The sequence below is a fragment of the Dermacentor andersoni genome, chromosome 1, assembly GCF_023375885.2.
Source record: "Dermacentor andersoni chromosome 1, qqDerAnde1_hic_scaffold, whole genome shotgun sequence".
NCBI classification, from domain to species: Eukaryota; Metazoa; Arthropoda; class Arachnida; order Ixodida; family Ixodidae; genus Dermacentor; species Dermacentor andersoni.
In genome coordinates, this window is record NC_092814.1 from 170,068,647 (window position 1) to 170,140,735 (window position 72,089).

Genomic DNA, 72,089 nt, shown 5'->3' on the forward strand with positions numbered 1-72,089 from the left:
TGCGTCCTTACGCCGCTCCTGGCCCTGAACGAGCGCTTCACCTCACTGCTTAACACGTGGCATTTGCTTGCGCATGCGCGCTGTCGCCCACCTGCGGAGAAGCGCGAGCACGGTACGTCTTGCCAGGCATGTTCGTTTCAGTCACGCGTGCGGCATGAAGGCGTTGCTAGGCGTTGCACGACGCCGGCGTGCCAGCGTTGCTGGAGCACATCAAGTTTTGCACAGTAATGCGCTACTTTTTTTAACTTTAGTAAACAAAACTAGAAGAAAGCGTCCACGCTTCTCTGTATTAGCTCTTCAATTTAAAGATTGTGCGATGATACAACATTTTTTAATAGAATAATGGTGTTTGCGGAATGATTTTAAGAGATAATCTCGAACCCAGGCATGCGGCAACCACTCCTTACGTGAGGACGGGTGAAGGGAGCTTTCAGAGTACGCTTGCTTCCTCCATCGGTCCTTCGCTGTAAGGAGGCCTCACGTAAGGTTAGGAAGCGCTCGAAGGAAAGGAACGTTTTATTGTTTGGGCCTAAGACATGAATGACATGGGGGGCATGTTATAATTTTCATTAACGACGACAATAATGACATGACATGCACTTTTATCATCGTATTTCAGTCACGTCATTCATATCATGCCATGCATTGCTAGATTAGGCCCAATAGGTATATGCTCATGACGTGCCATTCGTGTCTTGCATGTGATGTCACTCTTAATTGTCATGACATGCCATGTAATCCATGTCACGTATGCCATGCCCTGTTACGTAGCCATCACATGAATGACATCTGTATGCAATTCATGTTATGTATGTCCTGTTATGCGTGCATTACATACATGTCACGTCTACATTTAATGTCATCCATGCAATGTCGTTCTTGTCATGTCACGCGTGTCATGTGATGCATTACATTTTACGTAATTTACACCATGACTTTCGTCATGTCATGCATGCGATTCATGATGTCATGTCACTCATGCCATGTCATGCGCGCATGCCATTCATGTCACGCCACGCGTGTTACGGAAGCAGCGCATTTTTGTGATGTTGATGGCATTGAAAGTAACGAAAAGGCGGCGTCGCGTTCGTGAAGTTGGCTTCTGTGTAGCGCGGCAGAACACTTGACGTCATTTTAGACTATGTGAGAGGGCTCAGCTAGTAGCGGTGCGAGCTGCGAAAAGAAAATGTAGGCGCAACTTCAGGGACACCAGCACTCTAATGGTATCTTCGACTGGTCGCCTCCGTCCCCCGAAGCAGAGTTGGGCAGATCCGGCGTTCCCCGAGCTCAGAGGTAGAGGACAAGCGCTCAAGCCGAACGTGCTACTCGCTCTCAGAGGAGGAAATGGCAGATGTGAAACCACGTGACTCCTGCCAACGTCCAATGTTTCGCCTATTAAAAGCTCCCGGCGCTGCCGAGAAAACCGGCGGACGCACCTGCGGCACGAGCGTTCGTCGAGATGCCAGCATGCAGCGGCCTAGGTTGCCTAGGTTACGGTGGGCCGTCGCCAACAGCAGCGACGCGGCGCTGCGATGACGTTTCAATCTCGACGACTGCTCCGACGACACGGCTCGGAGCGCCTCAGAGCGCTCGAAGATGGAGGAGAGCAATCGAGAAGAACCAGCCGAACGCAGGGCGCGCATCCTCTTTCAACCAGCCGAAGACAACGCCGCTCGCGAGAGCGCTCCAGAGCGCTCAGAGGCGACCAGCCGAAGATGGCATAAGAAAAGTTTACACCCTTTAAGCCGTATCTTGCCACACAACAATACACGTCGTCTGTCTTGTCCGCATTTCCTTTCTTTAACGCTTGGAACCCGGTACTTCCCAGTAACGAACGACATGCGCGTTATCAGCATGATACAGCATTGCCGACAGGAAAGTAGCGGGTGCGGTGTTTCAAGAAAGGAAACGCAAGCAAGGCAGATGACGATAATCGTTGTGTGGCAGATATACACCCCAAAAGGTGTTAACTTTGTTCAGAGTGAGGGACACCATTCGGCCGCAGGGCTCTATGAGAGTGACCTACTCTTTTAGAGCGCAGCTCTCAGGCACCCGTTACCCTTTCCTACGGCGAGCGTCGGCGTCGGCGGCGTAACTGAGCGAACGAGCACAGCGAAAGATGAAAGAGCGAACGCGGAGCGGAAGATGAAAGACGCGAGCCGCGAACGGCGGACCTTCAGTGACGTTCGCGCGGGAAACTGATGTCATGCGGACCCATCCGACCGCTCTTTAAAAAAAAAATTGAATTATGGGGTTTTACGTGCCAAAACCACTTTCTGATTATGAGGCACGCCGTAGTGGGGGACTCCGGAAATTTCGACCACCCGGGGTTCTTTCACGTGCACTTAAATCTAAGTACACGGGTGTTTTTACATTTCGCCCCATCAAAATGCGGCCGCCGTGGCCGGGAACGATCCCGCGACCTCGTGCTCAGCAGCCCAACACCATAGCCACTGAGCAACCACGGCGGGTGACTGCTCGTTTCGTACTATCGTCTGCTCGCGTCAGCTCTCGCTCGCGCTTGTTTGGTTTGCTTGGTTTGGTATCGTTCGCGCTTATTTTGATTGTCATGGTTCGTAATTTTTGCAATCTTATTGTATGCGTGGCGTGAATTGATTGGTACTTTCTGGAAGCCACGCGGGCACCAGCGATTACACTGGAACCTTCGACGAGTCATGCATAAAAGCCGACGCGCTTGATCCGCAGATCGGATTTCCGACGATCGCCGACTCTGCTCGCCGCTATGGTTGTGCTTGAGTGTTACTTGTTTTGCTGGTCACATGTTCGCCCAATGAAGCGTTAAATTTGTAACTCACAGTTTCGACACTGTCGTTCTTCACTGTCACTACCATGGCACATGGCAATATAATCATAATACAAAATAGTGTCAGCCACTTCTTTCTGAACAATGAGCGACGCAACCGGTGGAAGTGCTTCGTCTGCCGCAGCTGATAACTAGCTGCCCGAGCAGAGGCTCTGCGCCGCCATCAAGAGGATCCTGCCGTTCAGAATCAAATTCTTTGCGACAATATATCTCGAATTCAGAACACCTAAACAGCTGCGCTCAAAATTCGCATTACTGAGTATCTCCTCATCGGCGATTTTTTTTTTCTCCATGATGGCGCTTTCGGCGTTTTGAAGCATCAGCATCCGATATATATTCGTTGTCCGAATGATAGCTTGAAGCACTTGGTGTCATTTCTCATCGCGTGACACGAATGTTCGTCCCGGAGGCGAGCCGTAGCGCCGCCAACGCTTAGTCCTGCCTCCCCACCCCCTCTTTTCCCGCGGAGCACTCCATCCAACGTACTTGTAAGCAAGCCTGATACATTTATTTCGCGCTCCCCAAATACCCTTTCTTGCTTCGGTGTCTGTCACCTATAAGCGTAATGAAGCATGGATGCCTCAAAATGAAGCGCTAGCAGAACCAAGCATTACTTGTTTGCTATAACACTTGTAGTTCGCCAGTGTGTCATATCAGCATGTTAATTGCGTGGTTTGTGGGTCTATAGTGTCCTGGCAACTACATGCCAAGAAAATTGTCACGCAAGTCTGCGTTCCGTTCGCGGAAAACGCAGTAGTGAAGTTTCATTCGGCCACAGTAGCGCAGGATGAAATCACAGGCCAGTCCATCTTGTTTCCCGTAGAGGCGGCGGCGCATATTTCACGGAGAAGTCTCTTGTCTACCTTTCCACTGGCAGCGCGGGGCATCTGGCCGAGGAAAACAACGCCGCCGTGTAGATGCATGTGTGCCGGAAACCTCGCTGCAATACGGAAAGAGCAGACTTCAGTCAGTTATACACGAGTCATATGCAGTAACTGTAACTCAAGTGGACGCACTTCGCCATCTACAGGTAAATGTGTGGACACTTTTAAATTACATTCTGGGACTTTACGTGCCAAAACCACGATCTGATTATGAGGCACGCCGTAGTGGGGGGCTTCGGATTAATTTTGACCACTTGAGGCACTTTAACGTGCACCTATACTTCACGGTACACAAGCGTTTCTGCATTCGGCTACTATCGGAACGTGGCCGTCCCGGCAGGGATCGAACCCGTGACCTCGAGCTCTGCAGCGCATTCCCATAACCATAAAGTTTCGTACAATAATTACCAGAGGGAACTCTGGCGCTGCAATCGTTCAGCCACCATGGGAATGATGGGACATGGATTTGTCTGATCTTCGTACTTGTGAATTCAGACGTGCTTGTGGCCTTGTTTATTACGCTTTATCAGTCTCCATTGTGCTAAATTTCAAATCGATTTATACTTTTCTAAGTACAGAATGCTCCGTGAACGCGCACGATCACTACTTAATGCAGCGGCTCAACCTATCGAGGTGGCCAAATTGAAACGCGCCAAGCGTCTCAACACGCTGGCTTGCCCACAATATGCAATACGCCCGGGGCGTAATAGTTTCAATATCGGGCTTCTGTGCTATATGTCCCGTGTTCGAATCCTGCCGTCGGACAATTTTAATAATGTTTATTTAGTTATTGATTACGCGCTACTTTGATAAAAATTACGAATTTACAAAGTCGCCGAGCCGTTTGAAGCCAGAAGGACGAAGTTTAGGCAAACCCATACTGGCTAAACCGCTCCCATTGCAGCTCCCGTAGGCACTAGCGCCAGAGCTCCTTCTAGTAATTATCGTACGAAACTATATGCCCATAACCACTGAGTTATCGCGGCGGGTCAAAAAATAAAAATAAGAAAAGAAAGAAAATGCGGACCCATTAAAGTATTCGACATCCGTTCCCTCTTCATCACTTACGACGCTGCGCAGGATGACGGCAAAGTAAGGTTCTGATAAGATAACTGCCAGACTCTCCAGACATTTGGCGACTGCATTAAAATAAATCAAATTATGGGGTTTTACGGGCTAAAACCACGATTTGATTATGACGCACGTCGCGGTGGGGGCTCCGGAAATTTGGACCACCTGGGGGTTCTTTAGCGTGCACCTAAATCTAAGTGCACGGGTGTTTTCACATTTCGCCTCTGTCGAGATGCGGCCGCCGTGGCCGGGATTCGATCCCGCGACTTCGTGCTTAGCAACCCAACACCGTAGCCGCTAAGCAACCACGGCGGGCAGCGACTGCATTCCGACGGATGTAAAATGATGAAAGCGAGCAAATCAGATGGCGCGTGGTTCGAGATTTCAGTGCAACGTTAAACAACTACAGATGCCGTGGTAGCGGCACCCGAGTTCCATTTCTCTGGACTGCCTCCGTAGATTACGGCGAAATGTGACTTTCCCCCGTCTGTTCTACCGCTTTTTTTATTTTTTAGACTATACTGAACTTTTAAAAATATCACCTGTCACGTATTGCTCAATTCTAATTCGTGAACTTAGTTACACAGACAGGCGAACATTAATTGCATGGGAAACCAAATGCGTAATTCACTAATTCATAAAGTTGAACTAATTAAGCTTAACTAATTACTCTAAGGTACATATTGCAGTTTACGAATTGGAGCGGGTGAGTTTGCAAGGCACATGGAACGAATTCTCGGGATGACACCAGTTTCGATATACTAATTTCCGCAGTTTTCGACGCGGTACATTAGCGGTCCAGTTATATTTAAGCTTCAATGCATAAAACGGCCTTTTGTTTAAGAAGTAGGTGGAACAAGCGTGCATTTTTACCGCAAGTTTGACGGCGCATATCTCGAAACCGGTGCCAGCCTTTATTTTAGCTCCAACTAGATATGCCTTGTCCACTCACCGGCTGCAATTCGTAAATTGCAATGGGTGCTGTAAAGTAATTAGTTAGAAGTTCAATTAGTGAAAGTTTGTTAATTAATCAATTACTGATTTTTATTTGTTGTACAAGCAATGTCCGCCTCTTCGGGTCATCCAGTTCGAGGATTAGAATTGTATCACCTGCCATAGGCAATTTTCTCGCATATCAGTATTAAGGTGCAGTGGGTACAGGGGCATGGTGGCAAACGTTTCAAGCGCATGTCAAACCAAGTGGCTCGATCGCCTGCTTCACCTGAGACACCAGACTCCCTCCCGTCGGATCCCCGCGCTCTCCACCAAGCACTAAAATCTAACCTCTGGCGGGACACACGCGACTTGATTGGCCCATGTGTCGGCCTCCTTCCCCGCCGCCTTATAGCCGGACGCAGTAAGTATCTCTTCGGTGGCTTTGGGCTGGAGTGTTCCTCACACCACCTGTTACCCGGGCTTATGGGAATCGATAAAAGTCCACCAAGGAAAGTGCCCCGAGTCCTCGGCTCCTGTGGCAACGTCCAATGCTCGACACCTGCTTTGGCTGTGCCCTGGAACGCGGGCGGTCAGACTTATCATCTTAAGAAAGGCTGGACTGAAGCCAGATGCACCTGAAAACTACACCCGTTGCGCGACGGACAGTAAGTTGTGTGGGTCATTGTGGCATTGTCGGTAACGACCTCGTTGACAAAGCTATCCGGTCTGCCCACTAAGGCACCCAGAATATTTCAATTCCACTGGAGAGGACGGACGCTGCAAGAGAATTTTGTTTGCTCGCTCCCACATCGACACGAGCTTTCTGGAGCTCTCCGCGCGTCTCTAAGTGCAGCCTAGGTATCCCGGACCCTTTGTTACGGCTGCAAGTGTCTCTCCCGCCGCGATGCAGCACTGCTCTACCACCTGTAGCTTGGTGTGACCTTTACGAATGCTTATTCTTTCCTTGGAATGACTGATACACCAACGTGCGACATATATGTGAGCCCGAAGAAACTGTCAGACACATGTAGTGCACTTTCCCTCAATACGATCTCCTTACATCTCTTTACAGATCACACTAAGGCCACTGGACTCGAGAAAATGTTCTGAAAAGAAAATTCTTGGACCATGGCGCAGAAAGCTGTTCCCGCGCTACTGCAGTTTTTGAGGAAGACCAGCCTCATTGACCGATTGTACTCCTGCTGTGCGTCCTAGCATATGCGCGCAGTGCTCCCTCTCGCCCTGTTTTTGTTCTCTCTTTTACTCACCCTCAGTCACGGCCGGTCTCTAGGGGAGCGCGCGCTTTCCTTGCGCGCACCCCTCGAGACCGGCCGTGCCTCAGTGTAGATCGTCACTTACAGCGCAAACATAGACGGAGGACAAAAAGGACGACGTAGACAGCGCTTGTCTACGTCGTCCTTTTTGTCCTCCGTCTATGTTTGCGCTGTAAGTGACGATTTATACCATGGAATTCCAACTAGCCCGTAGTCAAACCTTGCCTCAGTGTAGGGCAGCAAGCCGGGCGCTCGTGTGGTTGACCTTCCTGCGTTTCCTCTCCTTGCTCTCTCTCTCTCTCTCTCTCATACGGGTTTCTCAGAAAGCAAGTTTCGCAGTTAAGATATAGCGTTGTCTCTTCAGGGGTAAATTTTTCTTACGTTCAAGCACCGAGCAACAAGGCGCGCAGTAAAAAATACGGATCAGCGATGCTGCTTTCGTCCAATTGCTTCTTCTCTTATGTCTTGTCCTCCATGCTCCTCAGTACCTAGCGCTAGTAAATTACTTAGTACGCAGTACTACTAGCACCACGCGGTTGTACTGCAGTATTCGGAAAAGTAACGCATTACGAACTTTTCTTGTTACCCATCCTTCTGAGAACTTTGGATGCGGTCTAAATAACTATTTCATGCCTCTCGCGGACAACGGTTCTGTCGCTGCTGTAATTCAACCGGTAATTCAACCACCACGGGCGAAAGAGATGTTCGGCCAACGCTTACCGGCCACCATATCCCGCAGTTGCCGAGCGTAGTCGGCGGTGACGTCGGCGTCGTCCCTCACCACCACCGCGGCCACGGGCGACTCGCCATAGGCTGCGTGCGGCCGACCCACCACGGCTGCTTCGAGCACCCCGGAAGAGGCGCGGAGCGCTTCTTCCAGCTCCGCCGTGGCGACGTGCGTGCCGCCGCACTTGACCAGATCCTTGAGCCGCTCCACCAGGTAAAATTGGCCCCGCTCGTCGTAGTAGCCGAGATCTCCTACACGCATGTGATCGCGCGCGCAGAAGGGATCACGCAGAACCACGAAATAATAATAATGAAGAGCGAAACAGCTCTGAGAGCGTTTTATGTGCAAACGCATACGCTTGTTAAAGAAAGACAATCAAAATAATTTTTGTTAATTCGTTGAATATGTCTTTTTTTTTATTTCTTGCGCTTATTATGTCCGCCTCTTCGGATAATTCGGCTCAAGGACAAGAATTATGCTCTCTGCCACGGGATACATCTAAAACTTCCATACAACTTAAAAATGATCACCCCGTGTTTAATGGTTTCACACCTACTTACCTTCAAAAGTGCACAAAATGCACGCGTTTTTGGCAAAATACAACACTCATAATGCACAACTAAACAAGTGAAAATTAACTGGTAACCTAAAGAAACCAATGTGAAGCTTCACTAATTTACGAGCAGGTAGGTTCACGCTCAGGTGGCTCAAGAAACAGTAGACTCTGTCAAGAATATTAGTCGAAAAACGGTGGTCAACGTCATGTGAAGAGCCTCGGGGAAATGCATGCATGCAGCACTACGACAATACCTGCTTTGCTGATTTTGCTCATGCCACATCAACCGATTAATCACAATTAAATAATTAATCGATAAGTTAGAGAGTTAGGATTGCTCCGTACAAGGCACTACTGGTGATAAAATCACCTCCAGCGCTTGTCGAGTGGGTGCCGCAGTGCTACAGTTGACCGGCCGATGGGGGGGCCGAGCCCCTCCTTAAAGAATGAAGGGGGGGGGGGAGGGCTACAGTCTCCACCGAAGGGAGACTTTAACCCCTGGATTTAGGTCCCCGTTAAAGAACTCCAGGTGATCAAAATTAACTGGGAGTAACCCACTACGGCGTGCCTCATAATGAAATCGTGGCTTTGACACGTACGCGTAAAACCCCAGAATTTAATTTTTAGTACAGACGTGAGCAGCTGCGCTGGTGGCCGCCATCTTGTGGCGCGAAGCTTAGTTTAACTAATTCTTTCCGTGCACTCTCGAAGAGAACTGGTGTCTGTTTAAAGAAAACGTCATTTCGCTATCAGATAAATACATACCCCTACGTATGATATCGGGCAGGTAGCGATCCCCCTGGTTTAACAATTCCTTAAAACTACTTCTAAATAAGAAGAAGCGATTGTTTCGCAAGGCAAAGCGTAGCAGTAGGCAAGATCACTGGGTTGCTTATCAAGTAGCAAGCTCTATATATAAATGCGCACTGAAAAGTACTAAGCGCGTCTTTTTTTTTTTTTTTTTCATGAGACATTGCCTTCTTTACTGGTTACGGATCCTAAAAAGTTCTGGAACATTACTGGAGGCTCTAAATCCAACATGATAACTTTGTCTGATGAAAATGGCATCGTTATTCCTAGAGAGAAATGTTGTGATGCATTCAATTAGGTATTATATCTTCTTGCGACCGCAGCATGTTTACCTGCCTGGTAGATACAACATGAACTTTCATCCAATGGACACTATACTTATTGACTCAGTCGGTGTGCAAAACCTAATTAAAAATTTAAAACTATCATCTTGTTCAGGCGTTGACGGCATTGATTCGAAATTTTTGAAGAGCACCGATGTGCATTCATCTGTAATCCTGTCTAAGCTATTTACACAATCTTTGCATTCCTCAGTGTCATCAAGAGATTGGAAGGTGGGCAAGGTGGTACCGTTATTTAAGTTTGGTGATGCGCATTCGCTCACTAATTATAGACCAATTTTCTTAACTAGCATTCCGTGCAAACTCTTTGATAATATAATCTATTCCAATCTGGTTAACTTTCTTGAAAATAGGGGGCCATAGCTGCCTTGGCGTGCTTTCTACACCATGAACCAACAGCGCCAATCGACCAGCTCTTCCGAGGCCCATGTTCTAAACGGGCGTGCAAAGGGCCTTCGGCCAATTCACCGCTCTGTTTCGATGGAGCATTTATCTACCGCAACGTCATTTTCCAACGAGCAGAAGACGCAATCGGCGACGGAGAACGGCGCCGCGCGTTCCTCGACAACAACGAAGACGCCCGAGGTGGATACCGCGGGAGTGGCCGCCGATCCCATCGTCGCCAATTTTCCCTCCCAACAGCGAGAGGTGGACACTCCGACCGGGGAAAGGATGGAGGAAGATGCTACCCCGAACATTTACGATGACAAAACTGACGACGACACAGGTGGCTGTTGGAAGACAGTCATACATAAGCGACGCATCCGTCAAACGCACGCTAAGACGCAACCCTCCGAGAACATCTTGGGCATTCCGGACGCCTCCCAGCCTACCATACGCAAGCGCAGTCGGAATCAGAACCTGCCTCAACTTCCTTTGCACGATGAAAAGATAATTCTGCGGCCTCACGGAGGACTTTGCCTCGATAAGTGGACGCGCCCAGAACTCGCCAGTGCTCTATGGAGTGTAGCCGGCTTGACCACTGACGATCGTCAGGACATCATATTCCGACTGCGACCTCAGCAGAACTTGGCAATCATCAGCACACCCCAGTCACACGTAGCCGACGCATTGTACAAGGTGAGGGAGCTCAACCTTGGTCAGCGGGTCTATCCCATCACAAGATATTTTGCGGCCCCAGACAACTCATGCAAGGGAATTGTTCCTGGTCTTTTTCCCGGTACACCGTCTTCCAAGCTAGTGGATGAGCTTTTGGCTCCTGGAGCTCAAATACTTCAAGCACGAATGATGGGTCAAACCAACGTTGCGTTGGTAACATTTGAAAGACTTAAAGTGCCTTGCTACGTGCGTTTCTATGGTGCAGAACTCCGCTGCTACCCCCATCGACCCCGCCAACTGGTTTGCAAGATATGTCACAAGCTCGGCCACTGGGCTGATTACTGTCCTACGCCGCACGTGGCCATTTGCGCGACGTGCGGTACTGACAACCCTACCCTGTCACATCCGTGCCGGGGTGGGGTTGCACTGCAGATTCTGTGACGGGACCCACCCTACAACAGATCCAAACTGCCCGCGGCGTGCTAGGCAGACACTGAACAAAGCTTGGGTGCGGAAAGCTTTCGAGAAAGAGCAGCGTGAATTCCAACCCTCCAGCGACTCGACCACTACCACAGATACGGCGGAGAAACGAACGTCGCGCGCCCCAACGAAGGAGACCAGACAAGTCCGGTCGGAGACCCGTTCGAGATCCCGTCGCAAGTTCCGGACCCGCTCAAAGTCTCGGTCCCGATCCCGCGAGGCATCGGTGCGCCTCCCAGAGAGGCGCCCTCCTTCCCCATCTTCCCAACAACCCTACAAGGAGGCCCTGCAGACCAACGCCCCAGCCAAGGTGACCCTGGTCCCTTCAGGGGTGCAGCGGACCCCGGAGAAGAAAGCAGCAATGGAGGCGCCTCGGGAGGTAGGTCGGGCGGAGGGTCCCCCACAGCTCGCTCCGCCCCGTAAATCTCTCCCTACCCCTTCCCCTATTACCAATTCGTTATCAAATCCCGATCCTCTAATAGAAATAGCCCGCCTACGTCGTGACATGGAGGCGCGCTGTGAGCGCCTGCAAAAACAAATGGACGCGCTGGTGGCAGACATGAGCACTAGTATGCAGGCGGCTCTGGACAGGATAGAACGCCAAATGGAGGACCTTCAAATAGGGATTACGGAGCAAGTTAAATCATGTATAGAGTGCACTTTCGCACGCATGCAAGTTCCTGAGCTTAGCGGTAACAACGAAAGCGCGCTTTCCGACCAAGACTCTCGGCCGCAACCTTCAAATGTGGGCACCCGGCGCCCGCATCCCTATGCACGACCGCCTGTTTCCTCTCGCGATGATGATGGCGCCGGGTAACGCGGAGCAACTAGTGGTGTGGCAGTGGAATTGTAGGGGATTCCGCCGAAAACGAGGTTCCGTACAGCAGTATATCGCCACATCCACGAACCCTCCCGATGTCATCCTCTTACAGGAAGTCAATTGCACCCCTTCTTTATCCGGCTACAGCACGCTCTCGGGTGTCTCTCCTCTTGTGGGAGCCTTAGTTTCGAAACATGTTACATGTCGCATGCATACCACTAACATTGACATTCCTCACCAAATATTGCAAATAAGTACGCAAGGTAAACGCAGCGAGAGTCTGTTTATACTCAATGCATACAGTTCCCCCCGTTCGCGAACGCACTGTTTTCAGCACCTACTGACAGAATTTGGTAGGTTTGGGCGGGTTTGTGTGGTGGCCGGCGACTTTAACGCTCCGCATACTGCATGGGGTTACGTTAAATCGCAGGCTAAGGGGACCCGCTTATGGAATGCCATCTGTAACATGAGATACACACTGCTTACCGACCCAGAGCACCCCATTCGGACAGGCAACAGCGTATCTCGTGACACCTGCCCTGACCTTACCTTCGTGCGCAATACTGGCCCAGTCGTTGCGCACGGGCCTTTAGAGGAGCACCTTGGTAGTGACCACTACATTGTGGCGACCACCTTGTCATTACGGGGCGCGCGCAGGCCCGAGCGAAATGTGCGTATAACGGATTGGGCGAAATTCAGGGAACGTCGCCAGGACCCACCTGAGCGCCAAGGGTACGAACGCTGGCTTGACTCTCTCGCACAAGATCTAGAGGCCACCACGAGCACACTGCGCACCACAACCGAGACACCAGATGCGGGCTTTCCAAAGACCCGCATTTACTTCATCTTTGGAAAGCCCGCAGAGGGTTGACACGACGATGGAAACGACAACGCCTCAACCACAAACTTAGGAAACGTATAGATCAAATTACACGGGAATCTCAGGAGTATGCAGAGATCCTTACGAGGAATAACTGGCGAGGATTTTGCGATCGCCTCTCAGGCACATTGAGCACAGCAAAAACGTGGTCGATTCTTCGCTCACTCACAGATCCCACCACAACAAAGGGAAAAACATTTCAACAGCTGCACATCTTAATGCACGAGTACAGGGACGATGTCTCGACACTCCTCAGAGAGTTAGAGAAGCATTTCATACCCACAGGCCCGCCGCCGCAGTACCCTGACTATCCTTATGTAGGCGAGACGAACGAATTGCTCGATGCAGACATCACATCTGACGAGGTGCGGGTGGTCCTACAAGACCTACGCCGCAACACGGCACCGGGAGCCGACCACATCCGGTTCGCCACCCTTCGTAACCTCAGTGACGCGGCTATTAACCACCTCACCCATATCTTCAATGATTGCTGGCGCAAGGGCATGCTTCCCCAAGCATGGCGACACGCCGACATCACACTGATCCCCAAACCGGGCAAGCCTGTTAAGGTTGAAAACTTACGACCCATCTCCCTAACATCCTGCATTGGTAAGCTCATGGAGCATGTACTCTTGCGGCGTCTGCAGCCCTTCCTTGAAGAAAAATGATTCTTTTCTAACTGTCAATTGAGATATCGGGCTCATCTGTCTGCCAAAAACGTGCTTTTACAATTGCGGGAGGAGGTCATAGGACCTCCGTCGTCCGCCCAAACGAGAGCACTCATCGCCTTAGACCTCAAAGGGGCATTCGATACTGTTGAACATGACCTCATCCTTCGCAATGTTGCACATTCACACTGTGGAATTCGTATGTACAACTATATCCGCGCATTTCTTCGAGATCGCGCAGCCACCGTTGGAATGGGACCGCATCGATCCGGTACGATTCGCCTTGTAGGACGTGGGACACCCCAGGGCTCAGTTCTTTCCCCTACTCTATTCAATATCGCGCTCGCAGGGCTCCCCCGGCAACTCGACCAGATCCCTGATGTCGCCCACGCTATTTACGCGGACGACATTACTATCTGGTCGACACGGGGTTCCGACGGAGCAATCCAGGACCGACTGCAGGAAGCAGTCGATACAGTTTCCGAGTACGCGAGAAAATGCGGCTTAAGATGTGCTCCGGAAAAGTCGGAGCTCATAATCATTCGCCCCCAGAGCCGTTTCTCTACTCCCCCTATCACTGTGCACGTGGATGGCACACCGATACCACAGGTTAATCGTGCTCGTATCCTCGGCCTACACGTCCAAGCGGATGGCAGGTCAAACTACACTGTTTCCCTTCTATCCAGACAGATTGAGCAAATTCTGGCCATGATCCGGAGGGTCTCCAACAGGCGCTCGGGCCTTCGAGAAGAGGACCTGCTGCGCTTGGTGGAGGCATGCGTGATCAGCCGCCTTACATACCATCTCCCATTTCAGCGGTTGACCCAAGCGCAACAACTTCGTATAGACGGAATGATTCGCAAAGCGACGAAGCTGGCCCATGGCCTCCCGAGTCATACTTCCACACGCCGTCTCCTTAACTTAGGGACACATAACACACTAGGCGAGCTGCTAGAGGCACATTGGGTGAGCCATCGCCAGCGCCTCCTACTCACTCCTACTGGCCGCCATCTTCTCACACGGCTAGGATACTCTGTCCCACCCCTTGAGTCTGAAACCCGTCCAACGATCTTGTCGTCAGCGATACGCCAAGCACTAAGTATTCATCCATTGCCACGTAATATGCACCCCGAGCATGACAAAGGGCGGCGCAAAGCCCGTGTACGATACATTGGCCGCATGCTTGCAAACATCCCGGAAACACATACTTTATACACGGACACATCACGCACTCAAGAGGGCTATACCTCGGTAGTTTTGGATGGCACCGAATCCCTGAGAGACTCTGCTGCAATGCGCGGAACAAATGCCGCTTACGGAGAAATTCTCGGTGTTGCACTTACAATTCGATACGCCATCCGTGTTCCTGAGGAAGTGTATATATTGACGGACTCGCAACAGGCATGCCGGGCGTTCCTATCAGGACATGGCATCCCGAGAGCGGCGCACGAAATTCTCAAACAGATCCCGCAAAATACACCAACCACACCTCCCCGCATCCACTTACTCTGGACCGCTGGTCATACCTCGCTGCCGGCTAACGAACGCGCACATGCGGTTGCCCGAGAAATTTCCCTCCGGGCGACTCGGCGTGGTGAGGCGACTAGTTCAGAGTTGGGGGATCCCTTGCTCCGTTACAAAGACATACTCCGTCATTATACACGTATTCGTCGCACCCACGCCGCACCACCGCCGTCCTTCTCGCGGGAGGAAGCAGTGGCATTACGCCAGTTACAAACCGCAACTTTTCGAAATCTTGTCTCTTTCAATAAATTGTACCCACACTGTTATGCAGATCGTTGCCCTGGCTGTGGCAGCTCGCCCACAATCTTCCACGTCACGATTGAGTGCACTGCAAACCTCTTTGCTCCCTTGCCAACTCTCCTTTACCCCCTACGCAACAAAGAGCTGTGGGACGATGCCCTCCGCGACGGACCTCCCGAGGTCCTCCGAGCTGTGATACAACGGGCTCGAAACATCGCCGGAATCATCTTTGGGACCCTGAACTGAGGGTTCCTCCCACACTGCTCTCGCCATTCAAATATTATTAATAAAAATGTTTTACTCTCTCTCTCTCTCTCTCTCTTGAAAATAACTCTTTCTTTACACCACATCAGCACGGCTTTCGGAAAATTTTTTCATGTGAGTCACAGCTTATCTTTTTCACTGACGACCTTTTGTCGCCATAGACTTTGGTTTTCTAAATCGACTGCATATTCCTTCATTCCTCCAAAGCATTTGATCTTGTTAACCATCAACTACTTTGTCTGAAGCTTAGCAAATTAAACATTGATCCCAACATTTTAGCGTAGATCAAAAACTTTCTTCTTAACAGAACACAGTTTGTATACTCTAATAACCCTAACTGTTCTCCTTCTCGAGTTTACGCCGGTGTACCACAGGGTTCTGTGCTGGGACCATTACTATTCCTTATCTACATTAATGACTTGCCTGACCACATTAACTCATTTATTAGGCTGTTTGCCGATGACTGCGTAATTTCTGACTCTGACTCCGCTCAACTTCAGTCTGAGATGAACAATATATCACAGTGGTGTAACACCTGGAAAAAGCATGTGCAACCCTAATGCAACCTAAAATGCAACCCTAATGAGTGCAAAGCATGCAATGAGAATTTCCCGGAAAACGCCTCCTGTTTCCACTGGTGCCTTTGATTACCAGATCGAACGTCTTTCACTAGAACGTAACATCTCTAGGTGTTTACATAACCAATAATTTGTCCTGGCATACACATATTAACTTTATTGTCAACAATCCCAATCGCAAGCTTGGTTTTTTAAGGCGCAATTTCGCCATGGCACTATTCTCATTAAAACTTTTACTCTATAAATCGCTCGTACGCCCAAAATTGGAATATGCATGCTCGGTGTCATTAAACCTTTGGAATCGGTGCAAAATAACAGCGCAAGATTCATACTTCACAACTACTCTCGTCTATCTATATAGTGTGTGCACCATGAAAGCTACTTAGAACGTTCCTCTTCTTTCCTTACGAAGGAAAGTGTCTCAGTTATCATTCTTTCGCAAAATTTATCATCATCGCCATCTTAAAGAAGTCCTTCTATCTGAGCCAGAGTACATTTCATCCCGTAGAGATCACCTTCATAAAGTAGGCGTCCCGTTTTCTCGAACTAACTCATATTTTTACTCATTCATTCCTAAGACAAGTAACGATTGGAACCGCCTGCCCGCCTCAATTGCCGCAATTACCGACACTGACTTGTTTAAATCTGCTATTGAAGATTTTGTTTATTTTTAGTAATCTGCATTTTGCTGCAACATAGTAACTGTTGCTTCTGTTTTTGTTTTCTGTATTGCCACATTTCTGTGTTATATACATTTGTTTTTCATGTATTCCACTCCCTTCTGTAATGTCCTCGGCCCCTGAAGATATTTAAATAAATAAATAAATAAATAAATAAATAAATAAATAAATAAATCCACTGCTCTGCTACTGCACTGACCAACGGCATGTTCTACTTGGCAGACGGTATAAAGCGTCCGCAGCGACGTTATCGCCAACATGCAGTTCTTTGTTCATCTTTTTTTTCGACAAGAATACCCTGAGATCACGCGTGTGTAGCGTAAAAGACGGGTACAACGATTTGTTGCTGAATAAACGTCGCAAGATGTCGCTGCCAACGTCGTTACCTCCACCCACGCCTCTAGTAACCTATCACACCGCGGTTAATTGCGATTTTAGCTAATCCTTTGTTGTGACGGTCTTGCGCTTGGCGGTCACCAAGCGAACATTAGTATAGTACAGGAATAGCGGCGCTGTTTCAAAAAAAAAAAAAAAAAAAAAAAATCCGCTATATTTGGCTCGGCAAGCTTCCAATGAGCTGTATTGCTCGGCTACATGACGGCGCATCCGTATACGCCGCTCCGAACAATCATCCTGCAACAGCCGGGATATCGCAGCGCTGAGCGTTGCAGCGTCCTGTCAGCATATATGTATACGCGACGAGAATACGAATATCCTGCATGTAAGACGCTTCCACACAGTTTTCATTTCTCTGCCTAATTAGATTTTTGGTTTTGCGCTGACCTCGATTTCACACACTTCAAATGATTTTCAGTCTCTTCGACCCGTTCAACGTTTGTATTAGTGAAGTACGTACTGTTTTCTGCGATTTCATTTCCTTCGGATCCAGTTCGACGACATTTTCAAGTAGCGCTGCACTTCTGTCCTACAGTACGCTAAATTGCGCCTTTACAAGGTTACTATATATGAACCTACCGACTAATGTTATTGCGGCTGACTCCTCGCAAAACGAAGAGTATGCTTATTCTCCCCAACTCTAGACTGCTCGTCTTCTCTTCGTCTTCCTGACTTTGTACCCTTCTTTCTTGCATATATTATGACAGTAGTTCTGGCCCCCTGAAAATTAAATCAATTAGCAGATTTGAAGTCACTGTCTCTAGGCTACGCTGTCGGTATGCCAGCAGCAGGCTGCTGTAAATTGTACTTATACGGGGCAGCTACCCCACTATTGTTCATTTGTGAAGATAAAACTATAGCCCCCTCAACTCCCTCAATTTTCTTTTCATTTTTTTGTCGATGATATTATAGTTTAAAAAAAGATGACCATTGAAATAGCGCTTCGTCGATTCGCACTTCATTTAACCATTCCTATTCTCCCATCAATGAAAACCTTGACTCTTGGGCAAAGTAACGGAAATGGTTAGCTCAGCCATTCAACGCTTTCTTTCGAGTTTCATGCAGTTTCAATGCTAAATTCAAAAGGCATTGTTTTTTTTTTATTTGCTATGTTAGGTCTGACCTTGTTTCTTTTAATTTTCTATATTCGTTCATACCCGCCGCGGTTGCTCAGTGGCTATGGTGTTAGGCTGCTGAGCACGAGTTCGCAGGATCGAATCCCGGCAACGGCAGCCGCATTTCGAGGGGGGCGAAATGCGAAAACACCCGTGTACTTAGATTTAGGTGCACGTTAAGGAACCCCAGGTGGTCGAAATTTCCGGAGTCCTCCACTACGGCGTGCCTCATAATCAGAAAGTGGTTTTGGCACGTAAAAGCCCATAATTAGTCTTTTTTTAATATTCGTTTATTTCGTCAGCGCTCTACTTTGGCAGCCAGAAGTGCGACATGTTTCGGAGGTGGGGGCCGCCGGGCATGGCAGGACTCCCGTTTGAATACGCCACTGCAGCGCAGAGCTTTGCCTTGATGCTGTGATGTTGGAGAGCGCTCGATAAAAGCAGAATGCTTGCATATAGTTTTTTAGCTATTTTACTGCCATGATGGAAGTCACGCCATGGGCAAAAGCTATGCTACCTTTATTTTAATTTTTTACTTTATTTTTTCGCCTACCTTGCCAATTTTTTACATGTAAAACAAGAAAGCTTATGCGACGCCCATGTGTGCGCTTGTTCATTGCGAATAAGGCTGTTAATGACACGATGCATTTGAAGGAGAATTAATCAGTTGTGTATGCAATGTGGCACTATTTTGTTTTATTGTCTTTTTCCACCTTCCCCTCACTCTATCATAACAGATGTTTTCTCACCGCCGCAGCAGGCATTCTGCCCGTCACGTTTGCAGATGACAGCCAGAGTTTTCTTACTTTTTCTCCCTGGTATTGTTACAACATAACAGTTATAGCTGTTATGGAATGGGGGGGGGGGGGGGCGGGAGCTTTAGCGGCTGGTTCATAAATCCTCCCCTGCCTCAGAACACAGCCGTGGGGCGCTTTAACGTGACGCTATTCCAAATCTTTCTATTCCATTTCCTTCGTTAGCCCTCCGCGATTGATCAAACATTTTCGGGGCCACATGTACTTCGTCTGTCAGTCACAAGACGTCACGAAAAGCGCGAGAACTCTCCGTCTCATCATGACGCACACACACTGGTTATGTATGATTAGGCTGAACAAAACAAAAACATTTCGATTCTACACTTTTGTCACCATTAGTATCCCGCATTTGGTCGAAATGTTTTTGGGCCACGCTATATACTTCGCCTGTCTGTCACGCGACGTCACAAAACTGCGTGTACGTGTACGCACTACATGATGTATTAATATTTCGAACAAAACTGAACTTCTTTTTTTTTTTTTGTAAGCGATTATTGTTGAAGTTTCCACCCGCCGTGGTTGCTCAGTGGCTATGGTGTTGGGCTGCTGAGCACGAGGTCGCGGGATCGAATCCCGGCCGCGGCGGCCGCATTTCGATGGGGGCGAAATGTGAAAACACCCGTGTACTTAGATTTAGGTGCACGTTAAAGAACCCCAGGTAGTCAAAATTTCCGGAGTCCTCCACTACGGCGTGGCTCATAATCAGAAAGTGGTTTTGGCACGTAAAGCCCAATAATTTAAATTTAATTGTTGAAGTTTGGGCTTGCTGTACGTCTTTTTGAAGGTTTTTCAGTGTAGCGCTACGAGTACAAGGACGCAGAGAAGAAACTAAACACACACACACAGCGCTGACTTCCAACAACAAATTGTTGTTGGAAGTCAGCGCTGTGTGTGTGTCTTTTAAATGCCTAAGCATTTCTATGCCTGCCAAATGAGGAAACCCGTCATTCCGTCCGTTTGTCACGTGAGACAATCGCTTTCAAGTTAGGGCCCACAGCAGCGAGCGAATTAACCTTAGTGCTGCCTCTCGCTTCAACGCGAACTAAGCGGCGAGAACACACCGCCCATGAAGCTATCAGCGCTCGGCGCACTGTGTCCCTTTCGCAGATCGCTTTCAAGACAGGGCCCGCGCGGCCGCGCCATACACAGCCTACGCCGGAGTACGGTTGATCAGGGTTGATAACGGTTTGATGCGGATGGATAAGGCGCTAAAGAGCGATAACGGCTTGTAATGATCGGAACATCATCAGCACACCTGGCGCCGCCACCTGCAGTACTTTGCTTGCGTCATCAATTCACATTGCGCCGCCGTCCGCAGCAGTTCGTATTGCCGAACCACTGTCGTTTAAGCTGGCCGGATCAAGCTTAATAACAGTGATAATGACACCGGGCTGTGTGTAGATGAGCAAGTGGCACAATGCTTGCGCATACTTAGACAACTCCCAGAGGAGTTTCTGCGTGATTTTTTTTCTTCTCTACGTCTTTGTACTGGTTGCGCTACACTGAAAAACCTTAATTTTTTGTTTAATACCCAGAGACTCCTAATTCTGAAAGGAATCGGCTATCCACCTATCGCTCCGGCGCTGGCGACTCTGAGCTCTCGGCGAGAATTCATTTCTTGCGTACAACAAAAAAGTCGCAGTTTCGCCTGAAAGGCGAGGCATCGATTGCGATAGCAAATTAGTAGAGAGCTATACGAAGTAAGGATAGTAGTTTTATCGGCCGTACAAACTTCGAAATATTTGCTTACCAACTGAATTAACAAGCATGGTGTCGGTGCGCACAAGAACACAGAACACATCGCACTCGATGAGCGCCGACACTGGCTGTCAAAACGTGGGTGTCAGCAAGCGCGGCAGCAGCAGCGAGCGAAGTGACCTTCGTGCTGGCTATCGCTTCGATGCAAGAGCGGCGAGAACACAGCGCGCACAAAGGTACGAGCCGTATGCTCATCCTTTCAAAATACGGCGCGCACGACCGTGAAAAGTACGCACTTGTTTCGCGGAGTACGCGGAGTCGAAGCCGCCCTCCCCCTTCTTCCCGCGCGACCTCCCCGCTTTCCTATGGCGCGCGAGATTGAGCCGCGATCGTCAGGTCCCCTTGCAGCCCGTCGCGAAATACGCAGTTGCTGCCGGAGCGCAACGCCGCCCCTGCCCCACTCTCCCTCCCATCCTCCCATGGCCTTTCGCGCGAGGGAAGACGGCGTGTTTGCTCTCCACTTTCTTCCTTTGTGCGCGCCCAATTGAGCCGCTATCGTCGGCTTCCTTCGCATGCTTTCACTCGCACACACAGCATACGACTCGCGGCGACGGTGTTATTGCCCTCGGAATTTATATGGAACATCACAGCGACGGCGACGGCAAAAATGCGCCGGGAGTGTCCATGTATTTGGTATCTCAATAAAAATTTTGCGTACCAGTAAAGCGCTGTCGAGACCATTCGTCAAGTATATAGGACACCGCTCTCCCATGTCTTCTTCACTGAGCATTCGTTCCTTAATGCCCCATCGCACGCCGCCGCATTCGTCGACCAGCCACCGCAAGCTAAACAAGGGTACGCAGACCAACCAGAAATACCAGCACTACTCTCCTCACCCGATTTTCTTATTTCACTGCGCTAGCTCGCCCCCACCTAAACCATCTTCTCTTGTGCGCATTCCTCACCACTCGTCGGCCAATAAGATAAGTAAAACCTGCCAGGGAAGGCAGTGCGCTATTTGCTTTGAAACCAAACAAAAGTCACTTCCTGTAAACGAGGAGAGAGTTTTATTGGGCTGTTGAAACAACCTTCCGGATCACCACCCGTACTTGCGTGGGCGGTTACGTAAATTTGACGTCAGGAAATGGTAATAAAATCAGAATTGAATAACTTCACGTTATAGGCGCCCGTGCTCAGTGGCCCTATAACGTAAAGCTATTCTGATCTGTTTTTATTCCAATCCCCCGACGTCAAATTAACGTAGTCCCCGACGCAAGCATCGAGCGGGGACCCGCACCGTTGTTTCAACAGCCCAATCAAACGCTCTCCTCGTTTACACGAGGTGACTTTTGTTTGGTTTCAAAGCGAATAGCATTGCCTATACCTTGCAACTGGTTTTTCTTATCAACTGGCTGACGAGAGGCGAGGAGCACGCAGAAGTGGAGAGAGCTTTGGCGCGGCCCAGGTAGCGCAGTGAAATGAGATAATCGGGTGAGGAGAGGGGTGCTGGTCTCTCTGATTGGTCTGCGTACCCGTGTTTAGCTTGCGGTGGCCGGTTGAAAATCGCGGCGGCGTGCAACGGAAATTTAAAAATGCCGCTAAAGCATATTTTCAGCGAAGTCGTATTCGTGGTCGAAAGGACTTGGCAACGTTATACTGCCACGCAAAAGCTTTTATTATACGCAAAAAACTACATGCTCCCCGGCAGCTCCGAGTAACCACTGCCAGAGCGATCCGCGAGCAGCCATCCTCTATTACTTTCGGAACGAGATAGTCTCCGGCCATTCTAAAAAAAAAAATCATCTTAGTTCGGCATATTCATCATCATCATCATCATCATCATTATCATCAGCCTGGTTACGCCCACTGCAGGGCAAAGGCCTCTCCCATACTTCTCCAACTACCCCGGTCATGTACTAGTTGTGGCCATGTTGCCCCTGCAAACTTCTTAATCTCATCCGCCCACCTAACTTTCTGCCGCCCCCTGCTACGCTTCCCGTCCCTTGGAATCCAGTCCGTAACCATTAATGACCATCGGTTATCTTCCCTCCTCATTACATGTCCTGCCCATGCCCATTTCTTTTTCTTGATTTCAACTAAGATGTCATTAACTCGCGTTTGTTCCCTCACCCAATCTGCTCTTTTGTTATCCCTTAACGTTACACCCATCATTCTTCTTTCCATAGCTTGTTGCGACGTCCTCAATTTAAGTAGAACCCTTTTCGTAAGCCTCCAGGTTTCTGCCCCGTACGTGAGTACTGGTAAGACACAGCTGTTATACACTTTTCTCTTGAGGGATAATGGCAACCTGCTGTTCATGATCTGAGAATGCCTGCCAAACGCACCCCAGCCCATTCTTATTCTTCTGATTATTTCAGTCTTATCATCCGGATCCGCGGTCACTACCTGCCCTAAGTAGATGTACTCCCTTACCACTTTCAGTGCCTCGCTACCTATCTTAAGCTGCTGTTCTCTTCCGAGACTGTTAAACATTACTTTAGTTTTCTGCAGATTAATTTTTAGACCCACCCTTCTGCTCTGCCCCTCCAGGTCTGTGAGCATGCATTGCAATTGGTCCCCTGAGTTACTAAGCAAGGCAATATCATCAGCGAATCGCAAGTTACTATGGTATTCTCCATTAACTCTTATCCCCTATTCTTCCCAATCCAGGTCTCTCAATACCTCCTGTAAACACGCTGTGAATAGCATTGGAGAGATCGTATCTCCCTGCCTGACGCCTTTCTTTATTGGGATTTTGTTGCTTTCTTTATGGAGGACTACGGTGGCTGTGGAGCAGCTATAGATATCTTTCAGTGTTTTTACATACGGCTCGTCTACACCCTGATTCCGTTATGCCTCCATGACTGCTGAGGTTTCAACTTAATCAAACGCTTTCTCGTAATCAATGAAAGCTATATATAAGGGTTGGTTATATTCCGCACATTTCTCTATCACCTGATTGATAGTGTCAATATGGTCTGTTGTTGAGTAACCTTTACGGAATCCTGCCTGGTCCTTTGGTTGACAGAAGTCTAAGGTGTCCCTGATTCTATTTGCGATTACCTTAGTAAATACTTTGTAGGCAACGGACAGTAAGCTGATCGGTATATAATTTTTCAAGTCTTTGGCGTCCCCTTTCTTATGGATTAGGATAATGTTAGCGTTCTTCCAAGATTCCGGTACGCTCGAGGTCATGAGGCATTGCGTATACAGTTTTTCTAGAACAATCTGCCCAGCATCCTTCAACAAATCTGCTGTTACCTGATCCTCCCCAGCTGCCTTCCCCTTTTGCATAGCTCCCAAGGCTTTCTTTACTTCTTCCGGCGTTACTTGTGGGATTTCAAATTCCTCTAGACTATTCTCTCTTCCATTATCGTCGTGGGTGCTACTGGTACTGTATAAATCTCTATAGAACTCCTCAGCCACTTGAACTATCTTATCCATATTAGTAATGATATTGCCGGCTTTGTCTGCATATTGAGTAATGATATTGCCGGCAGTTCAGCATATTAATGCATCTCTAATGCGTGCTCGTCACTTTGACGTGTGAGTTTTCGTGGTTTTGCGATGTCGCATGAGAGATAGGCGAAGTGGGCGCAGCCTGCAGTAATGTTGACCGCTGTGGCCTAATGGCGAAAAAGGCGTAGAATCGAAAATAACCATTTTTATTTTGTTCGGTCTAATCATGCATAATCAGTGTGTACGCGTCTTATCAGATGGAGAGCTTTCTTGTTTTTCGTGATGTCGCGCGACAGACAGGCGAAGTGGGAGTGACGCAATAAAATGTTTGACCAATCGCGGAGGGCTGATTGCAGAAATGTAATAGAAATGCTTAGAATAACTTTATGTTATAGCATCTCATGATTTGATTCCAGGTCCACTTTGTGCCAGCCGAGCACGCTAACAAAATCTACGCCAGCTGCTACAGGTACAAGTCTGCCGCTTAAAACCATAGACGGCAATGACATTTCAAAAATCTAAGCGTTTGAAATTGCCACCTTGCCGGCATCGTACGCGTCGCAAATACACGCCAAATGCGAAACCCATAAACCGCGAGAACGACGACTTTGTCAGCGCACTTGTCTTAATTATTTCCTGTGCGACGCTTTATTTACAGGAACGCTATCCGCGTCTGTTCTTGACCAGCTATGCTTCCTCCCAATCGCCAATATCTCTACCCACAGAACGCCATGAAACAGTTTATGTCACAGTACGGGAGTAAATACTTTGGTCACTAAGTCGCTAAATCTGCAGCTATTGCTGTGCTGTATATTGGGCAGCACTGATGTTCATTAATGTCTGCATCCCGACAAGAATAGAGAGGTTTAGCTTGTCCGGTATTCGGGGAAACGCAGGTAGGGTGGCTAGAATGGGGCCATTCTAGCCACCCTAACGCAGGCGCATGCGGGGCGTTGGGGCGAAGGCTTAAACCGGAGCGACCTAAAGCCCCTTAAACTTCGTAAAGTATTGCCACGCTTTGAAGAATGCCGCCACCTCCTCGCGCGCTCTGGCCGAGGCCGACGCCGCGTCGCTATTGGCCTAATAGCATCACGTGGGCCCTCGCGCCGTGCATCAGCGCCATTTTTGCTCGAGAAGCGTCTACGGAGTGGCGAGGAGCGTATGTTGGTGCCGTTGCTACGCTCGAGCAGTGTAGGCGGCGCCACGGTCGAGGAGGGAGTGTGAAAGAGAGGAGAAACGAGGAGTGAAGACGGAGGAGGAGAGTGTCAGTACTTTACGAAGTTTAAGGGGTTTTAGAGCGACCTGCATGGTGCAGCCACGTGGTGGCTCAGAGCTCAAACAGCAAAAAAAAAGCAGCTAATATTGCAGTAACCAAGTGTATTTTACTTCGCTGCGGGTGTAAATTTTTGGCAGAAACACGATTACGCCAGTGCCAAAAATTTACACCAGCAGCGAAGCAGAATACACTTGGTTAAGGCAACATTAGCTGCTTTTGTCTGTTTGAGCTCTGCGCACGGAGCAAGAAATATTTAGGAGTGGAAACTCCGCTGTTTGCGGCGACCAGTAAAGGTCACAAGCCCGCGGATATGTTTTCATGCTGGCGGCACCTGGCGGCATGGGAAGAAATTACCGCCGTTTCGGTTGCCAGGGCAACCGGTTGAGCGTGCGCCTGACTTCTACCACGGAGTGGCCGGAGCTGCCGGAGCCGCCGAGCCGCCTGCCGGGCGCTGCTTTTTTTTTTTTTTTCCGCTGCGGCTTCTACGACGCGCCGCATGGTGCCGCCACTGTATACGGTAGCGTCGGCGCATGCAACAATTGTGACTTTATCTGATCGCCCGCGCCCGCTCGCGCTGACGGGAGTTTCACCTCCTATATGTCTTACTCCGTGGCTCTGCGCCACCAGGTGGCTGCACCATGCAGGCCGCTCCGGTTTACGCCTCCGCCCCAACGCTCCGACCACCTGCGTTTACCCGAATACCGGACAAGCTAAACCTCTCTAATGTCGGCCTATATATTGCGAGCCTTGTTTGAAAGAAGCATACCGGGGCGATTTCGTGGAGTCCCGTTCGAATATGTGTACCCTTCTGTACACGTGTGTTGGTGTGCGTACGTACCGGTTCGAAGCCAGCCTTCCTTATCAATCGTCTCCGCGGTTTTTGTTGGCATGTTGAGGTAGCCCTTCATCATGGATGGAATCCTGACGACGATCTCGCCGGGCCGTCGAGGTGGAAGCCGCTCGTTTGACTCCAAGTCTAAGACCTGCGCGAATGCGCATTTGCTGAGCTGTCTCCGTTTCTGTCCACCAATCACCCAGCTAGTACGATCGCTTTTGAAACATCTTCTAACAAGTGAGTAATCCCGCTTCACCAGAAAACATTTACACAATCAGGCGGAAGTTCGAATCGAGGATATAACAGCTCGGTTCAGTTCATTTATTCGAACCATCTTCGCCCTTGAGGAAGGCACGGAACACTGCCCTGCTGCCGTTAACGCCAGCGTCAGGTTAGTCAACCTGACTAACCTGACGGAGGACCATAAGGATGGAATAAATCATTGTGTTATACTGACTCAGGTATCAAGAATCTTGAACATGATTGTGGCAAAATTACTACGTTTTATATGAATAATTTCGCAAAGTGATTAATTTTGAAATGACAATCATATCAGTTTTTCTAACATCAAAGTTCTTTGGAATATTTTAGTCATATAAAGAAATACAGAAAGGTACAGACACGAGCAGCATCAGAAGCAGGAGAAACTGGGGGCAACGTTTTGAGAGGCTGTGTTTATAAATAAAGCGCCCAGAACTTTTACAGTATATTGACCAGCCGTATTTCATTTACCTGCTGGCGTAAACGCATCGACAGCGTCAAGATTATCACGCATATATTTTTGTATCCGCTTGACTTCGAAGACAAGAGCCGCACTGCACACAGACGTTTCTAGCTCGTTATGTCCGAGAAAATCGTCACCGAATGTCACCATCAGGGTTGTTGTTGCTACGTCCCGGTTAACCTCCCTGCCTTTCCCACCTCATTGCTCTCTCTCCCTCTCTACGCCTTCTACGTCCAGCGTTAGTACACATTTACATTTCAGCTATACCAAAGTTCTCTATTAATCGAGTGTTTTAGAAATACTACACGCAAACCGCTTGCGCATGTTAAAGGAAGAGCAGAACGTGCCCTAGAAATAAAGTCGGCGGCGCAGTGAATGCACAGAACGCATATCCAACCCTGGGCTTTTTGCATGTATGCCACTGACGTACATAAACTACGCGTGTGTTCTCTCTAAAGCTACCTCTCTTCCTCAAACAATAACCACATAGAACATACATGCAGCAATGAGCCTATCAGTACAAGAATGTTCTCAAAATTAATGGCACTTCAAGTTAGCTTTTAATATCGTTTTTCCAGGTATGCATACCTGAAATGCGAAAAGAAATTTGTGAGTCGACTTTCGTGCCTTTTCGTGGTTTCATGTCAGCATTCGCCCATCGCAGGGCAGTTACTTTGACATATTCTAAAGGTGACTTCTTTTCGGTTTCGTGTCACCAGAAATGGGTGCGCTCACTTCACGGTGAATGCTGCCAACGCTAAGCACCACGCGGAATTTCTAAAGCAATGTAAAGGTACTCAAAAGGAAGATAAATTATAGTATAAGTCAAATGCTCAAATTACGTACTTCTGCACAGTTAGAAACAGGGGGAGGAAGAGGATGTCGTCCGCTATGGGAGGACGTTGTAGAGTTCTCCGCCTAAATGTATACCTTCATTGGTCTGGTTTATCCATAGCTAAACTCTGCTCTTTTTGTATTGAACCTAGAATGATTTCGATGCATGATTGCTGCTCTGCACAAGTTCATTGAAGCGTCCGGAAGGTTACGCTGCTAGAGTACCGACCGTGGGACACTTTATTTTTATCTTTTTCTTAAGCTTATACATAGGCCCTCTTAAAATTTATGTTATCAATTAGTTCCCTAATACTTCAATTTCAACGTTTGCCTTTACTCCGTTTGGTATCTTGTTGGGTGTACTTTTCAATCAGTCTAGTCTGGTCAGTCCCCCTCGTAGGTACGAGCCATGTTTTGAGGCAACAACAACAACATAGATCTAATTACAGAGGCATGCCAGACCTATTACTGAGGCGTCTTCTGTGTAGCGACGCCAGTGATATACAGGGTGTCTTTTTAGACAATACAGATATTTTGTTTAATGTAATGAGCGCAATGAACATGGCGTCTTTGCAGACAAGTTCATAGGAGAGGCGGACATACTTTGCCGCCAATAACGTGAGCTTCAGACGGCAAATTAACAAAAACTCCTTAACTGACGTCTTTATTAGTGCCTTATGGGCAGTTGTCTGAATGGCTAATTTGGAGGCAGTGACATTTTCATGCACACCTATCTTTCAAAGATCTTGAAAATCGCACCTAATTCGAGATATTCACCATTAAATTGCGAACCTCAGTCGAGTCTGTTGAGCGCGTCCCGCTGCGCGTCAGACGGCAACGCCCCGTAAAGAAGTGCGGGGCGAAGTTTGAACGTCGGCATGCTGCGGCAAATCCTGACCCGACACACAGCCGCGCAAGCAAAGCGTGCCGCACCAGTCGTCACGGTGCGTTTCGGTCTGATATGGTAGCGGGGCCGCCTTTACTGAGCTCCCGCAGCGCTCGGTTTCGATATTGCCTAGCTTTACTGTTGATATTCGATGATAGATATCTCTAATCAGGTACTACTTTCAAGATATTTTAGGAAATGAAGGGACATTAAAATGTGACTGCTTCCAATTTCGCCATTTAAACAAGTGCGTCTAATTAAAGCACTAATAAAAAAGTTTATTATTACATTTTTGTGAATTGGTCTTCTGAAGCTCACGTCATCAGCGGCAGAGTATGTCCGCCTCGCCTAGGAATTCGTCAGCAAAAAACGCCACGTTCACTGCGCTTACAGGCTTTTTATAAAAATAAATCTTTATTTTCGAAAGAAAAACATACTGTATACATACGGACAGTGAAAGTAAAGGCAGCTGGCAAAGCATGCGCTCCCATCCCTTGAGCACTGGACGCAGTTTGAAGACGCAAGTTAGAAGCTGTTTCCATAATTCTACAAACCTCGCAGTCCCACAGAACGAGTGCTCAAAAGATAAAAGAGCAGGGGCCCTATAATGTAAAACTATTCCAATATGTTTTTATTCCAATCGCCTGACATTAAATGTGCGTAACCACCGACGCAAGCATCGGGCGGTCACCCGCAGGGTTGTCTCAACAGACCAATCAGACGCTCTCCTCGTTCATAGGAGGTCACTTTTGTTTACTTAAAAAACGAATAACATTGCCTATACACCGAGCGGCTTGTCTTATCTAATTGGCTCACAAGAGGCGAGGAGCACGCTCAAGTGGAGAGGGATTCGATGGGGCTGAGCCACTGCACTGAAAATCGATAACCGGACGAAGAGGGTGGTGCCGGCCTCTGTGATTGGTCCGATTTCCCTTACTTAGCTTACGGTGGCTCGTCGACAATTGCGGCGGCATGCAACGGAAGCTTAAGAATGATGCTAAAACGGATCCTCAGCAAAGAATAGTTGGCAGAGCGAGGTCGTAAACGTGCCGAAACTGCTCGAAAACGTAACACGGCCACGCAAAAATTTTTATTACGCGCAAATGAACCCATGCTCTCCAGTAGGTACGAGTAGCCAGTGCCTGAGCGATCGGCGGCAGCCATCTTTTATTCCTTTCGGAACGGGACAGCCTGCGGCTATTCAGAAGAAATTTCAGTTTTGTTCGGCATATTAATGCATCTTTAACGCTACACGTCACTTTGACGCGGTGAGTTTTTGCGGTTTTGCGACGTCGCGGGACAGGCAGGTGAAGTGGGTGCAGCCCGAAAACTTTTGACCAATAGCCGAGGGCTAATGGCGTCGAATCAGAAATAACTATCTTTCTTTTGTTCGGTCAAATCATGCATAGTCAGATTGTAGACGTCATGTCAGATGGGGAGCCATCGCGGTTTTCGTGACGTCGCGTGACAGACAGGTGAAGTGGGGGTGGTCCAAAAAATTTTTTCACCAATCGCGGAGGGCTGATTGCAGAATTGGAATAGAATATTTTGGAATAGTTTTACGTTATAGCGGTCCAGAGCGCATCACCACTGCATCCCGCGGAGCCCAGTGTGACGCCAAGAAATCGCACTTCGCTTGGCAGCTTCGTCGGTATGTTTTTGAGACCAAGCCAATGGCTGCGTTGACCTCAGACGGAACACTGAAAATTGAATAACGCGGGACTTTTTCATAGAGGCTTCTCATTTGAACGACGTGAAGTATGCATGCAAACAGAACGGTCACTATCGCTATTCCTGCCAGGAGTGTGTACAATAGGTGAACCGATCGCAAAAATGGCCGGCAAGTACACTGACATGCTGACATTCGTACTATATTGAAGGCGTCGGGTACACCAGCCACGACAACATTAAACAAGTGTTGCAGAACACTGTTGCAGCACACCCCGCGAAGCTGCCAATTTGTCTCATATATAGTAGACAGCTTTAGAATAGGGGTCCCAATAGTTTGGGGCCCCAAAGAGCTTTGCGGGTGCTAGCGTTGGGGCACGCAGGAGTGAAGATTTTTAGAATAGGGCTTTGCGTTTGCGGATAGCGTCTTGTGCTGACAGCGCCGCTACGGCGTCAAATAAAAGCTATTAGAAATAATTAAATAAATTATACCATTTTATGATAGGAATAGTAATTTTGACTTGCGTGTATTCGCGTTTAATTACAATTTAGATGTTATTCTGTAAGCAGCAAAGAATTAATTGCGCTTAGTTTTGAGCAAACCAACTTTACGTGCCTTCACCAGCCAAGCTTAGCCGTGTTAGGCCTACGAGCCATAAAATCCACAATCGAATTCGGAATCAGCGCCGTCTAATGAATCAATCTTCATAACACATGCTAGTTGAAAGAAAGCGATAACCGCAGTCACTTCTCCTAGCTTGCGAACTTCACGCGTTACCACGAATCGAACCAGTTTGGTGCTAGGTTAGAGCCGTTGCTTCGATGGGTGCCGCCATGTTTGCTTACGCAAGTCTTTTGGGGCAATTTTTGGGGCCCCAATTCTAAAACTCTCTAACGCTACAAATATAAAAGCAGGCAGTGGTTTATAGCAGCCCAATGCTGGCTGAAAATTTTTCTAAAAGAAGTCAGTACAAAATAAAGGCATGAATAACTCACGTGGCAGGCACAATAGAGACAGCATCATTAAGGATGCTCTCACCAAATACCAACACGTTGAGAACTGGGTCTATGTCCAAAGCATGAAAGATAGCCACGGTTGCTACAGGATCCACAGCCAAAATAAGAAAGCCGAAAGAGAGCTCCGTCTTGGCTCAGTTTATCTATGGCCGCGCGTTTGCGTTCGCGACAACCGTACCGTAGTCTGCCGGGTGCCATTTTGCTGATCGACGGCAGCAAAGGGTGGTGATGGCGTATACAACGTCACCACTGTCCGGTTGAGTGGCGGGAGATTTGAATTTCCATAAAGGTATTCGGACCCTTCAGATGCAGTTCTCTCATAAACTAAGTCTTTTCTTGGCACGAAACAAACGTTGTGAGGTTTCTGGAATGATATTTAAACAGTCCACGTTGACTTAGTATTTGCATTTAGTGTCTCTTTAACTGCGGAGCTTCTTGGTAGCAGCCTATGCATTAAAGGGACACTAAAGGCAAATATTAAATAAAGGTTTACTGTTACAATGCCATTCTAGAAACATTCGCAGTGCTTGTTTTGTGCCAAGAAAAAACTTAGGTTATAAGAAAATTGCTTCTGAAGGGTCCGAATACCTTTATCGCAATTCAAATCGTCCGCCACCCAGCTGGGGTGTGGTGACGTTGTATACGCCATCACCGCCCTTTGCTGCCGCCGATGAGAATATAAAACGGCGCCCGAAAGCCGGCGTTACGGTATCTCTTTTTCTTTTTTCGTGAAACGCAAAAGCGCGGCCAGAAACCAAGCCAAGACATTCGAAAGCGGAAGGGAAAACGCTTGCCGAATCGTAAACACGGTCTTCGACACTCGTCGCGATAAACCTCGTTGACGACCCTGACGACGACATATTGGCTCGCGATTTTGGGCTCGATTTCAGCTATTTAAACTGCGAAAAGCGTGGCATGCTGCTGAGGTCTGGCGCTGCCCGCGTGGCATTCTCTGCTACTTGCAGTTTGTGCGAGTTTCGCGTGCTAGCAAAACCAGCGCAGCACTACGTGATAACGAAACCACTGAAACGCAAATGCGTGGGTGGAAACGAAACCATTCGACCCCCCGCGCCGTTGTCGAAGGCAGCGTCAAAAAGTTCTCTTTTTCCAAGAATAGAATAGAAGTAGGCAAGTAGCATTTTCTTCCGTCTTAGAATACAATGCAGTGCTATTTTTATTATGAGTGGTTAAGTACAAATGACAGAATTATAACGAGGGGTTTCTACGTCATCGGGCTAGTACTTGAATGGTCGGGGGAGTCTGAAATCGTGTCCTGCATTTACCTGAATTTATCGTTTACTAAATCTCTGCTCGCGATGATATTGACGTCTTCGACGTTTGTTAGCATTAATATATTAATTTAGCTATATTGGCTTAATATTTGCCTTTAGTGTCCCTCTGAGCTGTTGCCTGAAAAGTCAGTATTACGCCCACGACGAATCGGAATCTTTCCGGCCATCAGCTGCCGACCTAAAGTGCGGACGGAGAGCGCGCACCTTCATCTGCACCATGGGCCCTGGATAGCCCAGAACGTTGGAGGAGAAATGGCCGTCGACGAAGGCGGCAACAATGCCGCAGGCCTCGGTCAACCCGTAGCACGGCCGCAGCCAGGTGAGCGTGAAGGCGCGCTGCACAGCGTCACGTGTTCTTGCCGGAAGGCAGTAGCCCACCGAGGCCATCTTTCGCAGCGACGGCACAGCAGTGCCATTGCGATGGGCGCAGTTAGCCAGTTGCTGCAGCAGCTGCGGCGTCCCTATGACGATGGACACCTGCAGTGTACGAGAGACCGAACGCTGCGGCATATTACGAGAACGCGACATGTATGGATTCACACGACAGGCTGGGTATCGCCCATTGCGGCGTCCTCGTGTGTGGCGTGATTCAGCACCACCGAGCCACGTCATGCTCGCCCGCGGAATTGGGGTACGTCGTGTGAACCTAGCTTTACTTACAAAGGCGAGCTCCGCATTATGTAAGTGCAATTGTTGTGGGGCAGAATTTATAGCAGCGGCAGATGTCAGAAAATGTTTCTTTAGTTAACTCCAATATAATGAGTTCCTTAGGCAACAATATAGCTCATGTGGTTGTTTCGATATCGAAAGCGATCAGTGCTCAAGGCATGCAACTTATGAGACTAAATGGCACCCGTTACGAAATATCCGTCCCCGAACTTGCGGCGTTATGTATTGGCGTTCGTCTCGCCTCTTTCTCGCCAAGCCGAGCCTCCAGAGCATGCACAGGCACAACCGCGCTGATTCCTGTTTTATTTATTTATTTATTTATTTATTTATTTGTACATACTGCAGTCTATACAGACCAAGCAGGTGGGCGTATTTCCGCAAACACTCATGTAGGACAAGAATAATATATGCTCTTGTGCTAGACATATGGAACAGGAAAAGGAAGAGAGCGAAGAAAAAGAAAGTAACAAGTTGGCATTTTTGTATTGCAAAGGACGATATTCACACTATCATAAAAATGCACTGGGATAGTCAATATCACATCAAAATAACAAGTTCTTGTCAGAACAAAATGCACTTGCATAGGCGATAACATGAATAAAAGAGGGGAAAAAATAACATTCCATATCATTGTGCAAAATACATGAGTAGTGCCTGCTCAAAATTATCAGCAGAGAAAATTTCTGAGGGTAGATCATTCCACTGAACAACTGTACGAGGAAAGAATGAATTTTTAAAGAGGTTAGTGCGTGCACGGAAAGGGAGCAAGTTGTGGGCGTGACGGTGTCGAGACGCGCGTGACAGGCAAGGTTGAATGTATGTTCGTCCATTAAATTCAAGCGACTTGTCGTACATCGTGAAAAGAAATTTTAGTCGTGCCACAGTTCTTCGTGCTTCTAAGGTAGGGATATCGTTTTCGGTCATTAGTTGTGACGGCGAATCAGTAGACCTAAACTTGTTGAAAATGAACCGTACTGCTCGCCTCTGAACCATTTCAAGCTTATGCTTATCCTTCATGTAATACGGGTCCCATACTATTGAGGCGTATTCTAGTTTTGGCAGTATATAAGTTCTGTATGCTAGAAGTTTCAAATTTGCAGGTGCTGTTTTCAGTTTATGACGCAGAAAGCCAAGCTTTCGAGAGGCAGATGCACAAACGTTCGCAATGTGTTTCGACCACGATAGAGTGTTGGTAATCGTTATGCCTAGATATTTATATTCAGAGACTTCCTTTATTTGTGTACTATTGATGCAATATGGAAATGCGATAGGTTGCTTTTTGTTCGTGACACGAAGTAAGACAGTTTTGTCAGCATTTAGGGTCATAGACCAGGTGGTGCACCATTCATTAAGTCTGGCTAAGCTAGTGCTTAAGTGAACTTGATCATCACGGCAAGTAATCTGTTTAAAGACAAGACAATCATCTGCGAACAATCTGATGTTAACGTGTGGATGAATTGTGCTAGTTATATCATTAACATAGATTAGGAAAAGGATCGGGCCGAGTACGCTTCCTTGAGGTACTCCGGACGGAACTGGTAATGCAGTAGAAGCATGGCCGTTAATGTCTACGAACTGGCTACGGTTTGAAAGGTAGGCTCTTATCCAATTGATGTTTTCGTTTTATAGAGCGCTGCCGAAAACCATCGCGGTATGCAGCCTCGATTTATTCAGCGCGCAAAAAATAAAGGGTACCCGAAAAACAATCCTGAACTTTTCTCCCGCATGGACGATTTAAAGTGTTTCATACGCGACGGTAACTGTAGGCGAGCGTGCTTGCGGCAGCAGTGCGCCAATCACCGTATAGCTCTACAAGACCAGCCCGGGCTCGTTGGTACATAACGAAATAAGTCACTCAAGCGTGCACGTTTTCCCAAATTTTATAAGTGGTACTTTTTGTCGCAATAACGCAAGAGCTGCGCAGGCTTTGATGTTCTATGCCCATATTGACACATAAAAAGAAATGCGCTAAAACTGCACATGACAGCGGATGCTAGCCTATCCTTATGAACTTAAACGCGGCCAGCAGCCAATGACAAAGAATTCACAGGAACGAAAAGCTTTGTGAATTCTGGCCCCGGTTATTTTTCGCTCGGCATCGATGGTATAAAAATGTTCCTGGGCCACATCCCTCTTGTTTACTCATGTAAATCTTATACTGCTATCGACGTAATTCTTAGGCGTCAAATCACATTATTCAGACCAAATTGCCGTTATGTTTAAGGGGAGGGGTGGACAAAGACAGGTGAGGGTGAAGACGCACTGCACCGCGTCACGTGTACTTGCCGGGAGGCAGCAGCCCACCGAGGCCATCTTTCGCAGCGACGGCACAGCAGTGCCGTCGCTGTTGGTTATTTGTAATAGTGCGGAAATGGGCAATCTTACAATAGCTACCAAATTTAGAGTGCGGGCTCCGCACCCTAAACAAGCCGGTAATCAGGTAAATCCGTGCTGCGTAAACGTTTTCGGTCGGCTGTACAGAAAGAAACAACGGCCGGACCTTGTGTTGGTTGAAGGCGGAGATGAGCCAGTCCACCGGCTGCTCGGGCTGTCCTATCACGGTGGTGGCTCCGAGGCACAGGCACGTGAGGGCGGTGCGAGAAGAGCTGATCAAGGACAGGTGCCCTGGGATGATGGACACGTCTTTGTCGTCCAGGCATTCCGCCGCCCTGCGTGTGCGGACGGCATTATACTCTCGCGCGTGCGATTAGAGCAAGTTCCCGGCACAGCCAGCCTTTTCGGCGCAGCCGTATGCTGCACCATCTCTACTAGTAGAAACCCGCGGCGCAGCCCATGTTGGGCCTGCAGGTTTCGTGACGGGCCAGTCGACGACAAAGCCGTGGTGAGCGAACGCTGGTGGCAAGGATGCGATACGAACAAGGCTGAGCGTCAATGCGGTTGTCCTTTCGTTCTATCCGTCAGCTACCGCAGTACCCAGCAAACGATGGCTGCCCCCTAAGAACACCGAAAATTCGGGGCTCTTATTTACAGCAAGCCCCTAGGATAGAATTCGCAAGAGAAACTTCCAGCCAAGCGTGGCGCTGGACATGCCAGCGAAGGCGACCGGTAAACATGAAAGAGAGCTTATGAAAGAAAAGCTTTGTGAATTCGGCCCCTGGTCTATACCATCGTCATCCTTTCTTCCACTTTTATTTTCCTTTTTCTTATTACCTTTAAATTCCAATAAAACACACAGTAAGCTCTTACTGCAAGAATTTGTTTTATGAGAAAAGACATTGTTTAGTAGACCAAATATGCCTAATAAAACCTCGTTTTTCTGAAGACATCCTTCTTTGTAATTTTATGAGCCAAATTTGTCGCGTATAACATATGATACACCATGAAGTTAGAGGTATATCTCAAATTATGACCATGAATAAAGACGTTTCAATTGTAGAGAACTTACAAAAAATAATAAAACCACTGAAGAAACTTGAAACATTACTTTAAAATATGGAGTGTATTTCTGCATCTCCAGCCAGTACAAGTGTCTCTAAAATTTGATGGCGACAGCACTGATTGACTAATTTATAGTTTGAAGATCTAGGCCAGATGATTTATAGACCTTGGGTTTTACATCATTTTTAATTGCCTAATTAAAGAAAGAAGAAAAACCGTCTTTCTCCAAGACTCGTAATTTGTTGTTATTATTATTATTAATACTTAAAACATGGCAGGTTACACGCTAACTTCATCGTAAACACCATTTTACTTTTCTGAACAGTTCATCTCCAATAATTATGCTAATAAAGAGTATAGCCCCAGCGACCGGCCGCTTTCTGAGCAGACGATGTTGGAGTGCCGGCCGATACGATCTTCACACCAGAAGGCGACGAACGCGCTACTGAGATTCATCCGGTCAAGCGACCTAGTTAAACGACTCTGACACTCCTGCGTTATATTATGTATGTGCGTACGTGTATGTGTTCTCTCTCTCTCTATGACTCTTTTCATGCGTAGCATTGTTTGGCTAGGCGGCCGGGGTCATTTTGTGCTTCGATCGCTCAGTTCGTCCTTCCGTTTCGTGTCCCAGGAGCCACTGAGTCATCTAGGCTTGAGCAGGTGAATCTCTGTGAACACACAAGCTTCTGCACGCCTACCGCCACATACTTGTGGGCGCACGAACCACCGACGCGATATTTTGTCAGCCAGCATGGGTGTGATATGTATTACCATCGGTGTACATATATTTACCCAAACTTAGTGCTTCTGACTTCAAACGGCTTTGTGACTTTGGAAGCTCACCATTTTAAATAGGTACTGCTTTATGAATAATTAAATAAACGCCATTAAAATTGTCCGACGAGAGGATTCGAACACACGACGTCTAGTAACAGAAGCCCGATATTGAAACCATTAGGCCACGGACGCATGCATTGACAGACGGCATAGAACACCCTTACTAATTTCTAGCGGGCAAGCGAGCGCGTTGAGACGCTTGGCGCGTTTTGGTTTGCCTTACGGAGGCGCAGTTAGAACGCAGGCGAGAGAATGGGCGAGGAACGCGCGGAAAACGCAAGCAATCCGAGAATTTCGTCTGCAGCAACAGGCAGAAGCTTCTGAAGAGCAGGCGATGGAATGCCGGCGAGCGTGTCGGTGGGCAAATTACGCGAGAAAAAAAAAAGAAGCATTACAACAACATTTCTTTCATTTACCAAACGCAAGATTGGTGGTAAGAACGAGTTTACTGAAGGGATCATCAGAGTGTACGCAGTATTATAGGCTTCCTAAGTAATGTTTACAAAGAATGCTACGTACTATATAACAATTCCACCCGTCGTGGTTGCTAAGTGGATATGGTGCTATGCTGCTAAGCACGACTTTTCGGGATCGAATCCCGGCCTCGGTGGCCGCATTTCGATGGGGGCGAAATGCGAAAACACCCGTGCACTTACATTTAGGTGCACGTTAAAGAACCCCAGGTGGTCCAAATTTCCGGATTCCTCCACTACGGCGTGCCTCATAATCAGATCGTGGTTTTGGCACGTAAAATGCCATAATTTATTTTATATGACAATCCCGCAGTGTAGAGTTTCTGCCCTAATTTTTAAAAATCTTTCTGTCTTCCCTTAACCCTTCCCCGATGCAGGGTTACATACTGGATGCAACTGTTGACTGTTGGGACAGTTGGTGCATCATGTTGTGTCGTTGAGCGCAATAAGGGCGGGAAGGAACCATGTGGACGGGGACAAACGCTCACTTACAACTAGAGTGTAAGGAATAGTTTGTAAGAAAGCGGAGTGCGCAGTCACAACATAGATACAAGGCGTAGTATGCATGTATCTAAGTACGCACGTACGCATGTAAAACCTAACGCCTGCTAAGATAACTTATTTTCTTATTCGTCAGCGTTACTGACGGGCCATTAACGCACGTGGCCGATTGTGCGCATATCTGGCCAGCCTCAATAATTTCCCTCACCAATCTGTCATTAGAATTTCTCGCAGTCGTTGCACTGTGTTACGTTTCGCCTACAACGCGCGGTATAGCCGGCGCGGATGCAACGGACGCCGGAGCTTCGTTCAAAGCGGCGGACATTTTGGCCCGTTCGGAGCTCCCGCAGTCTCCCCGCCAAGCGCGTCCAGGCGTGTTTCAGTGCCACGTGTCTTCGTGTGTGCGTGTGTGTGTGTGTGCCCACGCTTGTCAAAGCGCGGCAGCCGGGGAGAGGAGCTCCCCAAGTGTGAAGCGAGGAGGTCTGATCGGCGCCCCACTGGCGGATGCGTCACTACACTCGTCTCAACATGTCTCTCAGCGTGTCCGTTCCCCGTCACGTGCGCCTCTATCGAGGCGTTCCCTCTTGCCCTCGACTCCGAGAGTATAAGAGCAGCTCCCCCCGGACGCCGAGAGAGAGGCTCCGATTTCATCCGTTGAGTTACGTGCTCTCCCGTCTCTCCACTTCGGTCGACCTGACCGCGCGCTCTTTTGCGATGTTAGAATAAACAAGTTGTTCTGTTACCAGTTGACTCATGCTTTGCCGGGACCTTCGGATGCTTCCAGTGCCCCAGGCCGCCAGGCCAACGCTACCCTTGGGGCTTGCGACCCATTTGCAATAACGGGCGTCAGCACTGAGGTTCCAACAACTCGTGCCAGCGGTGCGGTTCCAACAACTCGTGCCAGCGGTGCGATTCCAACAGCTGGTTGCCAGCGGTGAGATCGCGACAACGGAGGCCAGCAGTGAAGAGATGCGGTTGACTGTATGCTGAGCAGCACAACGACCATCCGGGAGCAGTGCAACGAGCCCTGTGTGATGACTGGTTGCCTGCAGCGGAACGACTGCGCTGAATTCTTGGCTGCGAGGTTTGGTGAGTGCGGGACTTTCTTCTTCTGAGTTTTGCCAGGCTTTTGTTAGTGTCAGAAACAGAGCTGGTAATTGTGGTTGTCGTTGCTGCCGGGTTAGTTTGCGGCAAGACAATAGTAGGCAGTAGAGAAAGCAGCATTCGGAGCAGCCATGGATTTGAAGTCGTTGCGCAAACCGAAATTGCTGGAGCTTGCAAGAGAATTGGGTCTGGATGTCTCAGACAAACTCAGAAAACCGGAACTGCTAAGGGCTATTCTTGAGTTAGAAGCTGAGGATGACGAGCTGTCGGAATGCCTTGAGACCATTGAGGAGAGGGAGACGGCAAAGAGACAGGAGCGTGAACTTAAAGAACAGAAAGAAAAAGAAGACCGTGAACGTAAAGAACAAATAGAACGAGAGCAACAAGAGAAAAAAGAAGAGCGCGACCGTCAACACGCTTTGGAAATGAAGCGTCTCGAGGTAGAGATGGAACGCGCTCGTAATGGAAGTCAGGCACACGGTGCAGGAGAACGAGTATTGTTCAAAATGACTGACCTGATGCGGCCGTTTAAGCTTGGAGAGGACATTGGTTTGTTCCTGGTTAACTTTGAGCGAACGTGCGAGAAGCAGGGGTTCTCTCGGGAAACGTGGCCACAGCGCTTGCTCACTTTGTTACCCGGCGAGGCGGCCGACGTAGTCGCTCGCTTGAATAGAGAGGAGGCAGAGGATTTCGACAAAGTGAAATCGAGTCTGCTAAAAAAGTACAGGCTGTCAGCGGAGGCGTTCCGTCGGAAGTTTCGGGAAAATGAGAAAGGTAGAAGTGAGTCATATACAGAGTTTGCCTATAGGCTTATGTCAAACATGCAGGAGTGGCTCAAAGAAGAGAAAGCGTTTGGTGACCACGAGAAAGTTCTGCAGTGTTTCGGGCTAGAACAGTTTTATAGTCGGTTACCTGAGAACGTGCGGTACTGGGTCTTGGATAGGCCAGACGTTAGTACGGTGGCTAGAGCCGCTGAGCTAGCCGAGGAGTTTGTGACGCGTCGGGCTCGCGGAGCTAAGGACGGTCAAAAGGGTGAATTTGGCTCCAAGTTTGAGAGGCCGAAGTTCACACCCATGAGAGCAAAGGGGGACACACGTAGTTCGGATGCGAGTGAAAGCAGTCCGACCGAACGTAAGGAGACGGCGGCAGCCGAAGCCGAACGCAGAAAACGGTTCGAGACGAGGCAAGCGCGCGTTTGTTATACATGCCAGAAGCCGGGTCACTTTTCGGCGCAGTGTCCAGAAACAAAAACAAAAGTCGTGTTTTTGTCCTTATGCAGCACTGACGAGAACATGAAGCTTCTCGAGCCTTACATGCGAGACCTCCTCGTGAACGGGAAAGAGTGCCGAGTGCTTCGCGATTCAGCAGCTACGATGGATGTAGTTCACCCCTCCTACGTAGAACCCGATATGTTCACGGGCGAGTGCGCATGGATCAAGCAAGCCGTGGAAGCTCACAGCGTGTGTCTGCCCGTAGCAAAAGTGCTTATTGAAGGACCTTTCGGAGCACTTGAGACGGAGGCGGCAGTGTCATCTATGCTGCCCCCCCAGTACCCGTACCTATTTTCGAACAGGTCCGATCACCTCCTGCGCGAGAAGGGGCTTTTGTTTGGTGAGGCTAGCGTTCAGGCCTTAACCAGATCGAAAGTTCGGGAGCTCGCTGCAAAGGCGGTAGTTGCGGGGCCGACGTTGTCGAACAATGAAAAAGGGTCAGAGGCGCAGCAAGCTGATATTCAGAGCACGCCCGAACTGAATAAAATTGAGCCTGTAGCGTTAAAGGCACCAGATACTGGAGAGGAAATTCCCGATGCGGGAAAGTTAGAAGAGCTATCTGCAGATTTGCTCATCGCGCCTACGTCAGACGGACTTAATAGGTTGCTAAAAGTCAGCCGGGCGGCTTTGATAGCCGAGCAAAAGAAGGATGGCAGCCTAGAAAACATACGCTGCATTGTCAAGGAAGGCGTCGCCAAGAAAAATGCTCGCTTTGTGGAAAGAAGTGGGGTCCTGTACCGAAAGTATCTAGACCGCAGAGGAGTGGAGTTCGATCAGCTGATCGTGCCTCAATGCTATCGTCAGGATCTGTTGCGCTTGTCGCATGGGGGTTCGTGGTCCGGACACCTAGGAGTTAAGAAAACTAAGGACCGTCTCTTGCAGGAGTACTATTGGCCAGGGTGTTTTCGGGACGCAGACCACTTTGTGAAGACATGCGACACCTGTCAGCGGGTGGGCAAACCAGGGGACAAATCGAGGGCGCCGTTGAAGTTGGTACCTATCATTACGGAGCCTTTCAGACGGCTCGTTATTGATACAGTGGGACCTCTGCCGGTAACAGCCACGGGGTACAGACACATTTTGACTGTGATCTGCCCAGCGACAAAGTTCCCTGAAGCAGTGCCGCTTAAAGAACTAAGCTCAGTTGAGATAGTCAATGCACTACTGTCCATATTTGCGCGAGTTGGTTTTCCTGCGGAAATCCAATCAGATCAGGGCACAGTGTTTACTAGCGCTTTGACGACAGCCTTTCTCGAAAGGTGCGGGGTAAAGCTGTTACACAGCTCAGTGCACCACCCCCAGTCGAATTCCGTTGAGAAGCTCCACTCCGTCATGAAGCGCGTGTTGAGAGCATTGTGTTTTGAACATCAAACTGACTGGGAGCTGTGTCTGCCTGGGGTGATGTTTGCATTAAGGACCGCGCCGCATGCGGCCACGGGGTTTTCGCCAGCTGAGCTGGTGTACGGTCGCTCGCTGCGATCACCGCTTCGCATGCTTCGAGAATCGTGGGAAGGCAGGGGCGACGACCCAGTCGTGGTGGAGTACGTGCTTAGGCTCCTCGAACGCTTAAGAAGGGCACAGGAGTTGTCAGGTGAAGCAATGGCAAAGGCCCAGCAGAGGGCCAAGGTTTATTATGATCGGACAGCCAGGGCCCGTCGTTTTGAGGTGGGCGATGAGGTCATGATATTGCGCACATCGCTAAAGAACAAACTCGACGTGCAGTGGGAGGGCCCAGCACGGATTGTTCAAAAACTGTCGGACGTGAACTACGTGGTCAGTCTGCCAGGAAAACGGAAAGCACAGCAAGTTTACCACTGTAATCTGCTCAAACCCTATAAGCAACGGGAAGCAGTAGTGTGTATGATGGTAAATGCTCCCGAAGAGCTTCCGGTCGAGCTTCCGGGACTAGGCTCAGTGACGAACAGGAAAGACACCGATCAAGTCATTAGTGACTTAATCAGTAAAGCATCGCTGTCGCCTGAGCAGAAAACCGAACTACACCAGCTCTTACAAGAGTTTCAAGGTCTGTTCTCTGAGAGGCCTGGTAGGACTTCTGTCCTTACTCATGACATAGAACTTACCTCCCCAGAGCCAGTACGATCCAAGGCGTACCGGGTGTCACCCCGCCAGAGCGATATTATGGAGGCTGAGGTAAAGAAAATGCTACAGCTCGGTGTTATTGAGGCGGGTGAGAGTGATTATACCTCCCCTTTGATTTTAGTTGAGGTACCGGGCAAGGAACCTCGTCCTTGCGTCGACTACCGCAGGCTTAATTCCATCACTAAGGATCAAATTTATCCGATCCCTAACATCGAGGAGCGCCTTGAGAGAGTGAGTAGCGCTCAGTTTATTTCCACCCTAGATCTTGTCAGGGGTTATTGGCAGGTTCCACTTACAGAAGAGGCTAGTAGGTATGCGGCGTTCATTTCACCAATGGGAACATTCCGTCCTAAAGTGTTGAGCTTTGGTTTGAAGAACGCGCCATACTGCTTTTCAAGCCTCATGGATAAAGTGTTGCGGGGACAGCAAGAATTCGCTTTACCGTATCTAGACGACGTAGCGATATTCTCCGCATCCTGGCCTGAGCATATGGCCCACTTGCGGGCAGTGCTAACCCGCCTGCGCGATGCGGGCTTGACAGTCAAGGCTCCAAAGTGCCAGTTAGCACAGGCCGAGGTTGTCTACCTCGGTCACGTGATTGGTCGGGGTCGTCGCCGCCCCTCTGAAATAAAGGTGGCCGCTGTGCGAGACTTCCCGCAACCGCGCACGAAGACCGATATTCGGTCGTTCTTAGGTGTCGCCGGCTACTATCAGAGGTACATCCCCAGGTACTCTGATATCGAGGCTCCCCTGACGGATGCTCTAAGAAAGACAGAGCCGCAAACAGTCGTCTGGGACGAGACGAAGGAAAGAGCTTTTAGCGCCCTAAAGAGCGCCCTAACAAGCCAGCCTGTGCTACGATCGCCCGACTACACAAAAGGGTTCGTTGTTCAGTGTGATGCTAGTGAGCGAGGCATGGGCGTTGTACTGTGCCAACGGGAAAATGGAGAAGTAGAACACCCCGTCCTGTAAACTAGTCGTAAGCTGACCAGTCGTGAGCAGGCGTACAGCGCCACCGAGAAAGAGTGTGCGTGTATCGTGTGGGCCGTTCAGAAATTGTCATGCTACCTAGCCGGCTCGAGGTTTATCATTGAGACGGATCACTGCCCTCTCCAATGGCTGCAGACCATCTCTCCCAAAAATGGCCGCCTCCTGCGCTGGAGCCTCGCTTTGCAACAATATTCCTTTGAGGTGCGTTACAAAAAGGGGAGTCTCAACGGTAACGCCGATGGCTTAAGTCGAAGCCCCTAACGTGGGAATCAGCCTCAAAATTGTTTGTTACTGATGTTTTTCTTCCTGAGGCAGGATTTTTAACATATTGCTTTTGTGTAATGTGTCAAAGTGATGATGTGCTTTCTAGTGCAATTTTCCGATTTGTGGACGCGTTCTGAGTGCTGCTAAACTACTGTAAGGAACTAGGCAGTAGTATAAAAGGGGAAAGAGCCTGGCAGGGCTTAGTGAGGGTTGTGCCGTGCTTGCTGACTGAGCGGTTGAGTTTCGGCGTAGTTCTAACGCTTGCCGGGAACGAGAACAAAAATGTCAACTCTCCCGAAGTCACTTTGCAGTGTCCTGGGTGAACCTGAACGAGAGAACGAGGCCTTCTCTGTGCGCTGCGCTCAAGAAACGCCGAAGGACGCCCGACTTCGGTTATGAGCATCATCGAGCGACATCCCTCCGGACAGCGGATGCAGTCCCCTGACCATCGGGATCTCCTTCCCCCGGCGGGGCGGTCTGTTACGTTTCGCCTACAACGCGCGGTATAGCCGGCGCGGATGCAACGGACGCCGGAGCTTCGTTCAAAGCGGCGGACATTTTGGCCCGTTCGGAGCTCCCGCAGTCTCCCCGCCAAGCGCGTCCAGGCGTGTTTCAGTGCCACGTGTCTTCGTGTGTGCGTGTGTGTGTGTGTGCCCACGCTTGTCAAAGCGCGGCAGCCGGGGAGAGGAGCTCCCCAAGTGTGAAGCGAGGAGGTCTGATCGGCGCCCCACTGGCGGATGCGTCACTACACTCGTCTCAACATGTCTCTCAGCGTGTCCGTGCCCCGTCACGTGCGCCTCTATCGAGGCGTTCCCTCTTGCCCTCGACTCCGAGAGTATAAGAGCAGCTGCCCCCGGACGCCGAGAGAGAGGCTCCGATTTCATCCGTTGAGTTACGTGCTCTCCCGTCTCTCCACTTCGGTCGACCTGACCGCGCGCTCTTTTGCGATGTTAGAATAAACAAGTTGTTCTGTTACCAGTTGACTCATGCTTTGCCGGGACCTTCGGATGCTTCCAGTGCCCCAGGCCGCCAGGCCAACGCTACCCTTGGGGCTTGCGACCCATTTGCAATAACGGGCGTCAGCACTGAGGTTCCAACAACTCGTGCCAGCGGTGCGGTTCCAACAACTCGTGCCAGCGGTGCGATTCCTACAACTGTCGAAGAGTAGGGTGCAACCGCAATATTTAATGCGCGCAGCCAGGTGCATACTATCCGCTCCAGCTTTCAAAGACGACGAGTGCTCTCCGAGTCGGTCGTTTATACATCGACCAGTTTGGCCAATGTGAGCTTCACCGCAGCTTAGCAGAATATTGTAAACAACCTCAGTAGTGGCGCAAGTCACAAAGGGCTTTGCATGTCTCCTTCCACATGCAAGTTTTGCACTTTTCGTTTTGCTCTGGTCGCGTATACTATATAGCATACTGCATACATAGCATACTGGATGTTTGTCTGCCTGTTTTTCTCCCCGCCTCTAGATCTCTCTCTCTCTCTCTCATGTGGTAAGGGTGACGGAAAAACGAGGTCGATTAACCCGTTTTCTAGTCCGCAACAGCTGTTCGCAGTACGCCATTTAGGGTGTAACTTTGTCACACAGCAATAATCATTTTCAACCTTCGTACGTTTCCTGTCTATATCACGGCGCGACCAGTGTTTTCGTAAGTTTGCCGCACAACAATAATCTCCAGCCGTCATGCGCGTGTTTCCTGTCTTCAACAAGGCATGCCCGGTATACATGCCTGTCGCGAACGCTGTGGGACACTGAGAGGTGCACGGCATTCCGGACAGGAAAGAAAGCTGGCGCGCACAAGCCAACAAGAGAGTCATTATTTTGCAACAAAAAGCCCTATAAATTACACGACATGACATCTGTGCGCAGCTCTTGTATAAAGGAGTCGAGAAGGCGCTAGAGCTCGTCACAAAACTCTCCACGTGAAGCTGAAGAACCGCGATGCGGACACTTAAGATATATACCGTAGGATCTATTTTAATAGAAACAGGTTTTAAAAAAATATGACTTAGCCTACGCGATGATGCTTTCTTCGCTATTTGTTCTTTCAGCGTGACGGACACCAGATGGTCGAAAGCCGTCGCAGTCCGTTCGATAATTGACTAAGACTAGCTAACTAACATTTCATTAAGGGTTTTACCGCCAACGTTGCAATGGTATAGTTTGGAGAAGGACGCCGCAAGAGGCCAAAAATAATTTTTGTGATTTTAAGAGCGTCATTTGTTGTTGGGACATTCGTCGATAAAAATTTTCGTTTTTTTCGCTCCGATGCTTAAACTGGGACCATGAAGAGCTCCCTAAGAACTGCTCACGCGATGCTTCCAGCCTCGTTTGGTTTCTTAACATCAGCGGGTTGGCCGCCAGTGCGCGCCTCTTATCCTCTTATCTTGGGAAGATCACTCCTCGGCGACCTACACTCTAAGAAAAGTTTACACCCTTTGGAGTGTATATTTGCCACACAACAATAATCGTCATTTGTCTTGCCCGCATTTCCTTTCTTGAAAACGCTGCGCTCGTTACTTACCTGTCGGGAATGCTATGTCATGCTGATAACGCGCATGCCGTTCGTTACTGGAAAGTACCGGGCTCGCCGCGTTAAAGAAAGGAAATGCGGACAAGACAGATGACTATTATTGTTGTGTGGCAAATATACACTCCAAAGGGTGCAACTGTTTTTAGAGTGAACCGTCGCCTGCGGTGCAAGCGCGCGACGACGAATTGCACGCCTCAGCAAGTCGTCGCAGTGAGCTTCTCTCTCTCTCTCTCTCTCTCTCTCTCTCTCTCTCTATATATATATATATATATATATATATATATATATATATGCATACGTCGTGAGAGCGTCGAGAAAAACGTGGGCGGTACTTCCAGCGCTGCTTACGCGCCCAGTTTCCGTATCGAAGCGCAAAAAAAGGCGAATTTTCGTGGACGAATATGTCAAGAATAATGGCATGTTTAAAACCGCCTAAATTGTTTTTGCCTCCTGCGGCTTCCATCTCAAGTAGCGAGTACTATTCTCTCAAGTAGCGAGTACAGTTCTCTCAAGTAGCGAGAATGTGTTCATGATCTGTCAGCGCAACTATAGACGGACGAAACAGAAGAGACGATCACATTTGTCCTCCTCCTTTGCAAATTTGGCGTTAAAACCAGAAATTAGAAAAGTTAACCTCTTATAGCGTGAATTTGCTTCCCTGGAGAAAAAACAGTCGACTTGCAGTTAAAAATACTTGTATGCGAAGTAAGAATATGCAAAATTACTCTCACACCATTTGCTACACCGGCGAGATTTGTAGACTCGTTCAAAGAAAACTGAAACAGGACTCCTGCACAAAACAATGCTTTTCGCATGTTATCGCACTGAACAAACTCAGACTTGGCAGGTGAACCGTCTCGCATTTAATGGAAATGTGCAAGAAGAGCGGGTAAAGAGATGGCGACTTCAACTTATGCTCCTGAGTAGATAGATACAGCCGCACGAATCTCTTGGAGCGTTCACCTTCGTTGGAAGAAGCATCACGCGCAAGGCCTTCTTTTCTGAGTCAGAGAAGTAGACACGCTGACCCGTTTTTGCTGGATGACCACACGTGATGTCAAAATCAGTATTTCTCTCGCTTAAGTGTCCCGTCCGGATTTATGAGCTCAGATTCGGTATGTCGCGAAATCGCGGCAACAAGCTAGAAGAGATTAACCAATCTTAGTTAATTAGCGAACGGCCTGCGACAGATTTTCGAGCATCAGGTGTCCGCCATGCTTAAAGACTGAATAGTCAATAAAACGTGATCGCATGGCTTAACTTATAGTTTTAAAAGATATGTTCCCATTAAAATAGATGACATGGTATAACGCTGCGAGGCTGGGCCGGCAGATACCGGTACTCCTGTATGAGCTTACGTCAGAATACTCCAAAGGTGTCGTCCTAATAACATTCACCCGTTGTTGCATTCATGCATACGGAGCATGCACTTGCTTAGCGAGACGGCACCTGAATGTGCAGATGCTGGCAACGATGCTGTACTGCGTGAGTACCACACCCTTGGGGGTTCCTGTGGAGCCTGACGTATAGCCTATGGCGGCCACAGCTTCTCTGGTGTCGCCAAGAGGGAGGACTTCCAGATTGGCACACGGAAGGCCGAAGAAGTCCAGTATAGAGACGCAGCCATCTGCCCGGTCCGTCAAGAACACCACCTGTAAAGAGACGGTTCAAAACTTGTGGGTCAGTCCACACCACCTGTCAGAAAAATTTCAAGACTGCGACTGGGCACGACGAAAGCGGAACCCGCTTGGGGCAAACTCCTGTCGTAATTTGCTTGGCTTATATCCTGCATATTTCCCAGGTGGCAATATTTCGAGTGGGCGTCCCAACTTCTGGTCTACGTCACTGGTACTCTTATTATGGGACCTTCGTAGATTACGAAAAGAGGTTTTATTCAGTAAAGATAACAACAGTCGTAGAAACAGTGCTTAGCCAAAGCGTCGAGAAAAAGAAATACTTCAAAAAACATCTAGCGAACTCCATCGCTGCCATAATTCCATTCCTCACAAGTGGAAAAATTCCTATTAAAGAAGGTTTACAACCAGATGAAGCAAACGCACAATGAAGCCATGGAAAGCATAGTTAACTGTTATTTTAATGGGCATGTCGAAACAGTAAGGGAAATGAAAGGGACGAACTTGATCGATAAAGAAGAATACTGAAAGAAAGCTAAGTAACGAAATGGAAAATGACGGGCGTAAGGTTCAGACACACAGTGTGTTTCAGCGAATACTTTCAATTTTCTTTAAAGAGTGCCTGTGGCAAATAGCACAATTCTAGTCCATGAGCTGGTCTACTCGAATAGGCGGACATTACTTTCAAACAAAATTAAAATGCATGATATACTAATTAAAAAAATTCACTAATCATCATCATCATCAGCCTGGTTATGCCCACTGCAGGGCAAAGGCCTCTCCCATACTTCTCCAACTACCCTGGTCATGTACTAATTGTGGCCATGTTGTCCCTGCAAACTTTTTAATCTCATCCGCCCACCTAACTTTCTGCCGCCCTCTGCTACGCTTTCCTTCCCTTGGAATCCATTCCGTAACTCTTAATGACCATCGGTTATCTCCCCTCCTCATTACGTGTCCTGCCCATGCCCATTTCTTTTTATGCGTTGCATATTGCAATCACTCAGTTCAGCCCTTGGGCGCGGCCGGGCAGCCACCATTGGGGGTATGAGCCATCATAGTGGCTCATACACCTACACTAGAGTTTTATGCGTTGCATATTGCAATCACTCAGTTCAGCCCTTGGGCGCGGCCGGGCAGCCACCATTGACCTTTAGCGCAACCACGTGACGTGACGTCACGACAGCCGGAGGAAAAGCTGGGCCCCAACTCGCGCGCAATATGCAACGCATTCTTGGCTTAACCAAGCTAAGCCTGGCCATTTTCTTGATTTCAACTAAGATATCATTAACTCGCGTTTGTTCCCTCATCCAATCTGCTCTTTTCTTATCCCTTAACGTTACACCTATCATTCTTCTTTCCATACCTTGTTGCGTCGTCCTCAATTTATGTAGAACCCTTTTCGTAAGCCTCCAGGTTTCTGCCCCGTACGTGAGTACTGGTAAGACACAGCTGTTATAAACTTTTCTCTTGAGGGATAATGGCAAGCTGCTGTTCATGATCTGAGAATGTCTGCCAAACGCACCCCAGCCCATTCTTATTCTTCTGATTATTTCAGTCTCATGATCCGGATCCGCAGTCACTACCTGTCCTAAGTAGATGTATTCCCTTACCACTTCCAGTGCCTCACTACCTATTGTAAACTGCTGTTCCCTTCCGAGACTGTTAAACATTACTTTAGTTTTCTGCAGATTAATTTTTAGACCCACCCTTCGGCTTTGCCTCTCCAGGTCAGTGAGCATGCATTGCAGTTGGTCCCCTGAGTTACTAAGCAAGGCAATATCATCAGCGAATCGCAAGTTACTAAGGTATTCTCCACTAACTCTTATCCCCAATTCTTCCCAATCCAGGTCTCTGAATACCTCCTGTAAACACGCTGTGAATAACATTGGAGAGATCGTATCTCCCTGCCTGACGCCTTTCTTTATTGGGATTTTGTTGCTTTCTTGATGGAGGACTACGGTGGCTGTGGAGCCGCTATAGATATCTTTCAGTATTTTTACATACGGCTCGTCTACACCCTGATTCCGCAATGCCTCCATGACTGCTGAGGTTTCGACTGAATCAAACGCTTTGTCGTAATCAGTGAAAGCTATATATAAGGGTTGGTTATATTCCGCACATTTCTCTATCACCTGATTGATGGTGTGAATATGGTCTATTGTTGAGCAGCCTTTACGGAATCCTGCCTGGTCGTTTGCTTGGAAGAAGTCTAAGGTGTTCCTGATTCTATTTGCAATTACCTTAGTAAATACTTTGTAGGCAACGGACAGTAAACTGATCGGTCTATAATTTTTCAAGTCTTTGGCGTCCGCTTTCTTATGGATTAGGATTATGTTAGCGTTTTTCCAAGATTCTGGTACACTCGAAATCATGAGGCATTGCGTATACAGGGTGGCCAGTTTCTCTAGAACAATCTGCCCACCATCCTTCAACAAATCTGCTGTTACCTGATCCTCCCCAGGTGCCTTCCCCCTTTGCATAGCTCGCAAGGCTTTCTTTACTTCTTCCGGTGTTACCTGTGGGATTTCGAATTCCTCTAGACTATTCTCTCTTCCATTATCGTCGTGGATGCCACTGGTACTGTATAAATCTCTATAGAACTCCTCAGTCACTTGAACTATCTCATCCATATTAGTAATGATATTGCCGGCTTTGTCTCTTAACGCATACATCTGATTCTTGCCAATTCCTAGTTTCTTCTTCACTGCTTTTAGGCTTCCTCCGTTTCTGAGAGCATGTTCGATTCTATCCATATTATACTTCCTTATGTCAGCTGTCTTACGCTTGTTGATTAACTTCGAAAGTTCTGCCAGTTCTATTCTAGCTGTAGGGTTAGAGGCTTTCATACATTGGCGCTTCTTGATCAGATCTTTCGTCTCCAGCGATAGCTTACTGGTATCCTGTCTAACGGAGTTACCACCGACTTCTATTGCACACTCCTTAATGATGCCCACAAGATTGTCGTTCATTGCTTCAACACTAAGGTCCTCTTCCTGAGTCAAAGCCGAATACCTGTTCTGTAGCTTGATCTGGAATTCCTCTATTTTCCCTCTTACCGCTAACTCATTGATCGACTTCGTATGTACCAGTTGCTTCCGTTCCCTCCTCAGGTCTAGGCTAATTCGAGTTCTTGCCATCCTATGGTCACTGCAGCGCACCTTGCTGAGCACGTCCACATCTTGTATGATGCCAAGGTTAGCGCAGAGTATGAGGTCTATTTCATTTCTAGTCTCGCCGTTCGGGCTCCCCCACGTCCACTTTCGGCTATCTCGCTTGCGGAAGAAGGTATTCATTATCCGCATATTATTCTGTTTCGCAAACTCTACTAATAACTCTCCCCTGCTATTCCTAGTGCCTATGCCATATTCCCCCACTGCCTTGTCTCCAGCCTGCTTCTTGCTTACCTTGGCATTGAAGTCGCCCATCAGTATACTGTATTTTGTTTTGACTTTACCCATCGCCGATTCCACGTCTTCATAGAAGCTTTCGACTTCCTGGTCATCATGACTAGATGTAGGGGCGTAGACCTGTACAACCTTCATTTTGTACCTCTTATTAAGTTTCACAACAAGACATGCCACCCTCTCGTTAATGCTATAGAATTCCTGTATGTTACCAGCTATGTTCTTATTAATCAGGAATCCGACTCCTAGTTCTCGTCTCTCTGCTAAGCCCCGGTAGCACAGGACGTGCCCGCTTTTTAGCACTGTATATGCTTCTTTTGGTTTCCTAACTTCACTGAGCCCTATTATATCCCATTTACTGCCCTCTAATCCCTCCAATAGCACTGCTAGTGGAGGAATTCCACTAATTAAGTTTTAGCTAATTCCATTATGGTACATATTGCAATTAACAAATTCTAGCGGGTGAGCCTACAAGGGATATCCACTTCAAAAGAATTGTGTGGGTGACATCATTTACGAGATATGCGCCGTGTTATGATCGACCTTTCAAGTGTGAGAAGCATTCAAACGGGCTTCCCCCATGTCAACATAGTTGCCCTGTTATCCGAAATGGCCTTATCCGTTTCACACGAGCTGACACAAAAGGGGAGACGAAGCTGGACAAAACAAAGGGCAAGAAAGCGCCCCCCTCCCCCGCTCTTCACAAACTGACATAAAAGGGGAGACGAAGAAAGACAAACGAAAGGGCAAGACGGCGCCACCCCGGTCCACACAAGCTGACACAAAGGATGGACGGCGAAAGCACTACTGCTTCCACAGGCTCCGGAAGAAGACGGCGACGACCACAGGACTGCCAGGGTTATTTAAGGCCGTACTGGCCCCCGTGTTAATAAGAACCGCTCGAGACTCAGATGAGAGTCACATCCATGCACCAATGAAGTGAATACAATCTTTTATGCTTTTTTACATCATCAATATGCCCGTCTTTGTCGTCGTTTGCCGATTCCTGCCGTGAAGAGCCACCTCACCCGGTCGAGATTATATCAGCCGTCAAATTTGCGGTAAAAATGCACTGTCACTCCACTTCCTTAACAAAACGTTGTTTTATGCATTTCTCAGCAAAGTTAGGGAATAAATATCTCGAAACTGGTGTCATCCTGAGAATTCGTTGCAAGTGGATCTGCCTTGTGAACTCCCCGGCGAGAATTTGTAAATTGCAATATGTGCCACAATGTAATTAGTTAAAAACTTGATTAGATATTTTTTTAATAAGGCGATTATGCATTTTAATTTTTTGTGCAAGTAATAGCCGCCTCTACGAGTAGACCAGCTCTTGGACTAGAGTTGTCCTACCTGCCCCAGGCAATTAAAAAATATTTTTGGGAAAAGTTCGCTAAAACACCCGGTAGAAAGAAAAGGCAGCAGCGAGTAGACACAGTTATGATATTCTATGCAGATAAGACGCAGAAGTGGAACTGGGCAGGTCACGTAATGCACATGTAACCGTTGAACTATTCTAATATACATAGAATGGATGCCAAGGGAAGGAGAAACACAGCCACGAGAAGCAAATGATTACATTGATTTACACCGACATTTTATTGTTTTATTCCTATCGTGCTCCGTAAATTTCTGCCATCTGTACCTGAGTAAAGGGCTAAAAGAAAAAAAAAACAATTACCCTGATCTTGCCGTGTTTGTCGATGTTCCGTACTGTATTGAGGCGTGTGGAATGTGTAAGAACGTATGTTGCGCCACAGTCTTCGATTTGGCGCTGAAGTTCATCTGGGTGAAGAAGTGAAGTATATTTATATATTTTTTCTGCATATCTACAACGGCATATCTCTCATAGCAATCCTCGATATTAAAGAGGTTAATCTAGCGATGTCAAACGTGTAAGTTAGAAGGACGTGACTTTAGCCTTAGTATACAGTCGACGTTAAGAGTTATGGGCTATACTATACAAGGTGTCCCAACTAGCATGTACCAAGATTTAAAAAATAAGCACATGTCACGTAGCTGGACAGAACCAGGGTAATCTTGTATGCCGTCGCTTGAAGATACTCAGATTAGTTTTTTTTGCATTCCGCATAATTAGGTAATCATCTTAATTAATAAATAAACTTCTCAAATATTATAATTCAATTAAAAGTGTCAATGAGAAAATTGTAAAGCAACATGAAAAACTCCCGATAGAGCTTAGTGTTGCTCAATACGTGCTACATATAAGTGTTTTTCCGACCCTGAAAGAACCCCGCGAATACACGCAAAATTGCCGCGCGACTGGCCGCTCGAGGCACTATAATGTCCATCCCAACCGCATCTTTCTCGAACTCCTACTGCCTCATCACAATCAACTTTTTTGATGTCACAACAACTCTCTGCAACAATAAAGTCACGACTAAATTTCACAGGAAACTAACGGATAGACATCAATACCTGCATTTTGACAGCTGTCATACAAGACACTGCCAAGCCAGCATTCTTCATATAGTCCGTCCATTTGATTTAAACGCATCTGCACAGACAAAGCCAACTAATCTGTAACTGCGATGACCTGCGATGTTCTCTATCCGAATAAAGATACCTCGCACAGGTTACTGACGCCCTCAAGAAGGCAGGTGAACTCGACCATAGACTTACTTAAAAGTGAAGACCAATCAGTGAGCTACACGCGTAAAACTTTAATTTTATCCATGCATACTCAGTAATATGAGCCCCATTATAAGCGATTTCTTTACAATCTTCAAAAACTGCCTTCCAAGCATGTACGCCGGTTGTCGCCCCTGCAATAAACTGCGTTTCAAGGTTTGCTTACATATGACCATCTCACAGACTGTCATTAGTACCGCTTCGAAGCGCTTCCTTAATATCAAAGGATCCTTCAATTGCGACAGTACCAATGTCAATGTTTCAATTCTCCATTGTCATGCGCAATAGATTGGTCAAAGCGAAACACCATTGAGGTTGCTTTTTAACAACCGCAAGGCCCGTGCTCTTAGCTTTTCTGAGATGCTGTTTTGGAGAAAGCGAAACCACAATACCGTATTCCGGTTTTCAAAATTCACCATGGCAGAGAAGTTAGTGAATATTTCTTATATTTATTGAATTTACCGCTGTCAATTCTGGCATAAACGAGAGCGTGGGAACAGTTACTCTCCTTTCTATGCCGCAATATTGACGATGCGGTGATGTTCATACTCCCCCCCCCCCCCCCTGTTTTTTTTTATTGCGTTAGCAATTAAATGGATACTCCAGGAGAATTTTCGCCGTCGTCCTCGCCGTTGCACGATGTCCCATATAGATTCTTTGTTATGCTAGGTAGGTGCTATATTAGCACGAACGCCAAAAGTTCTATCGTCTTGAGTGAATTATTCCTCAAAATTTGACAATTGCAGGGCGCAAACACACACACACACACACACACACACACACACACACACACACACACACACACACACACACACGCACACACGTGTGTGTGTTTGTGTGTTTATGGTATCTGCAACGTGCAGTTATGGCCTGCCGATGGCGGTGCGACGGTCGAATCCCGCCGTCGGACGTGCTAGCTTTTTTTTGTTTTTTTTTTTTACTAAATGAGATTGAATCTACTCGGCGAGAATTCGACCAGCGACCGACAGACCGAGCAAGGTGGAACCATAGAATTGTAGGCAAAGAAAGCTTCGCTTTGAAACCTGTTGAAAGTCATCGCTGTGTGTTGTCTAATGTGCCTTCCCGTGTGTGCGCAGTTGTGCCTGCGCTGCAACAAAACAGAACATTCTTTAAAATTTCTCCGATGCTGAGCACAATCGAACCTGAGTCATACATATTCAGGAACGTGCCAATGCGTGGACTTCGCGGCGGCGCCGCTAGATGGCGCAGAGGGACGCGCAGGAGAGGTGCCCGGCTGCAGTACACGCCTGATACATGACGCGTGTCGGCGGCGGCAACGTGGTGTGTCATTACATTGCTTCGATGCTGATCGCGTTAACGTCGGCAATCATCAGGAGAAGGCTTCTGTCGGTTTTTTTTTGTATATGGGAATAACGTTTCACTCCCTCACTAACTCATGCAGACGCTTAATATAACGAACCTGAACCCTACGTAGACTTCCTTCGTAATGAATGGACCTTCCATGTTAAGTAGAAAAATAGGGCGACCCGCTAAGAAATATCTTTTGTCTCCTGTTTGCTCGTCTATGTCTTTACCCACCATAGAACAATGCTTAGTCCCTAATGCCCAAAATTTGCTACTTTTGGGACATAAGATTCAGTCATCAAATACCTGAAATTCAGTGCCGTTTCACCAATGCTAATTCCGACGGCTGCATCGACATCCTTCGAACGTTCGATAATTAGGTCTGTTATCTAAGTATTGCCTGTATACAACATCTTTTCGAGAAAATCTCGAGAACCGGTGCTATGTCCGACGATGCACTGGGGCAGGTGTCGCTGATAATTTAACTGAGTTCAGAGATACTACACAGGGTTCCGGCACGCAGCCACCACTGCCCAAAAAGCGTGTGCCTACCATGTCGCAAAAAGGCTAAGATCCAAGCGGGGAGCGAGGACCATACATCGCACTGGCGGGGCGGGTGCGGGGGCGGTGGGGGTGAAAAATATGTGTACACTCACCATCGGTTCGCTGGGTGTTTGGGAAGACGACCGTGATGCCGCTGAAGATGAGCGCCCATGCGCCTATCAGGGCGTCGACGGTGTTTGGGATCAGTGCCAGCACGCTGTCTCCGGTGTGTACACCGTGCCGCCTGAAACCCTCCGCAAATCGACAACACATAGACAGAACGTCGCGGAACGACTGTCGCCTCTTGCCGTCGATCTGCATAAGTACGCCGCTTTTAAAACACGCACGACATGATGCCGTTGAGTTGAGTTGAGTGGTTGTAGGCTACTGGTGGGATTAGCCTTGCAGTTGCTGCCGGCAATTGCTCCACCGTAGCGACACTTAAAATACATAAATCACATAAATTAGACACAGACCTCACAACTACAAATAGTCACTCCTAAGGTCACCATGTGGAAGCCAAATCCGTGTCCTGCAGGTAATTTAAAAGAAGGCGAGAAACCTCCTTCCTAGACAACTGGTTCCCGCGCAGGAAAACAATCTCCTGAAGAGAACTCTGAGGAATTCCTGTCTTCTTCAGGGATCCGAATAACACACTCCTTTCCGCGTTATACAGAGTGCAGCACATAAGGTAATGTTCTATTTCACTGCACACACCACACGTTGAACATAATGGAGACAACGCCAGGCCAGTCTTATACATCCACGCAGGGGTACGAGCAGAGCCCGTGCGAATGCGGAGCAGTAAAGTGGCTTGGTTTCTTTTGAGACTTAGAACGACAGAAAGCTGAGCTAGTTGGTATGGATTCATTATGCAAAAAAGGTGAGGCGTGCAGACAGGACACAAGAGTAGAGAAGTGGACAACACGAACGCCGACTATCAACTGAAGGGAGCACTGAGGCGAAAAAAGAAAGAAGACACAAAACTCATCTGCGCAAGCTCAGCTTTTTTGCATAATGATTTCTTTTGAGGCCCTTGGTCACACATGGCTTGTGAGGTGAGCTCCACAAAGAACTGAAGTGGCCCAACACCGCTTCTCTGAAGAGTCTCTTGTCCTCTTGAGGCACTTTTCTCAATGGTTTCCCAGACAACGCTCTATGGGCGAGGCTGTCCGCCATCTCGTTGCCTATGATACCTATGTGCGAGGGCACCCATTGGAAACGTATGGAGAAGCCTTTGATATGGAGATTGTGCACCGAGCGTACGGAGCTAAGACATAAGGCATCAGTAGGGAACTCGTGCTCTAACCTTTGAAGGGCGGATTTTGAATTTGTAAGAATGACAACAGGTTGAGGCGTACAAAACCGTAGCTTCTTTAGAGCTGCCTCAATGGCAATGCTTTCAACCGTTGTGGAGGACACGACTGCAGTGAAGCGAACCGACCAATCATACTTCAAAGAGGGAATGTGAAAAGCCGCTGCACTAGATCCTCTGACCTTGTTCACAGAGCCATCAGTAAAAATTTGAAGATGACGTGCATATTCAGTCTCAAGATGTTCCAGTACGAGCGAACGCGTTGCCGCCAAAGGAGAACTCCGCTTAGCGCGAACGTGAGGAATTGTCAACGAACAATCGAGGCTCGCGAATGACCAAGGTGGTTTCAACCTCTTAGTTCGACCTCTAGCGTCAAGACCCAGGCAACCAGGAGTATTAAGGGCCAGTATGCACGGGAATCAGATCTCTTTCGAAGGCTCTGTATAGAAGGGCTCGCCCGGCTATCGTCTGTTTGAGGCGGCCAATTTGCATCAATAACCTTTGTGAAGCGACTAGGCTAAGAGGTCTCGATAGAGACTCATAAAATACTGCATTGTTAGGAGCAGTCTGCGGAACGCCAAGAGCCCTCCTTAGGCCCTTTCTGTGCAAAACCTCAAGTCGTTCCAGCTGTGATAGCGAGGGGGAAATTAAATGGAGCTGGTACATTATTCGACTCGTCACTAGTGCATCGTGCAGCCTGATCATTGAAGACGGGTGATTTCCCCATTGCCCATTTGCAACTCTACGGATTACATTGAAAAAAAAAATTAAATTATGGGGTTTTAAGTGCCAAAACCACTTTCTGATTATGAGGCACGCCGTAGTGGAGGACTCCGGAAATTTCGACCACCTGGGGTTCTTTAACGTGCACCTAAATCTAAGTACACGGGTGTTTTCGCATTTCGCCCCCATCGAAATGCGGCCGCCGTGGCCGGGATTCGATCCCGCGACCTTGTGTTCAGCAGCCTAACACCATAGCCACTGAGCAACCGCGGCGGGTTACGGATTACATTGAGACGCGGAGATAGTGATGTCACAATAGAGTCCACAGCTCGTCGCCACTGTAGACGGTAGTCAATAATGACGCCCAAAAAGCGCTTGTGCTTCAATTGACGAAGGCAGGATTGATCAAGGTCTATCTTCAGCCGCGCATACCGTCTTCCTCTACCTGGAAACATGATGAAGCCAGATTTTTCCACCGAGACAGTCAACCCAACACCTTTGTGATAGGAATTTGGACTGTTTGAATGTCGCGGCCGAATGCGCGTGACTGCTGTGCGGCGGCGACGGACGAAGACCATGAGGCTCAGCTCCGTGCAGCAGTTCCTGACGCGCTGACGTGGCCTGGTTCCTGAGCTCCCGAACACTGGTTCTGGTCAAGTAGCTGGCGGTTTTCTTTTAATCTGTGTATTTTACGTATTTGTTTTTACCTTTTTCTTTCAATATCTGCTAACCTTACAGAGTAATTTCCTGTTTTTTTTTGCAATGTCACTCTCATCGCCAGGCCAGGAGGCTTCCTCCTGGTCGGCTTCTGTTCCTAACTCTGATTTGCCGGTGGAGCTTTTCTTACGCAGTGGGACGAGCAGCGTACCTGTGGCTTTGGTTCCGAGTGATGGCGGTGCGATTCGCATGAAGAATCCCAAAGCAATTCAAAGCGAACTCCGGATGGCCTCGGCCAATTTTCAACAAATCACCGAGGTTCGACAGTTCGGCCGAGGGGGGATTCTTTGCTGCTCGTCAGACCAGGCTTGTGTTCAAGATTTACTGAAGTGCGATGTTTTCGCGACACATCCGGTGAGCAGTTTCATTCCTCATCACCTTGCATGTACCAAAGGCCTAGTCCGCGGTGTCGACATAAGTCTATGTCCGGCAGAAATTTTGGAAATGTTTTCAGCAGCAGGCGTGATTTCTGTGTATCGTTGCAGCCGTGTCGTTGACAATAAGCGCATGCCCACTGAAACAGTCATTGCTACTTTCGCTGGAATGAACCGCCCATCGGAAATCAAGGCATGGCCACTGATATACCGATTGAGCCTCTATCACCTCGCGTCCTTCAGTGTCTAAAGTGCTGGCGGTTCGGGCACTCGTTAAAAGGCTGCAGATCCAACACACGATGCCGAATTTGTGGAGAAGGCCATCACTCAAATGATTGTTCTTCCCGAAATGAGTCCTGCTGCCTTTGCAGTGGTCCCCACCCCGCAAATGAACCTAATTGCCCTGCAAGGGCAAAAGAAAGGCAAATCCTCGAAATAATTGACAGACGTCGATGCTCTCGTCGTGAGGCCATTGGAGAAATTCAGAGCAGATCTCAAGGGTATGCTGGTATAACGGCCCGCCAAACATTGTCTATGGAAAACTCAATCTCTGAGGCTGTGGCAGCTTCCGTAGAAAAGGCATTGGAGAAAGCAATGGAGCGTATCATGATAAATCTCACCGACTCCCTTGTTCAGGTGCTGTCCTCCCAACTAACTCAGTGCCTTCAACTAACTAATAAAGCCAATAGTGAGGATCCGGTGTCAGATCTACCGCGGAGTCCACCAATTGGAATATCGACCGCGCAGACATCCACAATAAACGAGCCATCTAAGCCATCAACTTCTAATAAAATCGATCAGATCTGTCTTTCTGACACAGACGGGATGGAAAATCAAGATGTAGATATGGACCCCCGATCTCTTAAACGAACAAGGTCACCGACAGAGAAAAAAACCTAGCTCTCCCACCAAGTCCAAGGCAAAGAAGTACGATAGAGAGATTCCTACTAAGAAGGACTTTTTAAAAGAGAGCGTTTTAGACCAAGCAGTTTCTACTGCTCGGATTTATTCACCATAGGAACTTTAACAGTAATTCAGTGGAACTGTCGTTCCATACTTTCCGCTGCAACAGATTTGTTATATCTTATTTCTAAATATTCTCCAGATATTATTATTTTACAGGAAACTTGGCTTGTTGCAGGTCAGGCTTTTCATCTAAAAAATTTCCGATGTTTTCGATTGGATCGCCTATCCCGAGGCGGTGGTTTGGTTTTGTTTATATCATCAAAAATCTGTCATAGAGCTACTATAACATACCAGATAATGTCACCAGACTGTGAAATCTTAGCACTGGATATAATACTCCCTGGTTGCACACCTTTTTCTATAATTAACACGTACTTCCCCGCTGGAGTGCAAGATACCCGCTATCTGGATACCTGTATTGCACGTAGTCAGAAAAACATCCTACTGGTGGGAGATTTCAATTCTCATCATGTATCGTGGGGTTTCCGAACGGACACTTGTGGCAAACGCTTGTGGGATTGGGTCTTAACGAATCAATTCTCTTGTTTAAATTCGAGAGCACATACTTTCGTACGGGGTCAGTCGCGATCTGCCCTAGATCTTACGTTTGCTACCTCGAGCATGTCTGTCACCTCCTGGAAGACTGTAGACTCCGGAACTAACAGTGATCACCTCCCTATAATTTTTGAACTGCTTACCCCGTTAACTAGTTTAGATAGTAATGTGCGCACTTTTGTTAACTACGAAAAATTTAAAAATGCATTAAAATCAGCTTTACACGCTCAGGAGGGCATGGAGAGGGATATTAAAGCAATGAGCCTATGTTCCATTCTAAAACAGTCATCAAAAAAAGCTCAGTTTGTTGTGCAATCCACTAAGGGTGGATCATATTGTCCCTGGTGGAATTTTGACTGCGAACGAGATTTTAGACGTAGAAAAGCAGCGTGGAAGAAACTTTTATTCAACCAAAGTCCTGTTAATTGGGCTGATTATACATATATAGCTACTACATTTAAACGAACAGTCTCAAAAGCTAAGGAGGATTATGATTCCAAGCACTACACATACCTTTCAAAGTCTTGCAATAAAAAGGCCCTGTTTAAATTTCTTAGATCTCGTAAAGTTATACCGACGCCCGTGAATGTCGATTCTGTCGTTTTAACTACAAAAGAAGTATCGGAATCACTTGAAAAAATTGCTCAAGGACTTGCGCAACGTTTCAAACATAAATTGCCCTTAAACCTAAAAAAACCTCCCTTGGCAGACGACTTTGAGATAATAACAGCGACAGAGATTGAACGCATTATTAGTTCGCTGCCAGCGTCATCCCCCGGTCCAGATGGAATTACAACAGGAATGCTAAAAGTCTTATTTGATAATGCACCTCAGGACCTCCTAAACATAATAAATTTCTCTCTCAAGAATGCATGGGTTCCAAGAGAGTGGAGAGTAGCTAAAATTATTCCACTATTAAAGAAAAAATCAGCTGGACTTGACTTAGACAACATACGACCAATTTCTCTTACTTCCAATGCGTCAAATTAATAGAAAGAGTTCTTCACGGCCGTATAACAAATTTTATGGAGGATGACACCCTTCTCAGTCCTTGCCAAATCGGATTTCGTCCCGGCCACTCCATATGGTGCGCCCATGTAGACTTAGAGAGCCGCGTTAAACTTGCTCGCCGCAAACGAGAGTACGCAGCTTTGGTGACGCTAGATGTAGCAAAAGCATACGACTCTGTAGAACATTGTATTCTATTCGATAAACTTCAGTCTACGAATATCCCAAAATATATAACCGCTTGGATCTATGAATTTATAAGAGATAGAGAGTTTTATTGTTACCAACGCGGTATTTCGACGTCCAAACACAAGCAGACAAGAGGTGTACCACAGGGTTCCGTTCTTTCCCCTATATTATTTAATATTTTGCTAAGCACAATTCCTTTGTGTCCGGAAGTACATGTTTATGTTTACGCGGACGATATCGCATTTTTTACGTCCGCAAATAATATACATTCACTACAACAGTCGCTGCAGAATTACTTAGGAATGCTGGAGACATGGCTAGAGGGGTTATGCATGTCGTTAAATATTAGCAAAAGTGCGGTATTGGTATTCCCATTAACTGCACAGGTGCAAATTACTTTACAATACCGACAGGAAATCATTCCTCAAGTTGACGAAGTCAAGTACCTTGGTGTCATTTACGATGGCAAACTCACCTGGCGCAGTCACATTGAACATATTAAAACAAAGGCAGAACGAGCCGTAGCTATGCTCCGCCGGCTCAGCCACCGTCGCTCTGGACTACGCAGGGATACCTTACTGATGATCTATAAAATGTATGTTCGGCCCATATTAGAATTCGGCTGCGTGATACTTTCCGGTGGCCCCGCCTACAAAATTAAACCTCTCATACTTTTAGAAAGAGAAGCTCTACGGTCATGCCTCGGGCTTCCTAGATTTGTTGCCAATGCTGTTTTATATCAGGAAGCTCATATACCCACCCTAGATTGCAGATTCCGCATGCTTACGGTTCAGACATTTTTAAAAATTTATGAGTTTTCAAAAAGACGTACGCAATATGCCTTTATCACTGAACCTGCTGAGTTTTTCCAAGTATCGTGGTCGAGATTGCACAGCCCTCAGATAGTATTCGTACAAGCACAGTTACAAAAACTGGATGTATCCATACGCCAAGTTTACCATTCAAATGATGCCTTTACAGACCTCAAAATTGAGTTCGAGGACATATTTCCTAATCATGCAAAACTATTACCAAGGCAATGTTTAATTAATATCTTACACGGCCACCTGCACCAGCTAACCACTGACAACGTAGTAGCTACTGACGCTTCTGTTTGCAATGAGAAGGCAGGAGTGGGGATCTTCTCTGAATCTCTTCAATGGTCCTACTCCCTTCGCCTTCCCGACTTCACACCTATATTTCAGGCAGAACTATTAGCGATTATATTAGCATTACGAAAACTCCCCCAAAAAGACCCATTAGCTGTTATCATGACCGACTCGCTATCTGTATGCACCGCACTAACTGCATCATTAAATTCAGCAATTCAAAGAACATTTCGTTCCATGATACCTCCGTACTTACGAAAAGTATGTTTGCTTTGGGTACCGGGATATTGTGGGTTGCACTTGAATGAAATGGCAGATTCACTCGCACGAGCATCCCTTAACGGCCCTATCATACCTGTTTTGCCGACATCAGCTTGTCACCGCGGCAAGGTACAGAAATTTCGCTTTATCTCAAAATTCTGCAATATCCATGCTAACACCGTGTTCTGAATTCCACCATCTTGGCTTCCCATGGAATATTTTTTGGTGTCCTTCAAGGCAATTGGAAGTATCTTTTACAAAATTGAGATGCCGTATACCTCCTCTAAATTTTTACTTACACAGGTCTGGTCTCGCGATGTCCCCTCTATGTTCTTATTGCAGTGCACCTGAAACTATCGAACATTATTTTCTCTCATGCCGCCGCTTTCTAAGACAAAGAAGAATATTAGAATACTCATTTACCAAACTTGGCCTATCACTAACCTCGACAAACATTCTTTCTTTTGGGGCAACTTCACTGGGAACCAGCCACAGGGATGCTTTTCTTGCTGTTTACAATTTTATTAGAGAGACAAAAAGAGTACCTTGCTGATTTTCTACAATTATCCATAGTTTCTATTACTTAATTCCTTTACGTTAAATTATTTTATCAAAATTCTTACCAATACTTTCATTGCAAGTCTAAATTACAGTTCTATCGTCCCACGCTCCACTATTCAAATCTAGTTTCTCTATACTTCTAAACTTACGGAAAACCGCCTGCTTCTTGGCCAATCCCCCATAGTGGGTACGCGCCACTGTCTGGGACACAAGACAAGACAAGACAAGACGGCAGCCATGCGATCTGCCTGAGCTGCCTGGGCTGGCCTTCCGAACGAGCCGAGCAGTTCGTCTACCCAAGGCCGGTGTTCCTGGGTGTGCTGGCAGAATAGGCCGGGCTGTCCTTGGGCTTCAACCGGCCTGCTCCACTGCTGGGCGAGCATCCGACGCCGGCATGTTCCGGTGCAGCTAAGCCTTCCGAACGGTCTACCCTGTGGCGGGCAGACGTCCCGACCCTGCTGTCGCGCGAGTGGCTCGTCGTGTGCCGGGCATCCGCCCGGGCCTCCAGCCCCTGCGCCACTCGGTGCTCCAGACTCATCTTTGCGCCTCTTCGTGCCGTGAGTGTGTGATACCGACGCGCTATCGGACGCCTTCCTATATTGACGCTTAGCTTGACCATACCTAAGTGACAGACACTCATGAAGGGAACTGTGTGTGTGTTATCGTGTACGTTATCCTAGTCCCGTCCCCGTGTTATTAAAGCTTCTCTGTGTTCATTGTGCCATCCCTGTGTGTTTGAGGCCTGGGCCCACATCTTCCTTATCACAAATTTTGGCGAGCTTGCCAGGATTTTCAAACGCACAGGAGGAGCGATGGAGATTGAGAGGTTGTACGTCATAGGGAAAGAGCTAGGAATGACAGGAGCGGAGTTAAAGCGTCGGGTCGATACAGAAATCGTGAGGGAACGCGGCCAGCGCGCCCAACATCGGGAAGACGCGAAAGCGCAGGCAGAACAAGAGCGTCTACGATTAGAAGCGGAAGAACGAGTGCTAAAGCTCAAGATCGAGCTCCAGGAAAAGACTGCTGGCGCACAAAGCGCACAGAGTGACAGCACTACGGAACAGTCGGTTACCAGGGCGGCTCCTGAGCTATTCAGTCCTCATAAGTTGATCCCCCCGTTTAACGAAGCCCGGGATGATTTAGACGCCTACTTGCAACGTTTTGAGCGAGTGGCAACAAGTCAGAAATGGCCCCGCACAAAATGGGCACTCTCCCTCAGCCTCTGCCTAACAGGAGAAGCGTTGACGGTCATAGGACGGCTTGATTCTAATGCAGCCCTAGACTACGACCAGCTGAAGGCTACTCTCCTTCAGCGCTTTCGGTGCACCGCTGAGGGATACCGAGAAAAGTTTCGAAACGCAAGGCCTGAAGACAATGAGACTGGCCTACAATATGCAGGTAGACTATCGGGCTACTTTGACCACTGGCTTGAAATGTCCCATATTGAGAGGACCTTCGACTCCCTCAGGGACACCATGATTGCTGAACAGTTTTTGAGAAGATGTTCTGCGTCGCTGCGAGTGTTCCTGAAAGAAAGGAACTGTAATACCCTCGCTATGTTGTCAAAGAATGCCGATTGTTTTATAGAGGCACAAAACCTGACCAATCTAGGTAGAGAAAAGTTATGCAAGGAGGTCGTGTTAGACTCTGCTCGCAAGACTGAACTTTCAACAGCGATGCCGCGTGCAACTAATCGGTGCTTCCTTTGTGATAAAGCAGGACATCGAGCTTCGGAGTGCTGGTCCCGGACTAAAAAGAACTCTACAGGTCGCGGATGGTCTGGCAGAAAGGGACAAGGAGGTGAAGCCTCAAGAAGGGAAAATCAAGGACAAGCTTCGTGTATTCTGGCTCCGTCGCAAGCTGAAAAACCGACAGAAGATGGTGGCGGATACGTAGTGCTTCAAGGTGGCGAAACGGTCCCAATAGTCAACATGACGTTAATGCGACAAGGCCCCAGATGTGACAGTGGAAATCTTCCAGTGGGAAGAGGCTTTCTCGAATCACAACCGGTGTCTGTCTTACGAGACACTGGCTGCAATACCGTGGTCGTGCGACTCTTTGGTACCTGAGGACAAAATGACAGGAACAAAAAGTCCCGTGTTCTTGCTGGACCGCACAATCCACTACTTACCGGAAGCGATAGTATACTTAGAGAGTCCATTCTTTACCGGCGTTGCAAGAGTTAAATGTATGCGAGATCCCCTGTATGATGTGGTATTGGGAAACATTGAAGGTGCCCGTGCACCTGATGACCCGGCCAATTCATGGTCTCCGCTGAAACATAACAGCGACAAGACGAATTATCCTGCCAACCGGATGTCATCCACCGCTCAAGCAGAGCTACCAGACGTAGAGGGCCAAACGTTGTCCACAGCTAAAAACACAGCCGCCTCCTCGAGACATACAGAAGACTACGAGTCTGATACCGAGCTCGTTGCTGTGACAAAGGAAATGAAGATACGGTCGCTGCCTACACTGCCTGTCTCGCCATCCGCAGTCGCTGGAATAGAGCAAGGCAAATTAAAAGCTTTACAGAGGAACGATGGGTCTCTGAGGAGATGCTTCGAAAAGGTCGGCAAGATTATGGTCGCGGATGGCCGCGCAAGCGAATATTACTTAAAGGATGACATTTTATACAGGAAGCACACAGTGTCAGGTGGGAAAATACTAGATCAGCTAGTCGTGCCAAAAGATCTCAGGGGGATGGTGATGAAATTGGCTCATGAAGGGATCCTCGCCGGTCACCAGGGTGTGACGAAAACGGTGGATCGAATTGTTGCTGAATTTTACTGGCCAGGGGTCCAGTCGGAGACGAAACGGTTTGTTAAATCGTGCGACGTCTGTCAACGAACGGTGCCGCGCCATTTAGTAGGACGCGCTCCGCTGGGTACGATGCCTGTAATTGACACTCCCTTTGCTCGCGTAGGCATCGATATTATTGGTCCTTTATCCCCAACTTCAGATAAAGGCAACCGTTACATCCTCACTATGGTTGACTTCGCCACCAGATACCCTGACGCTGTCGCCCTGCCCTCTACCGAGTCGAGAACTGTTGCGGAAGGACTCGTCGAAATGTTTTCCCGAGTGGGCTTGCCGCGGGAGATTGTCAGCGACCGGGGATCCTATTTCATGTCAGCTGTGATGAAGAAGTTCAGTCGTCTCCTGTCAATTAAGCAATTGCCTACTACGCCATACCACCCCATGGCAAATGGATTAGTGGAACGATTTAACGGCACGCTAAAGCGTGCGCTCGGACGGATGTGCCAAGAGCGACCTAAATGTAGGGACCGCTACCTAGGCCCGCTACTCTTCGCGTACCGAGAAGTGCCACAGAGCAGCATCGGTTACTCGCCATTTGAACTGTTGTATGGGCGCTATGTCCGTGGTCCGATGGCTGTGCTAAAGGAATTGGGGACAAATCCCCGTTTGGATAACGACATGAAATCTTCTTACGAATATGGAACTGCGTCAACGGCTAGAGCGTACGTGCGCCATCGCCATGCAAGAGCTCACGAAAGCGAAACAGCAACAGAAAACGTATTATGACAGGAAAGCCAAGATGCGAGAGCTCAATCCTGGAGACAAAGTACTTGTTCTACTGCCTGGTGAAAGGAATAAGTTGATACTTATGTGGAAGGGACCTTTCAACGTTGTAGAAAGGAAAAGTCCTTTGGACTATGTTGTTGACCTTGGGAGCCGAACAACGGTATTTCATATAAATATGTTGAAAAAATATGAAGAGCGACCCAACAGCGAGTTGCTTCAGGTAACAGCGACAACGGTGGGTACAGATGACGCGACAGGGCTAGAGCTTGCAGAGACAACGCCGCCTTACCCGTCACTTATCCGAACGCAGACATCAAAAGACGTCGTCATTTCGAACCAACTGACTATGGACCAGCGACTCCAAGTTGAAGCTGTCCTTACAACCTACGACGATATATTCTCCGATCTACCTGGAAAGACTGATGTCCTGCAATGTCATTTGGAATTGACTACTACTGCGCCCATACAGGTCCGGCAGTACCCCATGCCATTTGCTGTCAGAAATGCCGTGGAAAAAGAAGTCCAGGACATGCTGAAGTTAGGTATAATAGAAAAATCAAAGTCAGCATATCAGGCACCCATTGTGGTGGTCAAAAAGAAAGACGGCACAGTGCGCCTCTGCATAGACTTTCGAAAACTTAATCAAATTCTAGTTCCCGACTGTGAGCCCATTCCTAGAGAAGAGATGATGTTTGCCAGGCTCACTGGAAGTCATTATTTTTCTAAATTTGACTTCACAAAAGGGTACTGGCAAGTACCCATGGCCCCTGAGTCCAAAGAAGCCACTGCATTTTCATGCGACTCTGGACTATACCAATTTAAGTACATGCCTTTTGGCATTAAGACAGCACCTGCTGTCTTCAACCGATTGATGAGGGAGGTTGTCGGAGACATACCTCACGTCTACTATTACTTCGACGACGTTCTTGTGGCAACAAAAACATGGGAAGAGCATTTAAAGACATTAAATTGCTTGTTTCACAGAGTGCGCACAGCCAAACTAACCATAAAACCCAACAAAAGTGAAATCGGCTCCCCAACAACATACTTCTTAGGCCATGTGGTAGGGCAAGGCGTTTTACAGCCCTTGAAAGACACCGCCAACAAGATCAACACTGCCAAACGACCTGGAACGAAGAAGGAGCTCAGGGCTTTCTTAGGACTAACGGGATATTACCGGGACTTTGTTCCGAACTACGCTGAGCTTGCCCATCCACTCACCGACCTTACGAAGAAGGGCTCTCCGAACCGGCTGAATGGGCAGACACCACACGAAGAGGCATTTATGCGATTAAAGGAGCTGTTGTCACAGCAGCCTATACTAAAGGCTCCAGACTTGAGCAGACACTTTGTGCTACGCACGGACGCCTCTTCGAGAAGTCTCGGAGCAGTTCTTTTGCAAGAACACGACGGGCGTTTTCATCCCGTGTCCTACGCTAGCCGGAAGCTTTTGCCACGTGAAGCTGCCTACTCCACAATTGAGAGGGAGTGCCTCGCCATAGTGTGGGCTGTACAGAAATTTCATGTGTACCTTTACGGTAAACCATTCACCCTGCAGTCCGACCACCAACCGCTGCGATACCTAAATTCGGCGAAGCACGTCAACAGTCGCGTACTACGTTGGAGTTTACTTCTTATGGATTATGACTTTCATGTGGAGTATATTCGTGGATGTGATAACGTTGGTGCAGACTATCTAAGTAGAATAGCTACGGACACGGACTAATGTGTCATGAGAGTAATAACTTGAACTGTGTGACTTGTGATACTCCATAGTGCTACCCTCCTCGACTTCTTGAACTTGGGGGGAAATGTGATAGGAATTTGGACTGTTTGAATGTCGCGCCGAATGCGCGTGACTGCTGTGCGGCGGCGACGGACGAAGAAAAAGAGCCGGTGTCTGGGCGGAGACGGCAGCCATGCGATCTGCCTGAGCTGCCTGGGCTGGCCTTCCGAACGAGCCGAGCAGTTCGTCTACCCAAGGCCGGTGTTCCTGGGTGTGCTGGCAGAACAGGCCGGGCTGTCCTTGGGCTTCAACCGGCCTGCTCCACTGCTGGGCGAGCATCCGACGCCGGCATGTTCCGGTGCAGCTAAGCCTTCCGAACGGTCTACCCTGTGGCGGGCAGACGTCCCGACCCTGCTGTCGCGCGAGTGGCTCGTCGTGTGCCGGGCATCCGCCCCGGCCTCCAGCCCCTGCGCCACTCGCTGCTCCAGACTCATCTTTGCGCCTCTTCGTGCCGCGAGTGTGTGATACCGACGCGCTATCGGACGCCTTCCTATATTGACGCTTAGCTTGACCATACCTAAGTGACAGACACTCATGAAGGGAACTGTGTGTGTGTTATCGTGTACGTTATCCTAGTCCCGTCCCCGTGTTATTAAAGCTTCTCTGTGTTCATTGGGCCATCCCTGTGTGTTTGAGGCCTGGGCCCACATCTTCCTATCACAACCTTGAAGGTAATTTTGAACTGAAGGTAATGCCTGTTGAGCTATCAGAGCTAAACGCTTGTGTTGGTATCCGGTTAACCAAATACAAATGTCGTCCACATATATCGACATATGGATATGCCTGCAATGTTTTTGCACTTCAGCGGGAAGACCAGCCATTACAACATTAAACAGCGTTGGGGAAAGAACACTTCCCTGAGGTACACCTCGCGATACCGCCCTTTCGGTGCTTATGGTACTTCCTAACCGCACTTGAATTTTACGATCACTGATAAATGAGTGAATGAATCGCAGAAGATAACCCCGTACGCCTATGGCCTGCAAACTATTTGGTATTGAGCTCTGAAGGACGCTATCATAAGCCTTTGATACGTCTAGGAAAATAGCTAGTGTTGAGAGGCCGAAAGCTCTTTGATGTTCAATGTGGATTATCAAGTCCAAGACGCCATCTTGCGCGCTTAAACCTGTGCGGAATCTAGTCATGCATATTGGCAGAGCCCTTCTATCTTCGAGCCACCAAGATAAACGCTTACTTGCCAGCTTCTCCATGAGCTTAGCCACACACGACATAACGATACGAAGCCAAGTCTGTCATTTCTTTGCCGGGCTTCAGCACTGGGATAACACAAGCCACCTTCCATGAAGGAGGAACGTCGTCAGTCTCCCACACTCGATTGAGGTAGCTTAGGAGCATCTTCCGGTGTTCCAGAGGTAGGTTCTGCATCATCTGGTTTGTAATGCCGTCAGGACCGGGTGCATATCGACGCCGCAGGCTGCTGAGTGCTGTCTGTAGCTCTCGAAGTGTGAACGGGGCGTCCATAACAGACGTATATGTTGCAGGCAGAGCACATGGATGAATTCCTGAACTTGCACGTACAAATGCACGTGCAAATTCCTCTGCCAAGCACGCGAGATGTTTCCGCTTGCGCAGTGCAAGCGCTTCGAAAGGCTTACTAGGGCGAGAATCACCAGCAAGGCTACCAATGACTCCCCAAATTCTCGTCATCGGTGAGAAAACAGTCAAGCTAGCGCAGAAGGACGCCCACTGCGACCTACAGAGCTTGTTCGTATGGCGTCGAATGGCAGAGTCAAGCCTATTGAAGGTCGTCTTCAAGGATCTGTCGTCCTGCTTCCGCATCAGTTGTCGCCGTAACCTGCGCAGTGTGTTTCGCTCCAAAACGTCGATGTCGAACATGCAAATGCACATGTATTAAGTTGAGTTCTGAGCTTGTACGGAGCCCTGTATCAGCCACCGAAGTATAGAAGTCCATGTCGATGAGAATTTGAGTGCCAAAAAGATTGATAGGATACAAAATTTAGAAAGTACAGCAAATATGGGCAATGAATGCAAAGAAAAACATTTTTGAAAAGCTTTTTTTGTAACTTTAAGAGCATTTTTGTGCCAAGTGAGCAGGCCCAGGCTGATGCAAATGTATTATTCCTAAATTTGACTGTAAAAGAGGCAAGGATTTCTTGATACCTCCGTTGCCTCGATCCAGATATGATGTTAAAACGTTGAAAATGCGCTTCATTGGTATGCCATCGGACAATTCTCTTTGTTGAATGTGCCGCGCTGTCATTCTTGCGTTAACATATAAGTATAAATGCACACTGCATGGTATAAAAGTTACTTACGAATACTCAGTTGTTGACCAATCGGTTTAACGTGGAGTGTTGTGTTGCTAGCCCCCCCCCCCCCCCCCCCCTATTCTCTATTGCGTACGTCCTTACTTCTTTTTCGGTCCTATATGCTCGCACTCATTTACCAGTTTAGCGACAGGAATGAACAGCAATTTAGGGTGCGACGGATCAAACTGCGTTTCAATTTAGTGCAATTTCAGTTTTCGGAGTAGAAGAAACTGCGACAAACTGAAAACGATCGAAAAGAGCGCCTTACTGCACTCGCTATATTTAAAACATTCCTGCCCAGGACAATGGTAATGAAAAAGGCAAAATTGCGCGAAGGGTCTAGG

The 72,089-nt window shown here is 48.0% G+C and overlaps 1 protein-coding gene across 1 annotated transcript; it reads right to left on the reverse strand.

Annotated features, from left to right (window-relative positions):
* Window positions 1-3,326: 3,326 nt before the first annotated feature.
* LOC126547398 (luciferin 4-monooxygenase-like) lies at window positions 3,327-33,141 on the reverse strand. Its single transcript, XM_050195382.3, has 4 exons — window positions 32,836-33,141; window positions 26,214-26,358; window positions 7,710-7,967; window positions 3,327-3,764 (listed from the first exon to the last, which is right to left on the reverse strand). The coding sequence occupies exons 1-4, from the start codon at window positions 33,139-33,141 to the stop codon at window positions 3,589-3,591; spliced, it is 885 nt and encodes a 294-aa protein (XP_050051339.2). The 3' UTR covers window positions 3,327-3,588.
* Window positions 33,142-72,089: the final 38,948 nt, after the last annotated feature.

Bases quoted from the DNA above. Each gene is read 5' to 3' on its own strand.
- LOC126547398 (XM_050195382.3), bottom strand. From the start codon at position 33,141: ATGCCGCAGCGTTCGGTCTCTCGTACACTGCAGGTGTCCATCGTCATA. The intron at 7,968-26,213 runs GTACGTACGCAC...ACATGCGTGTAG, and splicing joins GGAAGGCTGGCTTCGAACCG to GAGATCTCGGCTACTACGAC. The intron at 3,765-7,709 runs GTAAGCGTTGGC...TCCGTATTGCAG, and splicing joins ACTGCGGGATATGGTGGCCG to CGAGGTTTCCGGCACACATG.